The sequence below is a fragment of the Oncorhynchus clarkii genome, chromosome 22 (assembly GCF_045791955.1).
Source record: "Oncorhynchus clarkii lewisi isolate Uvic-CL-2024 chromosome 22, UVic_Ocla_1.0, whole genome shotgun sequence".
In the NCBI taxonomy this organism is placed as follows: Eukaryota; Metazoa; Chordata; class Actinopteri; order Salmoniformes; family Salmonidae; genus Oncorhynchus; species Oncorhynchus clarkii.
Genome location: NC_092168.1, coordinates 30,496,967 through 30,557,914, shown reverse-complemented (window position 1 = coordinate 30,557,914; position 60,948 = coordinate 30,496,967). Strand labels below are relative to the sequence as shown.

The 60,948-nt window shown below is 44.3% G+C and overlaps 1 protein-coding gene and 1 pseudogene across 1 annotated transcript; both read right to left on the bottom strand.

Annotated features, from left to right (window-relative positions):
- Positions 1-734: 734 nt before the first annotated feature.
- On the bottom strand, positions 735-27,666 carry LOC139380117 (acetylserotonin O-methyltransferase-like; annotated as a pseudogene).
- Positions 27,667-30,500: 2,834 nt separating this feature from the next.
- Positions 30,501-43,324, bottom strand: LOC139380754 (A kinase (PRKA) anchor protein 17A). The gene is made up of 9 exons (XM_071123752.1): positions 43,184-43,324; positions 42,574-42,670; positions 41,881-41,990; positions 41,512-41,641; positions 41,101-41,304; positions 37,564-37,788; positions 33,341-33,489; positions 32,806-33,046; positions 30,501-32,656 (listed from the first exon to the last, which is right to left on the bottom strand). Exons 2-9 carry the CDS (start codon positions 42,661-42,663, stop codon positions 31,709-31,711), a joined length of 2,097 nt encoding a protein of 698 aa, XP_070979853.1. The 5' UTR covers positions 42,664-42,670; positions 43,184-43,324; the 3' UTR covers positions 30,501-31,708.
- Between the last annotated feature and the right edge of the window lie 17,624 nt (positions 43,325-60,948).

Sequence of the window (60,948 nt, the reverse complement as noted above, 5' to 3'; positions counted from 1 at the left end):
TGTGTGTGTGTGTGTGTAGGGATGATATGGCTATTCCTTGTTATTTGAAGACAGATCATTTGTCTTATTTATAAGGATCACACACACACACACGTACAGACAACAGCTCCCACGGCATATGGCTTCCTTCTGCCCACTCATTCCTGCTGTGTCATACCTACATCCTCTCCTCCACCTTCTCCTCCCTAAATTCCTTCAATACTATCTTTCAAGTATTCATCCCGACATTCTCTCTATCCTGTGCGTGTACTCATGTGTGCCAGGTGTCAACTGGGCTTTAGCACGTCTTTAAAATCTGCTGAAATGACTCCTTCTGATCTGAGCTTTTAATAATCTCTATCAATGATGAGAGTACACACACACACAAACACACACACCTGTATAAGAGTGCTACCATGAGAAAAGCACAAGAGAAATGGCTGAGGAGGAGCTGACATGACAGATAAGGCTAAGAATCTCCATCTCTGTGAGATCACAGTTAAGACCAGAAGAATGTCTGACTTGATCCCTCCCCACCACTTCACGTCTACAGAGTTAAGACTTATACATCTAGCAATCTATATTCAGACTGCTGGCAGAGGGAAATACCTGCACAGCCTCTAAAGCACATCAGTGAGCAAAATCATCCTCCCTACACAGGCACAAATACACACACCAATACCAACACACACCTCCACGTTGATATTGCCTCCTTTGTTTCATCCACAACAATGTCAAGACTCTCCATTTCAGATCTAATGGAGAGGCACTCCTCCTGAGAGGGGGGAAGAAAGACAGAGGTGTGGAGTCAGAGATATGTAATAGGTCTGTAGAGGAGTGGGGGGGATGAGGGTCATATATGAGAGTCCTCCATTAACACACATGCACGTGTGCACACACTGACACTGACACGCACACTGGCACACACACATTCATGCAGCATGTTCCACTGCTAACGCCAACATACACACTCACACCAGATTCATCAAATGTTTCTATCTCGGAAATGGTTTGTTTGTGAACAGTCTATGCAAACAGAGTTTGTGGGGAGTCTTGCCCTTCAGGTTCCTAGCTGCTTACTAGGTTTTCCTGTAGCCTATATCAGGGATTCAGGGATGACTGCACCTGATGGTCGCTGGCCTGTGGTTCTGAAAGGTCAGATCACAGGATTCTGATTACCGTTGTGCATGGAGCTGAATCTCTGATTGCCGCTGTCCATGGATCCGAATCTCTGATTGCCGCTGTCCGTGGTGCTGAATCTCTGATAGCCGTTGTCCGTGGTGCTGAATCTCTGATTGCCGTTGATATTAGCTAGTTTCTTTACTTTAGCGCCTTTCCAAGATGGCTGCCAGTCCAATATGGCTGCCAATGAACAGATTGGGTTACAGATTGCTACTGTTATTTCCCACTTTCAAGTGTTGTAAGTCTACAGTTAAAAGAAACAGAAGCCTCCATTACTCCGTGCTCTTCCTGGCAAGTCACTATACACGTCTGCTATATGTGCTGTAATACTGAGTGAATCATCTCTTTCTCATCCAACAGGCGTATTTCTCTCTAGACTGCATCCTGTCACTAAAGACAGATACATGTATCAAACACAGGCATCCATGCAGATGAGTGTCATTCTATAAAGCTATAGATGGTTTAAACAGACAGAATCTGTGTCATAATGACAGTCCTGCGTTATATCTGGCTCTACTGTCCCTCTGCTGTCACTATGGATCAGTGTTTCTGCTGCTGTCTGACACAGATACACACACACACACTCATACACACGTACGCAGGCACATACAAAAAACACACAAATAGGAGTCCAGATTAAAAACAGGCTGTTTATGCCACGGGCCTCAGCTCTTTCCAGCCTGCTGGTAACAGGCTGCCACCTTGATGGATGTGAGAGCAGTGTGTGTCCAGCCCCCTGTAGTGCCATAATGAGTCAGATCCAGCAGACAGACAGACAAACTGACCCTGGGGAAGGAACGGTTGAACAGAGGCTTGACAGAAGGAAAGGTGGGTAGGACTGTGTGTGTGTGTGTGTGTGTGTGTGTGTGTGTGTGTGTATCAGGCTGGAAATAAGTGGGTTTACTATGACTCTGGCTGGACTAGAGGCTGGAATGACTAATCTGTTAGCATGAGTGACTAAACAAGCTGTATGTTTTAACAAGGGCAAGATGAGAGGACAGTAGGGAAGCCTTTTTCCTGCCTCATTGCCAACCAGACTGAGTACTCATAGATTGTTATTTACCTCATACATACATAATACACAGTCACTCAGTCACCCACAATTATGTCTGTCATAGGAACCTTGCCTGAGACCTGAAGACTTGCCTTTTCTCCCCCTTAACTCAGTAATACAGTCTCCAGAAAGTCCTGGTTAGTATTCTGTGTGTTCCAGCAGGTGTTTCCTGTGTGTAGCAGAGAGAGAACCAATCATTATGGTAATGCCTCAGACACCTATCAGATGGGCTTTCCTGCTGCTTCATGGGAATAAGCTACTAATATCTTATTCTGACATTGGAGGTGTGTATAAGGCCTGTGTGTGTGTAGTGTGTGTTTGTGTGTGCGTGCGTCCGTCCATGCATGCTTGTGTGTGTGTGTGTGTGTGTGTGTGTGTGTGTGTGTTGTATGAATCATAAGGATAACATTTTTGAACATGCTGATTTGCCGCAAATTATATAGACAGAAAAGCATCGTTGTGTGTGTGTGATTACAGAGAGAAAAGCAGCATTGTGTGTGTGTGTGTGTGATTACAGAGAGAAAGCAGCATTGTGTGTGTGTGTGTGTGTGTGTGTGTGTGTGTGTGTGTGTGTGTGTGATTACAGAGAGAAAAGCAGTGTGTGGAGACCGCTGCAGTCTTCAGTGGCTGTACAGCTCAGAGCTGATGGTGACAGGAGAGACGAAAACTGAATCGATTAGACATTTATATTATCAAAACACAAACTTTACACATATAAATAATAAAAACTTTGAAACTTGAGATTTTTTCACCATTTCAGCGACAGCTTGCAGCCATTTGAACTTTCTCTTTCTCCCTCTCTGCACCTCTCATTTTGAAGCCAATACTGCAGCTCTGGGGACTCATTTCTGAGTGCTTATACAACATTTAATGTAGTCTACAGTCAGTTCCTAAAATGTGAAATGGCTGGCTAGTTAGCGCGCGCTAATAGCGTTTCCAACTTCACTCGCTCTGAGCCTTGGGGTGGTTGTTTCCCTTGCTCTGCATGGGTAACTCTGCTTCGATGTGGTGGCTGTTGTCGTTGTGTTGCTGGTTCGAGCCCAGGGTGGAGCGAGGAGAGGGACGGAAGCTATACTGTTACACTGGCAATACTAAAGTGCCTATAAGAACATCCAATAGTCAAAGGTTAATTAAATACAAATGGTATAGAGGGAAATAGTCCTATAATTCCTATAATAACTACAACCTAAAACTTCATACCTGGGAATATTGAAGACTCATGTTAAAAGGAACCACCAGCTTTCATATGTTCTCATGTTCTGAGCAAGGAACTGAAACGTTAGCTTTCTTACATGGCACATGTTGCACTTTTACTTTCTTCTCCAACACTTTGTTTTTGTATTATTTAAACCAAATTGAACATGTTTCATTATTTACTTGAGGCTAAATTGATTTTATTGATGTATTATATTAAGTTAAAATAAGTGTTCATTCAGTATTGTTGTAATTGTCATTATTACAAATACATAAAAAAAACAAAAATGTAAAATGTAAAAAACGTCCGATTAATCGGTATCGGCTTTTTTGGTCCTCCAATAATCAGTATCGGCGTTGAAAAATCATAATCGGTCGACCTCTAATTGAGACATGGATTGTGTGAGTGTCATTCAGAAGGTGAATGGGCAAGACAAAATACTTAAGTGACTTTGAACTGGGTTGCCAGGCGCACCAGTTTGTGTCAAGAGCTGCAAAGCTAGGGCTGTATAAAAACCGTACGTGATCGGGAGTCCCATAAGGCGGCACACAATTGGCCCAGCGTCATCCGGGTTAGAGGAGGGATTGGCCGAGGGGGCTTTACTTTATTCATTGCGCTCTAGCGACTCCTTGTAGCAGGCCGAGGCGCCTGCAGGCTGACCTCGATTTTCACTTGAATGGCGTTTCCTCCGACACATTGGAGAGGCTGGCTCCCGGGTTAACCGGGCGAGTGTTGAGAAGCGTGGTTTGGTGGGTCATGTTTCGGAGGACACATGACTCGACCTTCGCCTCCCAAGCCCGTTGGGGAGTTGCAGCGATGAGACAAGATCGAAATTGGGAGGGAAAAATATATAGAAAAAATAATAATAAGAAGAACTGCAACACTGCTGGGTTTTTCACGCTCAGCAGTTTCCTGTGTGTATCAATAATGGTCCACCACCCAAAAGACATCCAGCCAACTTGACACAACTGTGGGAAGCATTGGAGTCAACATGGGCCGGCATCCCTGTGGAACGCTTTCGACAGATTGTAGAGTCCATACCCCGATGAATTGAGGCAGTCTGACGGTAAAAGGGGGTGCAACTCAATATTAGAAAGGTGATCTTGATGTTTTGTTCACTCGGTGTATAATAACAGTATGTAGAGTAACCATACAGTACAGCTGTCCATTAACACCTTCAATGTGTGTGTGCATGCGTCAAATGCACAGCATCACGTGAGTCCAATGATCGCTGATGCGCGTGACAGGGAAAGGCAGGTGTGCGTACTGATGTTGCAAAAACCATCAAGCGTAGTGATGAAACTGGCTCTAATGAGGACTGCCACAGGAATGGAAGACCCAGAGTTACCTCTGCTGCAGAGGATAAGTTCATTAGTTACCAGCCTCAGAAATTACAGCCCAAATAAATGCTTCACAGAGTTCAAGTAACAGACACACCTCAACATCAACTGTTCAGAAGAGACTGCATAAATCAGGCCTTCATGGGTGAATTGCTGAAAAGAAACTACTACTAAAGGACACTAATAAGAAGAAAATACTTGCTTGGGCCAAGAAATACAAGCAATAGACATTAGACCGGTGGAAATCTGTCCTTTGAGTCCAAATTTGAGATTTTGGTTCCAGCCGCCATGTCTTTGTGAGATGCAGAGTAGCTGAACGGATGATCTCCAAATGTGTGGTTCCCACCATAAAGCATGGGGGTGTGATGGTGTGGGGGTGCTTTGCTGGTGACACTGTCTGTGATTTATTTAGAATTCAAGGCACACTTGACAAGCATGGCTACCACAGAATTCTGCAGCATTACGCCATCTCATCTGGTTTGCGCTTAGTGGGACTATCATTTGTTTTTCAACAGGACAATGACCCAACACACCTACAGGCTGTTTAAGGGCTATTTGACCAAGGAGAGTGATGGAGTGCTGCATCAGATACCTGGCCCCGACAATCACCCAATCTCAACCCAACTGAGATGATATGGAATGAGTTGGACCACAGAGTGAAGGAAAAGCAACCAACAAGTGCTCAGCAAATGTGGGAACTCCTTCAAGACTGTTGGAAAAGCATTCCAGGTGAAGCTGGTTGAGAGAATGCCAATGTCATCAAGGCAAAGGGTGGCTATTTGAAGAATCTCAAATATAAAGCATATTTAGATTTGTTTAATACTTTTTAGGTTACTGCATGAATTCATGTGTTATTTCATAGTTTTGATGTCTTCACTATTATTCTACAATGTAGAAAATAGTAAAACATAAAGAAAGACCCTTGAATGAGTAGGTCTGTCCAAACTTGACTGGTACTGTACATAATACACCGTCACCCACAATTATTTCTGTAAACTTCAAATATAAACTCAGCAAAAAAATAAACATCCCTTTTTCAGGACCCTGTCTTTCAAAGATAATTTGTAAAATTCCAAATATCTTCACAGATCTTCATTGCGAAGGGTTTAAACACTGTTTCCCATGCTTGTTCAATTAACCACAAACAATTCATGAACATGCAGCTCCTGTGGAACGGTCGTTAAGACACTAACAGCTTACAGACGGTAGGCAATTAAGGCCACAGTTCTGAAAACTTAGAACACTAAAGAAGCCTTTCTACTGACTGGTATAGAGGTCCTGGATGGTAGCTGGCTCAGCCCCAGTGATTTACTGTGTAATGTGATTATGTGACTGATGTAATGTGTGCGTGTGTGAACATGCATGTCTAATGCCGCGTTCACGTGCTAGTTGGAACTAGGAAACTCTGACATTTCCGACTAGCTAACAGTTTGTAGTTATACACGTGCCGCATTTCACAAATCAGCAAGTCAGAAATGTTTTAGTTTCCTAGTTCTGACTAGCATATGAAAGAGGCATGAGCGCCTGTGCATGTGCCTGTCGCTTAAAACAAGTCATAGTTGTATGAGTCATAAGGATAGTCTTTTTTTTATGCTAATTTGATGCAGATTATAGAGTCAGTGTTTGAAGATAGCTGCTGTCTTCAGAGGCTGTATAGGTCAGAGCTGATGGTGACAGGAGAGACGAATACTGAATCTATTAGACATTTATATTATCGAAACACAAGCTTTATATACACTGCTCAAAAAAATAAAGGGAACACTTAAACAACACAATGTAACTCCAAGTCAATCACACTTCTGTGAAATCAAACTGCCCACTTAGGAAGCAACAATGATTGACAATACATTTCACATGCTGTTGTGCAAATGGAATAGACAACAGGTGGAAATTATAGGCAATTAGCAAGACACCCCCAATAAAGGAGTGGTTCTGCAGGTAGTGACCAAAGACCACTTCTCAGTTCCTATGCTTCCTGGCTGATGTTTTGGTCACTTTTGAATGCTGGCGGTGCTATCACTCTAGTGGTAGCATGAGACGGAGTCTACAACCCACACAAGTGGCTCAGGTAGTGTAGCTCATCCACGATGGCACATCAATGCGAGCTGTGGAAAGAAGGTTTGCTGTGTCTGTCAGCATAGTGTCCAGAGCATGGAGGCGCTACCGGCATTTCTTTGGGGAGCCGCACAGCCCTCCATGTGCTCGCCAGAGGTAGCCTGACTGCCATTAGGTACCGAGATGAGATCCTCAGACCCCTTGTGAGACCATATGCTGGTGCGGTTGGGCCCTGGGTTCCTCCTAATGCAAGACAATGCTAGACCTCATGTGGCTAGAGTGTGTCAGCAGTTCCTGCAAGAGGAAGGCATTGATGCTATGGACTGGCCCGCCCGTTCCCCAGACCTGAATCCAATTGAGCACATCTGGGACATCATGTCTCGCTCCATCCACCAACGCCACGTTGCACCACAGACTGTCCAGGAGTTGGCAGATGCTTTAGTCCAGGTCTGGGAGGAGATCCCTCAGGAGACCATCCGCCACCTCATCAGGAGCATGCCCAGGTGTTGTAGGGAGGTCATACAGGCACGTGGAGGCCACACACACTACTGAGCCTCATTTTGACTTGTTTTAAGGACATTACATCAAAGTTGGATCAGCCTGTAGTGTGGTTTTCCACTTTAATTTTGAGTGTGACTCCAAATCCAGACCTCCATGAGTTGATAAATTTGATTTCCATTGATAATTTGTGTGATTTTGTTGTCAGCACATTCAACTATGTAAAGAAAAAAGTATTTAATAAGAATATTTCATTCATTCAGATCTAGGATGTGTTATTTTAGTGTTCCCTTTATTTTTTTGAGCAGTGTATTTAAATAACCTGAACTTTGAAACTTGTTAGGATGAGTCAGTGACAGCTTGGAGGGAGAGAATCTAGCAGGCGTTTGAACTCTGTCTGTCTCTCTGCTCCTCTCATTTGCAGTCGCTCCTGCAGCTCTGGGGACTTATTTCTGAGTATTTATACTACGTTTAATATACTACATTTAACAGTCGGTTCCAAAAATGTGAGGAAGATCTATTTAAAATGTATCTATGCATTTATAATGACAGTTATCATATGTGGAGTACAGAAATTCTGAGATATTCCGAGGTTTGCAGTAATGCCACACACAGAGATAGCCAGACAGAGAGACAATAGCAATGCCACACACAGAGACAGACAGACAATAGCAATGTCACACACAGAGACAGACAGATAATAGCAATGTCACACACAGAGACAGACAGACAATAGCAATGTCACACACAGAGACAGACAGACAATAGCAATGCCACACACAGAGATAGCCAGACAATAGCAATGTCACACACAGAGACAGCCAGACAATAGCAATGTCACACACAGAGACAGCCACACAATAGCAATGTCACACACAGAGACAGCCAGACAATAGCAATGTCACACACAGAGACAGCCAGACAATAGCAATGTCACACACAGAGACAGCCAGACAATAGCAATGTCACACACAGAGACAGCCAGACAATAGCAATGTCACACACAGAGATAGCCAGACAATAGCAATGTTTGCCAACCTCACTGCAGCTCATTATGTGTCCGTGTACAGTTAATGAGAGAGGAGCTGGCTAATTATCCAAATATAATGAGTACCAAGCATTCTCCCCTGACAGACATGACTGCAAATAGCTGACTTTAGCCAGACTTGATCTTAATCAACAGTGGCAGAACTGATCAATGTTATGTGTCTGTGTGTGCGTGCATGCATGCATCTTGTCTGATGCTGTGAGAGAGAAACCTAGGACCGTGGCATTTCCACTGTAACAAAAACAATCATGGGAAATATGCTAATGAGTTGAACTGTGGTTGGCTGTTAAAGGCCAGCTTCCCCTGGCAGCAGTCACCCACGGCAACCGCATCCGTTTAACCTTAAACATTAGAAACATCACTGGCTCACTGTCTTACCACTCAGTACGCGTCTCACTGACTCGTTACATTATAAACATCACTGTCTCACTGCCTCAACGCTCAGTACCTGTCTCTGTCTAGGTTTACAATAATTATTATGAACTTCACTGCTCATGAAGGTTACGGCTCGGTGAGAGAGGGAGGTGGAGAGAGAAAGTTAGGGATAAGTGATTATCAGGGTTGAGATGGTCCTCAGAGACAAACCACTACATACAAATGGACAGACACACAACATGCTTAGACCCAGATAAGCCCTTAGAAACACATACCGTAAAACATCAGAGATTCACTGTAGCATTATTACACTGCTTGACACTTCCAACCACACAGCACTAACCCTATCCACACCAGTCTGCTGCAGGCACCCCAGCTCCACCTCACTACCTAACCAGCTACTCAAAGAAGTAAGTGTGTGTGTGTGTATACACTGCTCAAAAAAATAAAGGGAACACTTAAACAACACAATGTAACTCCAAGTCAATCACACTTCTGTGAAATCAAACTGTCCACTTAGGAAGCAACACTGATTGACAATACATTTCACATGCTGTTGTGCAAATGGAATAGACAACAGGTGGAAATTATAGGCAATTAGCAAGACACCCCCAATAAAGGAGTGGTTCTCCAGGTGGTGACCACAGACCACTTCTCAGTTTCTATGCTTCCTGGCTGATGTTTTGGTCACTTTTGAATGCTGGCAGTGCTTTCACTCTAGTGGTAGCATGAGAGTCTACAACCCACACAAGTGGCTCAGGTAGTGTAGCTCATCCACGATGGCACATCAATGCGAGCTGTGGAAAGAAGGTTTGCTGTGTCTGTCAGCATAGTGTCCAGAGCATGGAGGCGCTACCAGGAGATAGGCCAGTACATCAGGAGACGTGGAGGAGGCCGTAGGAGGGCAACAACCCAGCAGCAGGACCGCTACCTACACCTTTGTGCAAGGAGGAGCACTGCCAGAGCCCTGCAAAATAACCTCCAGCAGGCCACAAATGTGCATGTGTCTGCTCAAACGGTCAGAAACAGACTCCATGAGGGTGGTATGAAGGCCCGACGTCCACAGGTGGGGGTTGTGCTTACAGCCCAACACCGTGCAGGACGTTCTGCATTTGCCAGAGAACACCAAGATTGGCAAATTCGCCACTGGCGCCCTGTGCTCTTCACAGATGAAAGCAGGTTCACACTGAGCACGTGACAGAGTCTGGAGACGCCGTGGAGAACATTCTGCTGCCTGCAACATCCAGCATGACCGGTTTGGCGGTGGGTCAGTCATGGTGTGGGGTGGGGTGGCATTTCTTTGGGGAGCCGCACAGCCCTCCATGTGCTCGCCAGAGGTAGCCTGACTGCCATTAGGTACCGAGATGAGATCCTCAGACCCCTTGTGAGACCATATGCTGGTGCGGTTGGCCCTGGGTTACTCCTAATGCAAGACAATGCTAGACCTCATGTGGCTGGAGTGTGTCAGCAGTTCCTGCAAGAGGAAGGCATTGATGCTATGGACTGGCCCGCCCGTTCCCCTGACCTGAATCCAATTGAGCACATCTGGGACATCATGTCTCGCTCCATCCGCCACGTTGCACCACAGACTGTCCAGGAGTTGGCGGATGCTTTAGTCCAGGTCTGGGAGGAGATCCTTCAGGAGACCATCCGCCACCTCATCAGGAGCATGCCCAGGCGTTGTAGGGAGGTCATACAGGCACGTGGAGGCCACACACACTACTGAGCCTCATTTTGACTTGTTTTAAGGACATTACATCAAAGATGGATCAGCCTGTAGTGTGGTTTTCCACTTTAATTTTGAGTGTGACTCCAAATCCAGACATCCATGGGTTGATAAATTTGATTTCCATTTATAATTTTTGTGTGATTTTGTTGTCAGCACATTCAACTATGTAAAGAAAAAAGTACTTAATAAAAATGTAATTCATTCAGATCTAGGATGTGTTATTTTAGTGTTCCCTTTATTTTTTTGAGCAGTGTGTGTATATATATATATATATATATATATATATATATATATATATATCCTATTGGGCAGACAGGCTTTGTCCTCAGCTCAATACTGCTGTCACTGAGACTTCAGCATTAATTATGGAATGTTTATAGGGAACAAAAGCAGGCTTAGAGCTGAGAATAGGTTTTCTTCAATTGTGAGAAGTGTGTGTCTGTGCAAGACAGATACAATGAAAAGAACTCTGAGCTGTGAGTCTCATCTGCTCTCTTGTCTCCTCCTTTGCTCCTCTCTCATCCTTTCATCTCCTCTCTTTTCTCCCCCTTTCCTCCTCTCTCCTCTTATCTCCTACTTTCCTTCTCTTTCCTCCTTTCATCTCCTCTTTTCCCCCCTTTCCTCCTTTCCTTCTCTCTCCTCTTTTCATCTCCTCTCTTTTCCCCCCCTTTCCTCCTCTCTCCTCCTTTCATCTCCTCTCATATCTTCCCCTTTTCTCTTCTCTCCTCCTTTATCTCCTCTGTCCTCTGCTGAAATCAAATCTCAGCTATCTTTGCTCTCACCTGCAAGGAAGAGTATGTCATACTATCACCTAAATACTTTTAATCTAACAAGGCCTTGTTTGACCAGGGCCGACCATGCAGAGCTATGAGAGACTTGTTTCAGCTTTAATGAATACGCCTCCAGCAAAATGTGTTTTCCATGCTAAAATATACAGGAGTAAAACCTTGCAATAACCTCTAGAAAAAGTAAACTTTTGCCAAGAATAACCAAGACATACAGACGATTTAGTGGGTGTATGCCCAAAATCCCTTGGGGCTGTTGTCTTACAGCAGCGTCCTGCAAAGGCCCCTAGTAAAGAACAGGGACATCATCACTCTGTGTTAGTGTGGTGTGACCCAGCCTGAGGCCAGATTAGTTTGGTGAAGAGGAGGGAAAGACAAGAGGATGAACGTCCTTGAATGTCTGACCCTCCCTCTACTTTATTTACTCCCTCCCTTTACCTCTCCAGAGAACCAATAAGAAACAGAGAAGCTGTAGCACATTCCATTACAGTTCTAATGGGTAAATACTCTATAATACAAACATCAGAAGAACAAAGGTTTACAAAGATGACAGGTTTACTACACAGACTACAGAGATGGGACAAGTCTACATCAACAGTAGATAGACTACTCTACTTGCAACCCAGGGCAGCATCAACACATCTGGTCTGTTCTCTACACATGTACATTGTTATACCCTGCGGCTGTCAGCAGGGCAGTGTCACAATGAGACAGATATTTCGCAGGATGTATAAATGTGAAGCATCCGCTTGGCGTTTCCACTCACTACCAAATATGGTAGTTAGAGGAAGCCCAGTGGCCGGCAGTGGGAGAAGATTGATTTTGGCCAGGATTCTACAAATGTTCTCATTGCTGAAACATTTTATCTCAATACAGTTTTCTGTTCCCAAAAATAGAATCTGTTACGAACAGAGTGGAATATGTTTTGTAGACTTTACACTTGGCCAAAGTAAAAAAATAAATACGTTGTTTAGAAGGAGTGCAAAGGCAAATTGAGTTATTGCACACGCACACTTCACAGAGTAGGCGTTCCCGAATTGAAATATGCACATGTATGCTAGAATGCGCCAATAGGATCTCACTAGCTTGTGTTTGGTTCTGCCCACCTCCTTGCTTGTTCTGCCCACTATAACTGACTTGTTCCACTTTCAAACGAAAGGCTGTGGTCTATCTTGGTTAAGTTGTAAATACCTTTGGCAGTGTACATTAGCTCTTTCCCGTCACTGGGCTGTCAGAGGCCCTGACCCGTCTTCACACAGCAATGCCTCGACAACCAACACACCCCCTCCTACACACACTCACACAGGCATGCACACATACGCATACAAACACAGGCACTCACACAGAGTGAATTAATAATGAGTGAGTGATTGTGTTTTTTGGCTCTGGGCTAGGATGGACTAGACGGGATATGATGTCCGTGAATGTGTTTCTTCCTTAGTTGTGTTGTGACTTGACTTTAACATTAATCTGAAGACTGATTTTTGTATAATTAACTATGTTTCATTGTTACCCGATTTAAGACAAGGGGCGGCGGTCTATGTACTTTTGTAAACAACAGCTGGTGCACGATATCTAAGGAATTCTCAAGTTATTGCTCGCCTGAGGTAGAGTATCTCATGATAAGCTGTAGACTACACTACCTACCTAGAGAGATTTCATCTATATTCTTGTCACGAACCTCGCCGAGGATGGTGCCTCTTCCTGTTCGGGCGGTGCTCGGCGGTCGTCGTCGCCGGCCTATTAGCTGCCATCGATTCCCTTTCCGTTTGTTTTGGGTTATTGGTTAATTGGGTACACCTGTTTTGTATTAGGATTTGTTTGTAGGGTATTTAGGGGCACTAGGCCCGCTGGGTATTTGTGCGGGCTTGTTGTTGTTACTCTGTGTTTTGTTGGTGTGATTTATTATTGTATTTATTCTCCGGACTGTTTAGTCCTGTTGTTGTTTTGGACTAGCAACGTATTTACGCCCTGTGTGTTGGCGTGACTGTTTTTGTTGCGCTGGGGAATAAATCTGAGGAAAACGACTGAACCCTGCTCTCTGCGCCTGATTCCACCCACCACACCTAGTAGATCGTAACAGAAGCCCGCACCATTGAAATGGAGTCAGCAGGAGCAGCGACCACTCCTCTCCCCACTATGGAGGAGCGCGTTCATCACCATACAGCTGTCCTCCATCGGATTGGTACCGCGATGGACCAGATGATGGAGAGGATGGAACGATGGGAGAGGAGTGGTCTCCCGACATCTACCCCAGCTCCCCCACTCCCGACACCACCTACTCCACCTACATCGTCCTCTGGGTCCGGCGCACTACGTCTCTCCCCCCCGAGGGAGTACGATGGAGCGGCTGCTGGGTGCCAGGGATTTTTGCTCCAGCTGGAGCTCTACCTGGCTACCGTGCGTCCGGCTCCCTCGGGTGAGGAGAGTGTGAGCCTCCTCGTCTCCTGTTTAACTGGCAGGGCCCTGGACTGGGCTAACGCAGTCTGGAACAGTCCAGACTCAGCTCGGGACAACTACCTGGAGTTCACCCGCCGTTTCCGAGCAGTGTTCGATCATCCACCAGAGGGTAAAGCGGCGGGTGAGCGACTGTTCCACCTCAGACAGGAGACGAGGAACGCGCAGGACTTCGCGTTGGAGTTTAGGACCCTAGCTGCTGGTGCTGGGTGGAATGACAGGGCCCTGATGGACCATTACCGGTGTAGTCTCCGGGAGGACGTCCGCCGGGAGCTGGCTTGCAGGGACACAACTCTCTCCCTGGATGAACTAATAGACATGTCTATTCGATTGGACAACCTGCTAGCTGCCCGCGGGCGTTCAGAAGGGGTCCTGTTAATTCCACCGTCCAGCTCTCCCACTCCCACTCCGATGGAGTTGGGAGGAGCTGCATCTAGGGGGATCAGAGGGGGCTCCTCCTGCTCCTATTGTGGACGGAGAGGACACACTTCGGACCGGTGTTGGAGGAGTCCCTCTGGGAGTCGAGATGGTCGGCAGAGCGCTCCTCGGCCACCCCAGGTGAGTAAGCACCAAACTCACCCAGAGCTCCCTGTTGGTCACATGTTTTTGTTAATTTTTTTCCCTGCATTTTTCCCCTCTCTTCAGCATAAGGCGCTAGTCGATTCAGGCGCAGCTGTGAGTTTTATGGATCGTGGACTCGCCCGTAAATTGGGTATTCCGTTAGTGCAGATAGACCCACCTGTCCCCGTGCACTCCTTAGATAGCCGACCGCTAGGGTCAGGGCTGGTCAGGGAGGCCACGATTCCGCTGGACATGGTAACGCAGGGGAATCATAGGGAGAGGATCAGTTTCTACCTTATTGATTCACCTGGGTTTCCGGTGGTGTTGGGGGTTCCCTGGCTGGCTATTCACAATCCCCTTATTTCCTGGAAACAGGGGGCTCTTAAGGGGTGGTCAGACGAGTGTTCAGAGAGGTGTTTAGGAGTTTCCATCGGTGCCACGACGGTGGAGAGTCCAGACCAGGTTTCCACCGTGCGCATTCCCCCCGAATATGCCGATTTGGCTATCGCTTTTAGTAAGAGGAAAGCGACCAAATTACCACCCCATCGACGGTGGGATTGCGTGATAAACCTCCTGGAGAACGCTGCACTTCCCCGGAGTCATGTGTACCCACTGTCACAGGAGGAGACGCTGGCTATGGAAACATATGTCACGGAAGCTCTGAGACAGGGGTACATTCGGCCCTCCATGTCACCCGTCTCCTCGAGTTTCTTTTTTGTGAGGAAAAAGGAGGGAGGTCTGCGTCCGTGCATTGATTATCGAGGTCTCAATTCGATCACAGTGGGTTTTAGTTATCCGCTACCTCTCATCGCTACGGCGGTGGAATCATTCCACGGAGCGCGTTTCTTCACAAAACTGGACCTCAGGAGCGCGTATAATCTGGTGCGTATTCGGGGAGGAGACGAGTGGAAAACAGCGTTTAGTACCACATCAGGCCACTATGAGTACCTCGTCATGCCGTATGGGTTGAAAAATGCTCCAGCCGTCTTTCAATCCTTTGTAGATGAGATTCTCAGGGACTTGCATGGGCAGGGTGTGGTAGTCTATATTGATGACATCTTGATTTATTCTGCCACACGCGCCGCGCATGTTTCCCTGGTGCGCAAGGTTCTTGGGCGACTGCTGGAGCATGACCTATACATCAAGGCTGAGAAATGTGTGTTTTCCAAACCAGCCGTTTCCTTCTTGGGTTATCGCATTTCCAGCTCGGGGATGATGATGGAGTGTGACCGCGTTAACGCCGTGCGTAATTGGCCGACTCCGACCACGGTAAAGGAGGTGCAGCGGTTTTTAGGGTTTGCCAATTACTACCGGAGGTTTATCCGGGGTTTTGGCCAAGTAGCGGCGCCCATTACCTCACTGCTGAAGGGAGGGCCGGTGCGTTTGCGGTGGTCAGCAGAGGCTGATGGAGCCTTCAACCAGTTGAAGGCACTGTTCACTGGGGCTCCCGTGTTGGCGCATCCGGACCCTTCGTTAGCATTCATAGTGGAGGTGGATGCGTCCGAGGCTGGGGTTGGAGCCGTGCTGTCTCAGCGCTCGGGTACGCCACCGAAGCTCCGTCCCTGCGCTTTCTTTTCTAAGAAGCTGGGTCCGGCAGAGCGGAACTATGATGTGGGGGACCGGGAGTTACTAGCTATGGTAAAGGCCCTGAAGGTGTGGAGACACTGGCTAGAGGGGGCTAAACACCCTTTTCTCATCTGGACTGATCACCGTAATCTGGAGTATATTCGTGCAGCGAGGAGACTGAATCCGCGCCAGGCTAGGTGGGCCATGTTCTTTACACGTTTTAGATTTACGATCTCTTACAGACCAGGTTCCCTCAACACTAAGGCCGACGCGCTGTCCCGTCTCTATGACACCGAGGACCGGTCTATCGAACCCACTCCCATCCTTCCTGCTTCTCGGCTGGTGGCCCCAGTGGTATGGGAGGTGGACGCGGACATCGAGCGGGCGTTGAGGGTTGAACCTGCGCCTGCACAGTGTCCGACTGGCAGAAGTTACGTACCGCTTGGTGTCCGTGATAAGTTGATTCGGTGGGCTCACACACTACCGTCTGCGGGTCATCCGGGGATCGATAGGACAGTGCGGGGTCTTAGAGGGAAATACTGGTGGCCCACCTTAGCTAGGGATGTGAGGCTCTATGTCTCTTCCTGTTCGGTATGCGCCCAGAGTAAGGCTCCTAGGCACCTTCCTAGAGGGAAGTTACAGCCCCTCCCGATTCCACAACGGCCATGGTCCCATCTCTCGGTAGATTTCCTTACTGATCTTCCCCCTTCTCAGGGGAACACTACCGTTCTGGTCGTTGTGGATCGGTTCTCTAAGTCCTGCCGTCTCCTTCCATTGCCTGGTCTCCCTACGGCCCTACAGACTGCAGAGGCTCTTTTTACCCACGTCTTCCGGCACTATGGGGTCCCAGAGGATATCGTCTCCGATCGGGGTCCCCAGTTCACATCTCGGGTTTGGAAGGCGTTTATGGAACGTCTGGGGATCTCGGTCAGCCTTACCTCTGGTTATCACCCCGAAAGTAATGGGCAGGTGGAGAGAGTAAACCAGGAAGTGGGCAGGTTTCTGAGGTCGTATTGCCAGGACCGGCCAGGAGAATGGGCAAGGTACATCCCATGGGCAGAGTTAGCCCAGAATTCTCTTCGGCATTCGTCCACGAATATGTCGCCATTCGAATGTGTACTGGGTTACCAGCCGGTCCTGGCTCCGTGGCATCAGAGTCAGACCGAGGCTCCTGCGGTGGAGGAGTGGGTACAGCGCTCTAGAGAGACCTGGCGGGCAGTCCAGGATTCTCTCAGGCAGGCCAGTGAACGGCAGAAGAGAGACGCTGACCGCCACCGCAGTGAGGCCCCGGTGTTCGCACCAGGGGACAGGGTCTGGCTCTCGACCCGAAACCTGTCCCTCCGCCTGCCCTGCCGGAAGCTGGGGCCGCAGTGTGTGGGGCCATTTAAAGTCCTGAGGAGGATAAACGAGGTGTGTTATAGATTGCAACTTCCCTCTTATTATCGTATTAACCCCTCGTTTCATGTGTCTCTCCTCAGGCCGGTGGTAGCTGGTCCCCTACAAGACGGTGAGGTACCGGAGGTCCCTCCACCCCCTCTGGACATCGAGGGGTCCCCGGCGTACACAGTACGAGCTATTCTGGACTCGAGACGCCGGGTGAGGGGCCTGCAGTACCTCGTGGACTGGGAGGGGTACGGTCCGGAGGAGAGGTGCTGGGTACCGGGGAGGGACATTTTAGATCCTTCCCTCTTGAGGGATTTCCATCGCCTCCACCCGGATCGCCCTGCGCCTCGTCCTCCGGGTCGTCCTCGAGGCCGGGGTCGGCGCGCTGCGGGAGCCGCGCGTCAGGGGGGGGGTACTGTCACGAACCTCGCCGAGGATGGTGCCTCTTCCTGTTCGGGCGGTGCTCGGCGGTCGTCGTCGCCGGCCTATTAGCTGCCATCAATTCCCTTTCCGTTTGTTTTGGGTTATTGGTTAATTGGGTACACCTGTTTTGTATTAGGATTTGTTTGTAGGGTATTTAGGGGCACTAGGCCCGCTGGGTATTTGTGCGGGCTTGTTGTTGTTACTCTGTGTTTTGTTGGTGTGATTTATTATTGTATTTATTCTCCGGACTGTTTAGTCCTGTTGTTGTTTTGGACTAGCAACGTATTTACGCCCTGTGTGTTGGCGTGACTGTTTTTGTTGCGCTGGGGAATAAATCTGAGGAAAACGACTGAACCCTGCTCTCTGCGCCTGATTCCACCCACCACACCTAGTAGATCGTAACAATTCTTTGTAAATGTTTTACATACCACCACAGTCGTAGGCTGGCACTAAGACAGCATTGAATGAGCTGTATTCCGCCATAAGCGAACAAGAAAACACTCACCCAGAGGCGGTGCTCCTAGTAGCCGTGGACTTTAATGCAGGGAAACTTAAATCAGTTTTACCAAATTGCTATCAACATGTTAAATGTGCAACCAGAGGGAACAAAAACTCTAGACCACCTTTACTCCACACAGAGAGACGCCTACAAAGCTTTCCCTCACCCTCCATTTGGCAAATCTGACCATAATTCTATACTCCCGATTCCTGCTTACAAGAAAAAATGTAAGCAGGAAGCACCAGGAACTAGATAGATTTGAAAAAGTGGTCAGATGAAGCAGAAGCTAAGCTACAGGACTGTTTTGCTAGCAAAGATTGGAATATGCTCCAGGATTCCTCCAATGACATTGAGGAGTTCACCACATCTGTCATCTGTTAAATTTGCCGATGACCCAACAGTGGTAGGCCTGATCACCGACAACAACGAGACAGCCTATAGGGAGGAGGTCAGAGGCCTGGCCGTGTTGTGCCAGGACAACAACCTCTCCCTCAACATGATCAAGACAAAAGAGATGACTGTGGACAACAGGAAAAAGAGGACCGAGCATGCCCCCTTTCTCATCATAAAATGGTACAAGCACACCATGAGTCGTGAAGCGGGCACAACAAAACCTATTCCCCCTCAGGAGACTGAAAAGATTTGGCATGGGTCCCCAGATCCTCAAAAGGTTCTACAGCCTCACCATCGAGAGCATCCTGACTGGTTGCATCACTGCCTGGTATGGCAACTGCGTGGACTCAGACCGCAAGGCACTACAGTCTAGGTAGAGATAATGATTTATTTCAGCTTTTATTTCTTTCATCACATTGCCAGTGGGTCAGAAGTTTAATTACCTCAATTACCTTTAAATTGTTTAACATGGGTCAAATGTTTCGGGTAGCATTCCACAAGCTTCCCACAATATGTTGGGTGAATTTTGGCCCATTCCTCCTGACAGAGCTGGTGTAACTGAGTCAGGTTTGTAGGCCTCCTTGCTCACACACGCTTTTTCAGTTCCGCCCACCAATTTTCTATGGGATTGAGGTCAGGGCTTTGTGATGGCCACTCCAATACCTTGACTTTGTTGTCCTTAAGCCATTTTGCCATAACTTTGGAAGTATGCTTAGGGTCATTGTCCACTTGGAAAACCCATTTGCGACCAAGCTTTAACTTCCTGACAGATGTCTTGAGATGTTGCTTCAATATATCCACATAATTTTCGTACCTCATGATGCCATCTATTTTGTGAGGTGCACCAGTCCCTCACGCAGGAAAGCACCCCCACAACATGATGCTGCCATCGCCGTACTTCACAGTTGGGATGGTGTTCTTCGACTTGCAAGCCTCCCCCTTTTCATCCAAACATAACGATGGTCATTATAGCCAAATAGTTCTATATTTGTTTCATCAGACCAGAGAACATTTCTCCAAACAGTGCGATCTTTGTCCCCATGTGCAGTTGCAAACTGTAGTCAGGCTTTTTTATTGATGGTTTTGGAGCAGTGACTTCTTGCTGAGCGGCCTTTCAAGTTGTGTCGATATAGGACTCGTTTTACTGTGGATATAGATACTTTTATACCTGTTTCCTCCAGCATCTTCACAAGGTCCTTTGCTGTTGTTCTGGGATTGATTTGCACTTTTCGCACCAAAGTACGTTCATCTCTAGGAGACTCTCTCCTTCCTGAGCGGTACAACGGCTGCGTGGTCCCATAGTGTTTATACTTGTGTACTATTGTTTGTACAGATGAACGTGGTACCTTCAGGCATTTGTAAATTGCTCCCAAGGATGAACCAGACTTGTGGAGGTCTACCATTTTTTTTCTGAGGTCTTGGCTGATTCCTTTTTCCCCATGAATTCAAGCAAAGAGACACTGAGTTTGAAGGTAGGTAGGTCTGTAAACAATTGTTGGAAAAATGACTTGTGTCATGCACAAAGTAGATGTCCTAACCGACTTGCCAAAACTATTGTTTGTTAACAGGAAATTTGTGGAGTGGTTAAAAAATGAGTTTTAATGACTCTAACCTAAGTGTATGTAAACTTCTGACTTCAACTGTATATACTACCTCAACTAACCGCACATTGACTCTGTACCGGCACCCCCTGTATATATTGTTATTTTTTGCTGCTGCTCTTGAATTACTTGTTACTTTTATTCCGTATTTTTTTAAACTGCACTGTTGGTTCGGGGCTCGTAAGTAAGCATTTCACTGTAAGGTGAATACACCTGTTGTATTCGGCGCATGTGACTAATAAAATTTGATTTGATTAGTGGAATGACAACAACATGGATACTTGTTGGAGATGGACAGAGACATAATATTGTCACATTCAGAAACTATTCGCACCTACAATAACCATATACTTGCACACGAACCGCCGCCCGCTTTGAGCAGCTGTATCGATGGTTCCCCAGTGGGGTGATGAGTGTAGCGTAATACGATGGTTTGAGCAGGATGGTCCTACTTAAATTAGCTTTCGAAGATACTTTACTTAGGACTGCTGATCATGCGTACCAGTGATTGTCCGGGATGTGAGTTTATTGTCTCCACCTCGTGTTGAGGTTCAAAGTTCAAACCATTTTAAATGCGCAGCTGCAGCAACGCCCTTTTCTGGTCTAATGTGTTCACTTCTTAACCCATCCTTTATACCATTTGCTCGAAAGGGGCGGTTCCGGCTCCTTGACCCCACTCCAGGGCGGTGATTACTCACTGCGCAAAGTTATGGAAAACAATTATCTCATATAACTTCTCAAATCATATCCCTCTCTTAAGAAAAATACTTTCATCATTTTTCATATTACATGTACAGCACATAGTATGGAAACTTCATATATGTAGTGGGTATACTTTCCAAGTTACAGTATTTCCTTTGTAACATTTTTAATGACATCACAAAATAACAAACAAAATTACATTAGTGTTCTATAGATCGCCTCTGACAATTCCCCACGTTCTACTTGAAAAATGTTGTTCCAGTATTTGCTTTTGAATGTGTTAGTTTCAGCAGAAAAAGGTCTGAGACAAAGAACATTCCTTTGGTGAATTTGGAGAGGGAAAGCCTGGATCTCCCCCCTCACCTCTCTGCGCACGGAGCCCGCTAGCCGGCTGAAATTCCACAACATACGGTGATCGCTACATAAATAGTCATATTAAACATTCATGAAAATACAAGAGTCTCACATGTATTGAAAGCCTAGAATCTTGCTAATCCAACTGCGTTGTCAGATTTAAAAAAGGATTTACTGCGAAAGAATACGATGCGATTATCTGAGCATAGAACACCATAAAAATTTTTTTTTTTACCACCACAGGTGTAACATATTTACAAACTGCATTAAAATAAATTGTTTACCTTTGACAATCTTTGTCTGTTTGCAATTCCAATGCTCATTGTTACACAATGAATGATCTTTTGTTTGATAAGATCCGTTTTTATAGCCTAACACGAAACATTTTGTGAACTACTTGTGTTGTGAATTCCATCTCATTCCATTTTCGACGACACATTCCAGGTAAATAACCCACACAGAACGTGACTTTTCCAGTCATGTTTGGTTTCACTGCAATCAACTGGTTTGTTTGTAACACAATCATACCTGATGGGCCATTTCGCAGGACGTATTGACTGAAAGAAACCGATTTGAAGACAACAAGTCATGACAGCATTGCGCACCAATGATTTGCTCACTGTTTCATTTTTGCTTGACTGTCTTTTAACCCAATGACCACTGATCGTCTTGAAATCTAGCTGGGTAGATAGCCAATGAGCTGAGCTAAACGGCAATACGCCATGTTTATGTGTTGCAAGACCAACCCATGTAGTAAGCTCCAGCGTAAAGTGAGTCATTCGCTATTGAAGTTTCATACCGGAAGGAGAAGCACATATTACGCACTGCATTGTTTGGTGAACGCGCAGATTCAGCTGTTTATATATCAATCATTATGGCGACTAAGTCAGGGAAAGCTAAATCTAAGTCTAGATATACAGATGTTCACACAATTTTAGAATAAATTGATTGGGAAGGTGAGACAGAGATTGTTGTAGGACGATTCATTTAGCGATTGTGGAGGAATATTTTTTGAACGAGAGAGGACATCGTTTTGGACTGGTTCTTATCATGCTAATGCCCTTGTTTGAAATTAATAATATAAAATATTATTTGTGATTTTTTTTTTACATTTTAGAAGCAATATATAAACATGTAATGTCATGAAATGTGAGATGCGTTTCTGCCGCCCCACCCCAACCCACATGAAATAGCCTATTTGAGGCTGTTGAGGAGAGGGCAGGACAACATCAATGGCCAAAGTGAAATGGAGACAGTAGATACAGCTGGTCTGTTGTAATATAATAAAGACAGTAGATCTAGCTGGTCTGTCATAATATAAGAGACAGTGGATCTAGCTGAAATGTCATAATATGAAAGAGACAGTAGATCTAGCAAGTAATAATAATATAATAATATATTCAACCTAATATATTCAACCTTCAACCTTCAACTCTCTATATATATCTGTTTATTATACCTGTTGATACAGGGCTCATATGTGAAACTATTCTAACTGAACATTTTCTTTCACAGTGACACTGACTCTGAATGGGAGTCTTATCCGGTGTCCTGTGTGAATTTAAGTATGCTCTCTCTAATTCTCTCTTTCTCTCTCTCGGAGGACCTGAGCCCTAGGACCATGCGTCAGGACTACCTGGCATGATGACTCCTTGCTGTCCCTAGTCCACCTGGCCTTGCCGCTGTTCCAGTTTCAACTGTTCTACCTGCGGCTATGGAACCCTAAACTGTTCATTTTTACTCTTGAGGTGCTGTCCTGTTGCACCCTCTACAACCACTGTGATCTCCACCCGGCACAGCCAGAAGAGGACTGGCCACCCCTCATAACCTGGTTCCTCTCTTCCTAGGTTTTTGCCTTTCATGGGAGTTTTTCCTAGCCACCGTGCTTCTACACCTGCATTGCTTGCTGTTTGGGGTTTTAGGCTGGGGCTATATAAATAGATTTGATTTGATAGAGGACTGAGGGTCTTCCAAATATTGAAAGTGTGTAAATAGTTACCCATGTTATTTTGTAAATGTATATATATATTTTTTTTTATCCATTTTTTTTTCTTTTTATTTCTCAATTCTTTGGGGGGTGTTAGAATACCATTTTGGCATTTTGTATATAGTTATTTGTTTCAAAATGTATACCTTCACCAATTTGGCCACTTGGGTACATTTGGGCTACTTGTGTGGGACACCTGGGTGACTTCATGATAAATGTCACGTAGCACACTCATTTTGGAAGTGAAACTTTACACAAGTACTGTTGCCCAATTATATTTTTCACTGAAATTGTCCCCATCATCCTATCTGAATGTTTGTTATATCTTGTTCATTTTAAAGATGATGATACAAAAATAAAATAAAAAATGTATGGTTTTCTTCATTGTTTTATCTAAACCAGATCTATTGTGTTATATTCTCCTACATTCAATTCACATGTACACAAACGTCAGAGTGTTTCCTTTCAAATGGTATCAAGAATATGCATATCCTTGGTTCTGTTCCTGAGCTACAGGCTGTTAGATTTGGGTATGTCTTCAGGCAGAAATTGCACAAAGTAGGGGGGGAGCTGTAAGAGGTTTTAATTTACAACAGGACGTGAGTTGTTAATCCCCACTAGTTCTTTCCTTCCCCCTCTACAGTTAAGAGGGGGTCTGATTGAAATGATTAATTGCAAACCTGATCTGACCTTTTTGGATTCTCATGGTCAGTCATGACAGTTGTCATACTGCTGCTTGCTGTTTGTTTCTAGCAGAAGGTTGAGCTGAAGGTTAAACAATATCTTCATTGTTATGCAGAATGTGTGTGTGTGTGTTATGTACTTGCAAGTGTGTGAGTGTGTTTGTGTTATGTAGCAAGCTTATGGCTACAGCAGAGCTCTCAAAGGCCAGAGATTGTGTGCGTGTGTGCGTGCGTGCGTGTGTGTGTGTGTGTGTGTATGTATGTATTTGTGGGCTTGTCTGACAGGATGCTTTTGTTGACACAGTCACCCAAGGCGAAGAAGGGGGGTGCGGAAGAGTAAGGAGAGTCAAATCGCATCTGATCTTTCTCATCAGAGAGAATGACTGAAGGAGAGAGAGGGGGATGGAGGAGGGTGTGTATAGTTGGTTTGCAGGCCCTGTAGACTTCTCAGTAGTTCTATGCTGTGTGTCCGTCCAGTCATGAAGGATTCTCGCCAGAATGTAGAGGTCAGCTTCTAGCAACTCGTCTTTGAAAAAGTCCACTATACATACAATGCTGTCAGTCAATGGCAAAGATAACTTAGGATAGAACTTGTTACGGGCTCCTCCCATCGCTTTGTCTGAGGTCATTGATTGGCTTTCTCTCTTTGTGGAACTTATTGGAAGCTGATCGTCTGGTTGTCGCCGGTAACAAAGTGTTCTCTGGATTTCAAAGATCGTCAACTGCATTCTGGGTACGTCAACACATTTCTTGGCTAGGGCTCCACTACAACCTAAAGAGAGAGATAGATGCAGTGATGGGTAATATAGGATCAAAGTATTATAATCACATGAATAAACAGCCTGGGCACCGGAGAGGGTAAACCAGGTGATCGTGTTGTCACGGTAACCTATACACTGTTACTGACTAATGGACATTACGTTAGACCTGGGGGCAGGACTAATTGGTGGATCAATAATCCACAAATGACCAATGAGGTGCTGAGTCCCAGGAGAGCCCGCCCAGCCCTGGTGTGTGTTTGTGATGTGTGATCTCTATGTGGGGTTTACACCCAAACAGTGTCTACAGAGACACATAGAGATCAGTAAGCAGCAGAAACCTGGCCTGTCTGGGAGACTGTTTAGCCCTGAGGTTGGGTGAGGTTTAGAAGAACATTGTTTAGTGGAATCTGTATTGTGAACACACCCACTCTCACATCACACACACACACACACACCCACTCTCACACACACACACACACACACACACACACACACACACACACACACACACACACACACACACACACACACACACACACACACACACACACACACACAAATAGTCCAATACAGCAGGACAGGGGAGAAAAGGAATCAAAGAAGCGAAAATAACAACACAGAATGAAAGGGAAACACAACACACATAACTTTTTTATCTCCCTAGACTCTTCCTCTCTTTCCACAATGTGTGTGTGTGTGTGTGTGTCAGATCCCAACTCCTCTCAGCCTCAGCTTGTACAGCTGCACAGCTACCCCCTGTGGTCTTTGGAGTTATTTTCCTACAATATCATGTTAAGATTGTCCCCTTTACATACACACAAACACACACAGGGGCGTCATGCACTCCAAAAATCAGAGGGGGTACAATGTACGTGAGGATGGCTGGGGGTTGGTCCGGAGAGGGGCTAGGTCCCTTGTTGGGAAGTTGGATAATTCTGCATTTCTCAAACAAAAGCATCCCCAAAGAATGATGTTTCTACCTGCAAGTTTCACAGTTAGGATGGTGTTCTTAGGGTTGTACTCATCTATCTTCTTCCTCCAAACACGGCGAGTGGAGTTTAGACCAAAAGGCTCTATTTTTGTCTCATCAGACCACATGACCTTCTCCCATTCCTCCTCTGGATCATCCAGATGGTCATTGGCAAACTTCAGATGGGCCTGGACATGGGCTGGCTTGAGCAGGGGACCTTGCGTGCGCTGCAGGATTTTAATCCATGACGGCCTAGTGTGTTACTAATGGTTTTCTTTGAGACTGTGGTCCCAGCTCTCTTCAGCTCATTGACCAGGTCCTGCCGTGTAGTTCTGGGCTGATCCCTCACCTTCCTCGTGATCATTGATGCCCCACGAGGTGAGATCTTGCATGGAGCCCCAGACCGAGGGTGATTGACCGTCATCTTGAACTTCTTCCATTTTCTATATAATTGCACCAACAGTTGTGGCCTTCTGACCAAGCTGCTTGCCTATTGTCCTGTAACCCATCCCAGCCTTGTGCAGGTCTACAATTTTATCCCTGATGTCCTTACACAGCTCCCTGGTCTTGGCCATTGTGGAGAGGTTGGAGTCTGTTTGATTTAGTGTGTGGACAGGTGTCTTTTATACAGGTAACGAGTTCAAACAGGTGCAGTTAATACAGGTAATGAGTGGAGAACAGGAGGGATTCTTAAATAAAAACTAACAGGTCTGTCACAGCCGGAATTCTTACTGGTTGGTAGGTGATCAAATACTTATGTCATGCAATAAAATGCAAATGAATTACTTAAAAATCATACAATGTGATTTTCTGGATTTTTGTTTTAGATTCCGTCTCTCACAGTTGATGTGTACCTATGATAAAAATGACAGACCTCTACATGCTTTGTAAGTAGGAAAACCTGCAAAATCAGCAGTGTATCAAATACTTGTTCTCCCCACTGTATGTGCATGCAGACACATTTTTAAAACATGCTGAAGGCAGAGCTTCAATCAGCTGTCTCCCCCTATTTCCAGAGTCAATCATACCCCCGAAACAAACAAACAAACACACACACACAGGCATGCTTACACACACACAAACCTCTCCACACATACAGTACCAGATAGCTGTGAATGATTTCACAACTCTGATTCCTCCACATTCCTCCTTTATGTCCTCCTTCCCCGCCTATCACACAGCCAATGACGACTGACAGACACCAGGCAGAGAGAGAGCGGGTAAGGAAGACAAAGTGCTTGGTTCTGAAATAAATCCTTTAACTTGTAATCCTAGACTAGAAAATCACTGAACCATAACAAGTTAATTATTATCATTAGATTGACTGTGAAGCTCAAGGCCATTCTACAACTTCTCACTTTCCTAATATTTTCTCACTTCACTGATACTTTTTCACCAGGCAGGAAAGCAGAGGGGGAGAGAGAGAGAGAGAGAGTGGAGGAGAAGGAGAAGATGGAGAGAGAGGGAAGGGGTAGAGGTGAAGAGCTGTATCTGTGTGTGTGTGCGTCTCACCTGTACATGGCTTCAAACAAATCATCAACTTTGACACCAAATGCCTTCTCATACTGGTTACTGCCTTCCCTGGGGAGAAACAATCACACATACTGAGTTAGAATCTGAATAAACAATCACATCTCTTTTTTTAATAATACAGGACATGTCCAAACATGTTCTCCTTGGTGAACACAACTCGGGTGAGAGGACTCACCTCACAGCATCAATCAGGTAGTGCCAGCAGAGGTAGATAGTCTTGGAGCTGTAGTGGATGGACCGGGTCAGATACAGCTTCTCAGTACCGCTCAGGCTGGCCCTGATTACCTGCACTACCTCCTCTAGAGACAGGGGGCGCCATGACGAGGCCAGCAGATCAAATAAACCCATCTCACACACTGTAAACAGGGTCTGGGGGAGAGGACAGGGTAAAACACACAACCATCAAACAGTGCCCGAGAATGGGACTTGAATCCTATGTGGGTGTATCTATGTGTGTTACCTTGGAGACCAGGAAGCCTTCCATATAGTCCAGAATCTTCTATGTGTAGGCAGCAGCTGTAGCAGCATTAGTAGTACCAGCCGCCAGCTCCATTGAAAAACTCTTCCCCGGTCCCTCAGCCGTAGCCTCACTAGACACCACTGGTTGACTAACATACGTTTGTGCCTGTCGCTGTATGAGACTGTCAGTGTTAATGCGTGGCCTCCTGTTGTCAAGAGATCCTGTATGAGTCCTTTAGGAGTGTGTCCTGTATGAGTTGATCCCAAGTCAATCCTGGTACTGCTACTACTGCTAGTGGAACAGCCGAGAGCTCTCGTGAGTGTGTGGTAGTACAGCCGACTGAGGGAGTAATGTTAACGACCACTGCTGTCTCAGTCTCAGTGAGAGCAGCAGGGTTTAATCAGACAGCCCATAGGTCTTGTGCTTGTGTGTGTTAGATTGCAGACCTAGTCAAAGCAGAATGGTATAATCAGATTACAGTTTATAGCCGGGGGCTCATACCTCAATTACACACACTCTAATAACTACACACACACACATACTCACCTCATACTGTTTCAGAATAGCAATATACTGGGGCCTACTTGAACACTAACAATACACTTACCACCTTACTATAATTACACACAAAACCTCATCTCAGTCTGTAATGAAACACCAAATGAGTTAGAATAATTAAATGTATATTTAGAAGGAATGATGTAGTAGGCTACTAGGTACTAGGGATGGGCATTTTTTTTTTACTGTTCAGAGTTCTCCCATTGTTCTTTTCAGAGTACTCAAGTAGGCCTGCACTGGATTAAAACAAAATATTCACATTTATCTATAGGCCTATGCCAACAGTGTTCAACAATGCCTAATTAATCATAACCATTACAGATAACTCTTAATTCTTAAAATTGCCCCATATACACTGTGTACAAAACATTAGGAACACCTTCCTAATATTGCGTTCCACCCTCTTTTGCCCTCAGAACAGGCTCAATTCATCGGGGTATGGACTCTACAAGGTATCGAAAGCATTCCACAAGGATGCTGGCCCATGCTGACTCTAATGATTCCCACAGTTGTGCCAATTTGTCTGGATGTCTTTAGGGTGGTGGACCATTCTTGATACATATGGAAAACTGCAGTGTGAAAAACCCAGCAGAGTTGCAGTTCTTGACACACTCAAAACAGTGCACCTGGCACCAACTACTATACCCCATTCAAAGGCACTTAAATATTTTGTCTTGCCCATTCTCTCTCTGAATTGCACACATACACAATCCATGTCTCAAGGCTTAAAGAGCAGGATTTAAACCTCCTCCCCTTCATCTACACTGATTGAAGGTGACATCAGTAAGGGATCATAGCTTTCACCTGGTCAGTCTGTCGTGGAAAGAGCAGGTGTTCCTAATGTTTTGTCGAGTCAGTCAATAAAAAGCAAGCACCATTTCAGATGAATTGATCTAACCCGTAATATCAACTGGTTATATTATATCATGGAACACAATCTTCAGAAAGGCAGTAACCTCAGCAGTGGCGCTTGCTTGAAGAAGCCTATAGCTGTGCAATGGCATAGCCTTGTTTTGTTAATTAACAGACAAGACGCTGTTATTTCCCAAACCATTAGTCCAGACACCTATTTATAATAAAAGATGTAATATAAAAGAATAAAATAAAACAGAATAGTTATTTTCAAAGTATAATCATTTGAAAACGGGGCTCAATTTTGCAAGTTAAAACTTTTTTCTGGGTTACAAATCAAAATCTGTCTTTTCGCTATACAGAGGTTTGATCTAGATTATTCTGGCATCTTATTTTTTTATGTTCTGAGTGGATGAACAACTCCACATTGAACAGTGTATGGTGATGAATCACAGCCAGGACATGTTTGGTGAGAAGGCCTATGCTTAATAATTCTGATGAAAATACACTCTTTGTCTTTATCAACCTAATGTTTTTGCGTATTTTCAGTGTGGAACCTGTCTATGTTTAGGGGGGTGTTATAGCTTAGGTATTCAACTCTTAGCCTACGAGATCCGGAGCTTTCTGGTTCTGTTCTACCTGATAATTAATTACTCTCACCTGATGTCCCAGATCTAAATCAGTGCCTGATTAGAGGGGAACAATTAAAAAAACACAGTGGCACTGGTTTGGAGGTCCCGAGTTGAATTTGAGGAGCCTAGGCCAGGGATGGGCAACTCCAGTCCTCAGGGGCCTGATTGGTATCACACTTTTGCCCCAGCTAACACACCTGACTCCAATTATCAGCTAATATGGACAATGTTTTGTCATTTGATCAGACACGTCCTACATTGTTACACGCATGATCTTCAGTTTAGAATGCAATTACTTTCATCAGCTGTGTTTGCTAGGGATGGGGAAAAAGTGACACCATCCCTGGCAAACCAATTCTAAATGGCACTAGCAGTTTACAAAGTAGCCTAAACGGAAAATAGACAGGATGCCATTATTCCAAAACTGCAGCTTGTTATTGGAACACATTTTCCTACTTCAATCACCCAGTCCATTTAGAATGTGATAAAGCTCTCATCATTTGGCAAGGAATGTACTTTTTATAGGCATTTATTTCTGTAGGCCTAACAGGGAGCTTGTGTGTAGGGAGCTGACGGAATACAACTGAGTGAATGAGAGGAAAGGGAATTTAGAGAGAACTGTGTGATGCTTGGCTTTGTTTATTTTTGGTTTTGCCCTGCAAATGCACAAATACAACACTAGAGTCAAAGCAAATTAACATATTGTCTCCAAGACAATATTTAACTTGCCCGTTCGGGCAGCCACAAAGCACATTCCACCAAATAGTTTAAACAATGTAGAATGTATCTATTTTTTCATCTCTGGTTAAAGATCGAGCTTTGATGTCCATCCCTAGTAGGTATTAGGTTAGTAGGCTACCCACGCATTCAGACAGAATATACATCTGAAATAAATCACTACTTTTTTGTAGTTTCTTTATTACAACAAATAAAATGACAAGTGTGTTGGAGACATGCTGCCGCCCATCAGAGCAGAGAAACATGAGAATATACAGTACAGACTGATGAGCCTCCTGACACCCTGACCTTTATACAACCTATATACAACATTACCCACTGACACCACTCTGCTCTGTTTTACATACTTTCATCAATAAGGCAACTTAAAATGTTCTTATCCACAGAACTTTAGCAGGGACACCAATAAAATAATGAACATGGTGAAACTAGGCTTCCGTCTGGGGTGGGTGCTGTTAAACACCGAGTCACCAGAACAGGGCTGACACTGAACTTTAAATCACACACTTTATATTTATGAACCACTTTATGTTATTATCATTATCAAATCAAATTCTATTGGTCACATACACATGGTTAGCAGATGTTATTGCGAGTGTAGCGAAATGCTTGTGCTTCTAGTTCCGAGGGAGGAGAAGCCATAGTAACATTATCATTTAACCAGGTTAGAACTAAAACTAGTCTCGTCTGGTGGTCAAACGTGGAACTCAGAAACATGACATCTGGTCATCTTTAGCCTGTAAGTCTTTGGATTCGATTTCTCTCTAGAAAAACGGCAGAAACTAAATAGAATTCAAGTAATTGAACCAACGTCGGTCAGTTGTTTAACATCCCCCTACTTTATCCTAGGGTAAAAAGCTTGACTTAAACTACAGCTGTCTATTTACTGTACTAGACTGACATTTTCCCATAGAACTACAGATCCCTGCATCCTGCTGAAGCATTAATACTTTACTACAATTCCCAGAATCCAATTAAAGCTGTTCTTCTGAAACACAAACCAGGCCATTCGCTGTGACCCGAAAAAGATCAAGTATTTTTTCTGTATCCCTCTTCTATGTCTTTCTACACAGGAGACACACTCACCACGTGATCAATCTACAGTACATGTGTCAAACAGAACATAATAGCAGTATAGCATTTTTTTAAATTCTGTAAATAAACCAACTAGAGATGAACAAAGAGCATTGGGGGGGAAGAGAGAGAGCGCGAGAGAGCGAGAGAGAAAGAGGTGTGTGTGTGTGTGTGTAAGAAGCTGATATGGCCCAGAGACAGTAGCATACTAGAACGCCTGACCATGCATCACTTAAACTAGACACAGGCAAAGGGTCCTCTTCTGTCTCCTCTGGCTGCGTTTAGTGGCGTCTAAAACGAGAATGACTCCTACTACGCTTCCTGGAGTCTCTACTCCTCTCTGTACTCCTGTCCTTCTCCCTGCTCCTCTCTCTACTCCTAGAGCTGCTGCTACTAGATCTGCTTCTGCTGTCTTTATGTCTACTATGTCTATGGCCCCTCCTGCCTCTGCTGTGGCTCCTCTCACTAGAGCTTCTGCTCCAATCATGGCTGGTGCTCCTGCTGCTGCAGCCCCGTCCATGGTGACTGTCTCTCCTGTGGCTACGACTACCACTCCTCCGTCTGCTATCGCTTCTCCTCTTAGAAATGCGACTTCTCCTCCGTCTGCTATCACTTCTCCTCTTAGAACTATGACTTCTCCTCCTCCTCTGACTATCACTCCTCTTTCTGCTAGAGCTTCTTCGTCTCCGGCTGTACCTCCTCCTACACTGGCTATGGGACCGACTCCTCTCCCTTTCTCTAGGTTTCTCCCTCGCCTCTCTGCTTCTCCATTCATTACCTCTCCTCTCCTCTATGCCTCCTCGCCTCTCCTCCCTCTCTCCTATCTGTTTCTCAGTGACGTGTGATCGTACCATAGCTCTGGGTCTCTCCTCTCCCCTCGGTCTCACCCCGTTCACCCCCAGGGCCCTTCCTGTCTTACTCAGGTCGGAGCTGTCTCCCTTGTGCATGGTCAGGGCTGAGGGTTGGGTGGAGGTCTGGTTTTCTCCCTCTCCTCCAGCCTTCTTCAGCAGGTTACCAACCAGTCTCTCCCTCAGCTCCCTCTCTCTGCGCTGCAGATCCAAGGCACGGCCTTTCTCTAACTCCACACGTCTCAACTCCGCCTCCTGCTCTCGCCTGCAGGCCTCAAGCTGCTCCAGCCGGGCTAACTCCTCCTTCTGCCTGGCTAACTCCTCTTTCTCTCGCTCCTCTCTCTCCACTCTCTCCTTCTCCTGCTGTTGCTGTTTCAGAGCCTAGGGAAGGGAGAGAAGGAGAAAGACACCGATTGTAATGTAGGTCCTATCAGCATGTGTCTGTATTAAATGTGCATTGGTATAGGTGTAAGTACTGGTGCATTAAATGACACCATGCAAAAAGTGAGTGTGTGTGTGTCTGTGTGTACCTTGGTCCTGCCCAGTAGTTCAGCGATAAGGCGTATAGACTCCAGGTTCCTCTGAGCCAACAACAGCCTTCTCTCCTCTGTCGCAATCTTCATCTGCAACTTCTTCTGCTCTTCCTCCTGTCTCCTCTTCACCTTCTTTAGGTTCCTCCTCTCCTCCCGGTCCCTCAGCTTCTGCTCTCGTTTCCGTATCCTCTCCTCCCTCCTCCGTTCCTTTTCCTCCTCCTCCGCCTCCTTCTGTTTCCTACAACCACAGCAGAAGCATGGTTCATTCACTAGTCTAACACATAGCTCTGCTACTGTCTACCAATACAGGCCCTAGTAGCTTAGTTCCTACCACCTTTGGTTTGCAGATCTGAAGGACTGGATGGGTGACAGCAATATAGTGGACGCTTACACTCATTGGAAGACGAGGTGGAGCAATCACCATGTTCCTTACACCTATCCAGTCCCTTCAGAACTACAGACCACTAAAGGCAAAGACAGGGGACAATGTTTTCAGGCCAGGCATATGACCTCATCTCTTTTCTCTGCACACCTCTCCTCCTCCTTGTGTCTCTCCTCTTCCTCCTTCTCCTTGCGTTTCAGCTCCTCCCTCTGTCTCTCCAACTCCAGTATTCTCAGGCGTTCCTGCTGCCGTCTCTTCAGAGCCACGTCACTCAGGTGTTTACTGGTGTCAAAGGTCACCTGACAGACAGGCAGGCAGACAGTTAGCTGAGTGAGTTGGAGTAGGACTGCAGGGTCCACTAGTGACACTTGGGTGTTTATTCGTGTCAAAGGTCACCTGACAGACAGGACGTGCTGCCCCCCTGCCACTCTCCTCCTTCCACCCTCTCTCCTCATCCCCTCCTGCTCTTATTTTAGGCTGAGAAGCTGTGACCCACGTGGTTTAGACAGCTCTCTCTCCCAATTTCTCCCTCTGCCCCTCCATCTCTCTCTTCATTAAGGAAGAACAGTTTAGTTCTGGATTAGGGACCAGGCCTCCCGGTTTGGTCCAGTGATCCTTGGAATTATAATGGACCTGACTTTCACGTCACCAAAAGACCTTAAACCTGCTGTCCTACACAAGCCCTTCTCTACCGACTAACCTCCATTAGCATACACTTGGCCTCGATGGATCCCCCCTTCCAGCCAATGGTGCATCAACATTTTAACAGTCTAATAAATCCATTTCATATATGCTATCAGAAGAAGAAGAATTTGGTTGTGTTTATGGAGGTCTTAGTATAGTATACTAAAAAACTATTCCTTCAAAAGAACCTAATAGCATTTTAATTAGTTTGTTACTCTAGGCTAAAAGTTAAAACTAAAAACCACAAGTTCAAGAGTTAAATCCATCACAAAGAAATCCACTATAATTTCATTTTGGCAGGTCTAAAGAAACAATGCCTGAACAATGCTGCTATGTGAGTGGTCATGTGCTGAACGCATGGACAGCGTGCGAGTAGTCATGTGCTGAATGCATGGGAAGAGTGGATATTCTTGGAAAAAGTGATATTTGGAAATAGAGCTGCACCACTTGAATTTTGAGTTATTTGACAAAGGTACATTACCGGTCAAAAGTTTGAGAACACCTACTCATTCAAGGGTGTTTATTTTTACTATTTTCTACATTGTAGAATAATAGTGAAGACATCAAAACTATGAAATAACACATGTGGAATCATGTAGTAAAAAAAGTATTAAACAAATCTAAATATATTTTATATTTAAGATTCTTCAAATAGCCACTCTTTGCCTTGGCATTCTCTCAACCAGCTTCACCTGGAATGCTTTTCCAAGTCTTGGAGTTCCCACATGTGCTGAGCATTTGTTGGCTGCTTTTCCTTCACTCTACTTTCCAACTCATCCCAAACCATCTCAATTTGGTTGAAGTCGGGGGATTGTGGAGGCCAGATCATCTGATACAGCACTCCATCACTCTCCTTGGTCAAATAGCCCTTAAACAGCCTGGAGGTGTGTTGGGTCATTGTCGTGTTGAAAAACAAATGATAGTCTCACTAAGCGCAAACCAGATGGGATGGTGTGTCGCAGCTGAATACTGTGTAAGCCGTGCTGGTTAAGTGTGCCTTGAATTCTAAATAAATCACAGACAGTGTCACCAGCAAAGCAACCCCACACCATAACATCTCCTCCTCCAAGCTTTACGGTGGGAAATTCACATGCGGAGATCATCCGTTCACCAACACCGTGTCTTACAAAGCCACAGCAGTTGGAACCAAAAACCTCCAATTTGGACTCCAGACCAAAGGACACTTTTCCACTGGTCTAATGTCCATTGCTTGTGTTTCTTGGCCCAAGTACGTATCTTCTTATTAGTGGTGTCCTTGGTGTTTCTTTGCAGCAATTCGACAATGAAGGCCAGATTCACGCAGTCTGCGCTGAACAGTTGATGTTGAGATGTGTTACTTGAACTCTGTAATGAACTTATCCTCTAGAGCAGGGGTAACTCTGGGTCTTCCTTTCCTGTGGCGGTCCTCATGAGAGCCAGTTTCATCGTAGCGCTTGAAGAAACTTTCAGTTCTTGAAATGTTCCATATTGACTGACCTTCATGTCTTAAAGTAATGATGGACTGTCATTTCTCTTTGCTTATTTGAGCTGTTCTTGCCATAATATGGACTTGGTCTTTAAGTTTTTTTTATTTATTTCACCTTTATTTAACCAGGTAGGCTAGTTAAGAATAAGTTCTCATTTACAACTGCAACCTGGCCAAGATAAAGCAAAGCAGTGCGACACAAACAACACAGAGTTACACATGGAGTAAACAATCAGTCAATAACACAATAGGAGAAAAAGTGTATTTTACCAAATACGGCCATCTTCTGTATACCACCCCTACCTTGTCACAACAACTGACTGGCTCAAAAGCATCAAGGAAATAAATTCCACAAATTAACAAGGCACACCTGTTAAATGAAATACATTCCAGGTGACTACCTCATGAAGCTGGTTGAATGAATGCCAAGAGTGTGCAAAACTGTCATCAAGGCAAATGGTGGCAAGTTGAAGAATCTCAAATATAAAATATTTTGATTTGTTTAACACATTTTTGGCCAATACCGATATCCAATATTTTCCTTGCTGAAAAAAACGATACCGATAACCAATATTCAAAATGTTTAGAGGCCTTTTAAGCATTCTAGTACAGTTAAATAGTTAACACACACACACACGGACGCAGCGGTCTAAGGCACTGCATCTCAGTGCAAGAGACGTCACTATAGTCCCTGGTTCGAATCCAGGCTGTATCACATCTGGCCGTGATTGGGAGTCCCATAGGGCGGTGCACAACTGGCCCAGCGTCATCCGGGTTTGGCTGGGGTAGGCCGTCATTGCAAATAAGAATGTTCTTAACTGACTTGCCTAGTTAAATAAAAGGTTACACACACACCAAAAAGTTATTTGTTGGCATTTACGTATGTCCCCATTACCAGTAAAACAATCAAAACCTATTTCTTTCACTTACTTGCTGTGCTGTTTCGTTGTTCAGTCGTTTCATTCTCAACCAGGATTTCTATGGAATGCTGTTTGGGTCTTTGCATGTCAAAAAAGATACACGTCAAATATTGACGTGTCAAATAAGCTAGCTTGTTGACCAATCAGGACCGGAATATGGCTGCACGTCACATTATAATTTAACGCATTCATAAATTTTTTCCATAGTTATTACACATTGATTACACTCACTTGTATTTTATGTCACAACGATTCATTGATATGTATGCTATGATGCAGGTAAAGTTGTCTCGTGCACCTACAGTACTGGTCATAAAAAAAATGGATGCAAACAAATGTTCTTCCCCAAAAATGTCAATTTAATCTTGTCTTTAGGCTAACTCTTATTATGTGTAAAATTAGTTTGGGTATAGTTTAGGTGTAGTTTGGGTATAATTTAGGTGTAGTTTGGGTATAGTTTCAAATGGGCCGGCTGCTGCGACTGACATCGTTTGTTTCCCCTCGCTCATTAACTCGGATTGAGACAAGGATATGTTTAGCATTATTCTAAAGGCATACTGCAACACATAGCATGGTTTCACTTCCCTTACAATACATTTTATTAGTAATAGTTATTGTAAATAAAAGAGTCCTGTAACAGATTATTATTTCAAAGTAAAAAGTAAAAGACAATGATATCAACCTGCAAGGCGTGCGGTCCAATGATTAGCTATAAAAATGAGCACCGACGTTGGTAAATAGGCTCATAAACAATAATCCTTACACTATTATATTTTTTAATTGAATCAACCTCTTCACCCTCCTTAATTCAGTTAGGCCTAATTAAATTGGGAAATAATGTGCACAATTATCGGCCATTCATTCATTTGTCATTCAGTGAGGAGCGAGAGACACATTAGCCCCTGGCTGGGTACCAACATCCTACAGCGCATTGTCTTAGCTGGTTAAAAAGGGAATAGGTGTGAAGAAAACAGAGAAAAAAGGCTTAAAACACTGTTTGTGATTTCAAAATTCTGACCAATGAGCAATGTAAAATACAAACTTTAAGGAAAAGTCAGGGAGGGTCGTTGCATTCTTTGGGGGGAGGAGGGGGTTATTTTACAAAATCAAACGTCAGTGGTCGTTGGCCTATGGCGGTTCTAGTGCTAACACAGCAGGACAATTCCCTCAACCCTCACCCAAATCTAACAGTGTGAATACCCTCCTCTCCCTTCTATATGTGGTTCATCCCTCTTAGTGTGTGTGTATATATATATATATATATTTGTGTGTCTGTAGTGTGGATAGTGTGTGTAGTTCAGTACCTTGATGTTGCAGGCCACAGCCTTGCCATCCTCTCCTTTGTACATGAGCTTCATGCCTCTCAGTGTGTCCATGGCCTTGGCGAAGCCATCGTACTCCTGGTACTGGACGTACGCCTCAAAGTTAAGATGGCCGCCAAAGGTGAAGGTGTTGAAGTTCTTATCAAGAGTCTCCTCTCTGTACGGGTCCAACATGGGGATGTCTACATGACGCACCTGACCAAAGCCCTGGGAGGAGTGATAAGGTTAGGTGTAGGGCTGGGACAATACAAGTATTGTGATACTCATTAGTATCGTGGCAAGGAAACAAAACACAAAGTGGATTTCACTTCTTATGTTGGAAACAAACATCATGTTGTCATCCAGAGTCACATGTATTTATATACCAAGCTATAGAACACAATATTTTACATACAGCAGGTTTTTAAAGGACCACAAGTTAAGTCTGCTTGTGTTTTCATTTTAGCCATGAAAATAATATTGCGATACTGGTATCGTCCCGGCCCGAATTAGGATGTGTGTATTTGGGTAATTGATTGATCAATGACGGATTGAGTGATTGATTGTTAGGTACAGTACCGGTCAAAAGTTTGGACACAACTACTCATTCAAGGATTTTTCTTTATTTTGCTATTTTCTACATTGTAGAATAATAGTGAAGACATCAAAACTATGAAATAACACATATGGAATCATGTAATAAGCTAAAAAGTGTTAAACAAACATTTAAAATTCTTCAAAGTAGCCACCTGTTGCCTTGACTACGGATTTGCACACTCTTGGCATTCTCTCAACCAGCTCTCTCAATGCTTTTCAAGTCTTGAAGGAGTTCCCACATATGCTGAGCACTTCTTGGCCGCTTTTCCCTCACTCTGCAGTCCAACTCATCCCAAACCATCTCAATTGAGTTGAGGTCATGTGATTGTGGAGACCAGGTCATCTGATGCAGCACTCCATCACTCTCCTTCTTGGTCAAATAGCCCTTACACAGCCTGGGGGTGTGTTGGGTAATTGTCCTGTTGAAAAACAAATGATAGTCCCACTAAGCGCAAACCAGATGAGATGGCATATCACTGCAGAATGCTGTGGTAGCCATGCTGGTTAAGTGTGCCTTGAATTCAAAATAAAAATCCGTGTCAACAGCAAAGCACCACCACACAATCACACCTCCTCCTCCATGCTTCACGTGGGAACCACACATGCGGAGATCACCCATTCACCTACTCTGCGTCTCACAAAAGACCAGGGATGCAAACTGGTGAGGGCATAAAAAGGTGACAGGTTTTTTGTTGCACTGAAACATGCATAAAACATTTTTTTTTTTTTTTAAATCGCTGCTAGGGGGAAATACAGGTTAACAAATTAAACAACAAAGAATATGATCTACATTATCAGTCTGTTTAAAAAAAAAAATTTAAGTGGTTAATGTGAACATAACTCACAGCTAAAAAATTTAAAGAAAGCAATCCAATGTTAACTGTTGCCTAGACTTTACTGCAAATGAAACAATACACTAATATTGCAATTAGCCATGGCAGCCTTTATAATAGAATGCTTGTGACCACACATAAATACTGCACTTGGGAAAAAGACATCTTAAAGTAGAAATAGAATGAAACACAGGCATTCTATTTTTGCTCTATTATAGTGGCCACTATAGATAGATCAAGTGCACAAGGCTACATGTGTGCAAAAATACACACTTGTTACTGTCAAATTCAACACAACAAAAACAATATATTTGGGCTACACTAAACATTATTACATGGTACACTTTCTGCCTGTGGACATCTGTTCTACAATGTGCCAGCGAAAGTGAGAAAGCAGGAGTGTGTGGTGTTCCTTTCACCTCTATAGTGGCATCCAGCTTAAACCAGGCCCAGCTCCAGCTAGACTTGATCCCGGAATCCACTTGTTTAACAAGCAACGCCTCATTTACACCCAATTCTCTCATGCTAAAAATTAACCACATACTGTAGATGGAAAACATTAGTTAACAGATAGTTGTTAGTTCGTTAGCTAGTGAACATTTCACACAGATTGCCAGGGTCCAGTAAGCAACTAATGCGTTATAACTTGAGGAACGGCAAGGAGTCATATACCAGTTAATACTACAGCGAATTAGTTAGGTTACTAATGTTAGCTCATCTGATGGTGTTATGTTAGCTAGCTAACATTAGCTGTCTGCCTTTATTAGCAAGCTAATTTTAACACCATAAACTCAATAATTTGATCAGATAAGTTGGCTAATGTTGCTCAAAATTTCTCTGGCTAGCTAACGAAGAATTCGATCCAGCTAAAAAGATACTTAACAACGCTAATACTTGTTCCACCACACTTTCTCCCTCAACTCAAACTTTCCAAATTCCAGTAGTTTTTCAGTTACAGCTCATGAAGTACGCTTCGTCACCTTCTCACCCCCGTCTCCGTGGTCAGGCTTCTCGCCTAACATCACCTCTTCGTTATCGTTCAGGGGACGCGCTGCTGTAACTGCCAAGCTGTCTTTCCAGAGCACTGATGCTGTAACTAGTAAATTGGTTGTCTCTTCTTTCTTCAGTCACGTGCTGTATTCTAGTAGGTAAACAATTGGATGAGCCTTGGATACACCCAGTATTGCTCCCCTCCCCCAAAAAACTTTTCTCATCGGATCTACACGAATCACGTAGAGCCACCTATTTTGAAAGGCCGAATTTCACCGAAAGGTGACTAGTTTGTATCCCTGAAAGACACGGCGTTTGGAACCAAAAATCTCAAATTTAGACTCAGAGTAAAGTACAGATTTCCACCGGTCTAATGTCCATTGCTGTTGTTTTTTGCCATAAGCAAGTCTCTTCTTATTGGTGTCCTTCAGTAGTGTGTTCTTTGCAGCAATTCGACCATGAAGGCCTGATTCACGCAGTCTCCTCTGAACAGTTGATGTTGAGATGTGTCTGTTACTTGAACACAATTTATTTAGGCTGCAATTTCTGAGCTGCAGTTAACTCTAATGAACTTATCCTCTGCAGCAGAGGTAACTCCGGGTCTTCCTTTCCTGTGGCGGTCCTCATGACAGCCAGTTTCATCATAGGGCTTTCAAAGTTCTTGAAATTTTCCAGATTGACTGACCTTCATGTCTTACAGTAATGGACTTATTTGATCTGTTCTTGCAATAAAATGGGCTTGGTCTTTTACTAAATAGGGCTATTTTCTGTATACCACCACTACCTCGTCACAACACAACTGATTGGCTCAAACGCATTAAGGAAATAAATTCCACCAATTAACTTTTAACAAGGCACACCTGTTAATTGAAATGCATTCCAAGTGACTACCTCATGAAGCTGGGTGAGAGAATGGAAAGAGTGTGCAAATCTGTCATCAAGGCAAATGGTGGCTACTTTGAAGAATCTCAAATATAAAATATGATGATGTGTTATTTCATAGTTGTGATGTCTTCACTATTATTCTAAAGAAAATAGTAAAAAAAATAAAGAAAACCCCTTAAATGAGTAGGTGTGTCAAACTTTTGGCTGGTAGTGTATATAATGAGTTCTTTCCTACCTGGAAGATGGTCTGCAGGGCCATCTCGGAGGGCCGATCAGGGGGACCGTCAGGCAGGGTAAACCAGCGGCAGGGCAGGCCCTCCAGGCGGATGGTGTCTGGCCTCTCCCCTGGAACCGTATCGTTCATGTCCTTGGCGTCACGGAAGAACGAGTCCCAGTCATAACGTGTCGGGAAGTCCATCTTATTCTCCACTGCACGCACCTGGACACCCCACAGACCAGGGAAAAAATATAATTAGTTATAGCTACATGATGTATTATTCCCCGTTAATTTATCAGTCCGGTTGATTAGGAGATTTTTTTTAATGTGTTACAAGAACTTGGGGAAGGTACTCTATCACCAAAAATACAGATTTTTTGTTAACACTTTACTTGACACATTTTGACCCCTACATAACAGTTCCGTTACCTTGAGTATGTCAGTGAAGCCGCTGAGTTTGATGCTCTTGCCATCCAGTTTGGCCAGTAGGATCTTCACCACCCCTCTGTTCTCCACCTCGCCCTCGAAGCGGATAAAGTCCATGGTGCTCTTAGAGATCCTGGGGAGAGACAGCGGTGAGACATATTGCTTGATGATTACAGCTTCATTCAATACATCTATCCATACCAGAAAATACTGATACCAGGCAATCCATTGGCCATATTATCAGTATTGTCATGGTTTTACTGTTATTGTAGAGTTATTAGCTTGCTTGTAGCTCAGCTATAAAAAAAAAACACACATGACCTATGGCTATAATAGTATGAATATGTTCCTATGGACAGTGCACATGACAACCTGAGGGCAGAGAACTGTTCAGGAGCCACCATGGCCTTCACCCTCTCCATCACCTCCCAGTTAGAGATGCTCTTCCCAGGCAACTTCAGCTGGGGCAGTGCCACACTCAACTGGAAGAGAAATCATAGAATACATTTTACTGTAATACATGCTCATCTGGATGTCAAATGCATTGTGTTGGAGATGCTCATTACTTCAGGTACAGGTGTATTTGCCTGGAAACACTATGTTGAACTAAATTGAATTGTACGTCAGGTCAGAAATGAGCATCTGAATCAGGAATGTTTCTTTACAACCTCTACAAGCCAGAATGTTGAATTAAATTATATTTTTGTGTACGTTACTGGTTGTCTGTGTGGTTGTTCCTTTTGGCGGTAGGAATGTGAGACAATATATCCACAGGAAAGTATAATTACATAAACTTTTCAAAGCGCTGGTAGTGCATTCTGATTCCTATCACCTGAAGCATGCACAGAACCATGTAATCACGTGCATGAGCTCGGCAAGTGTGCATGCATTTTATATTTTATCCTCAGCTTTAGATGATATGAATCTACTACATTTTATTCAACATCCTGGCTTGTAGAGGTTGTGAGAGTCGAGTCTGAGTCAAACGCTCATTCCTACCCAATGTAGAATTCAATGTCGTGTTTCCAGCCATATGGTGTATGTGACACTGTATATGTCACTCACCGTCATCTTGGCGATGGGTTTCAGGAACAGGTTGTACTCCTGACACAGACACACCGCCTCAGTGGTGTCATGGACGAGGGTGGTCATCATGACCTGACTACAGAGGGGGGAGCGTAAGAGGGGGGCGGGCGAGTCAATGGGATCAGTGTCGAAAAATGTGTAGATGTACTGTCTTTCATACAGTACTATTGCTGTAAATCTGGTTGGACGGCCGGCCAGCTAGCTATAATTCATGTAGCATAAATTGCCAATGAATGGATGTCTTGTTATCTACTATATTTTTTCTAATGAATCAGTAACGTTAACTTAGCCATCTTGCTTCTTGACATCTTTTATCGAGTCACTATAAAGGACATCACTGTGAATGTTTACTAGCAAACTAACATCTAAATATTCGATATGTACCTAAGCAATACAATTAAAAACAGAATATATCTAGCTAGCCGACTAGCTGCTACGACCGAATGGTTTCACATAGGTAACGACGTTAGCTGGCTAACATAGCAGCTAACTGTTAGCCGGCTAATGGTAACCAATGCGGCCGCAGCACTTTTATACTGAAAAAACCCCCACTGAAATCATTGACAATTAATGATGTAAATACACCAACCTGCTTCACCAGTTGCTAAATATATGTATTTTTTGTTGTTTGTATGTGTTAAAATTAGAATATGTCCACAAAGCGTCAATTAACTGTAGTTTTCTGCACAACAAATGTAGCTACTCGAAGAAACTTCCGAGTTGAGAGAACTTTGAACTTACCGGAGACATCCAAATGTCCTTTTACTGTAGAAAAAAAACTTTACCGCCACCTCGCGACGATTCCCGAAGCGCATTTACTAACAAAATAATTACATATTTGCAAATCATCTCAATTGTCTTGTATCAGAGAGCATCAACATTTCCCACCATCATCACATTTAGAAAATTATAAAATTAGCAAATACTCTTTTCCTGTTGCCTTTCTAAGATTTCTGCGAATGGATACCTACAACTGGTATAGGGATGTGAGGTGCGTGTGGGCAGCCCATGGGAAAAGTGTATTTTCCAATATTATATAGTTTACTAGCTGCTTATCCATGGTAGATCACTGGTTAATTTCACAAAACAATCTACTAAACTATTTCTCAATGTTTCTCAAAATTAGAGTAGCTTTGATCATGCTTTGTGATACACACGGTTTTATGTCGTTAGTCCACACAACATGTCACCCTGTCAGCTACAGTAGAACCTGATGAACAACATGGGGGAAAACGATACAATTGGACATGCTTTTTTGTCCTACCAGATTCACGTTGAGAAGGTTCTAGCTAGTGTATACCTATGTCCTCCGACTCTTGTTGGATGTACGTAGGTGTCCGGTTTGTCAGGTCCCAGGTTCCCATTACTGTTATGATATTTTATTTACGTTAATTACAATTAGCGTTTTACTTTAGCGCAATCTGTACCTCATAGAGCAGATAAAATGCTGACCAAATCGGCTACATTGCGTGCGCGAGAGCATTGCAAAATAAATGTACACAGATGTTATTCAATCGTTTCATCCAAACTGCTCGCGTGTCAACAGCTGCCTGTGTAACCAGGCACTCTTGACATGCTGGTCCCATCTATTCATTGTTTTTTATGAGTATATACCCAAGTGGGTAATTGAAAGTTGAGGTCCACACTCCAATCCAGTAGGGATGGGAAGATCCACTCTTTTTAAAGGTGCTGAATGGTCAATCCAACATCTGCATTGGCATGCTGCATTTATGGTGATATGGCCTCTGCAGAAGTCAGGACATTCATACATCTTGTGCTTTGCCAAACAGAACAGTTGTAAAAGAAGTTGTCAAAGAAGTGAGTCTGTTTATACAGGACCTCCCTTCCTCAACTAACGTCAACCAATCATGTAAATTTGGAGCTATACAGAGCCCTCCACATTGTTTAACATTTTGAGAGGTACACACACTGCACAATGATGCGGTATGGAGCACAATATGGCCTCTGCATGCCTCTGGAGGCTCCACACGTGCATCACACCATCAGTATGGCGCCTCTGACCACATATTCGGATCATGCATGAATTGGCTCTTACTGAAGCTGATCTTTTCAAGTCTTTCAGTCAAAATTAACAAGTTAACAAACAGATCACTGACCATTTCGAATCCCACGATACCTTCTTCGCTATGCAATCTGGTTTCCGTGCTGGTCATGGGTGCAGATCAGCCACGCTCAAGGTCCTGAACGATATCATAACCGCCATCAATAAAAGACTATACTGTGCAGCCGTATTCATCGACCTGGCCCAGGCTTACGACTCTGTCAATCACCACATTCTTATCGGCAGACTCAACAGCCTTGGTTTCTCAAATGACTGCCTCGCCTAGTTCACCAACTACTTCTCATACAGAGTTCAGTGTGTCAAATCGGAGGGCCTGTTGTCCGGGCCTCTGACAGTCTCTATGGGGGTGCCACAGGGTTCAATTCTCGGGCCGACTCTTTTCTCTGTATACATCAATGATGTCGCTTTGCTGCTGGTGATTCTCTGATCCACCTCTATGCAGACGACACCATTCTGTATACTTCTGGCCCTTCTTTGGGCACTGTGTTAACTAACCTCCAGATGTACCTCAATGCCATACAACTCTACTTCCGTGGCCTCCAACTGCTCTTAAAATGCAAGTAAAACTAAATGCATGCTCTTCAACCAATCGCTGCTCGCACCTGTCCGCCCGTCCAGCATCACTACTCTGGACTGTTCTGACTTAGAATATATGGACAATTACAAATACCTAGGTGTCTGGTTAGACTGTAAACTCTCCTTCCAGACTCACATTAAGCATCTCCCATTCAAAATTAAATCTAGAATCGGCTTCCTATTTCGCAACAAAGCATCCTTCACTCATGCCGCCAAACATACCCTCGTAAAACGGACTATCCTACCGATCCTTGACTTCGGCAATGTCATTTACAAAATAGCCTCCAACACTCTACTCAACAAATTGGATGCAGTCTATCACAGTGCCATCCGTTTTGTCACCAAAGCCCCATATACTACCCACCACTGCGACCTGTATGCTCTCGTTGGCTGGCCCTCGCTTCATATTCGTCGCCAAACCCACTGGTTCCAGGTCATCTATAAGTCTTTGCTAGGTAAAGCCCTGCCTTATCTCAGGTCACTGGTCACCCTAGCAGCACCCACCCATAGCACGAGCTCCAGCAGGTATATTTCACTGGTCACCCCCAAAGCCTATTCCTCTTTGGCCGCCTTTCCTTCCAGTTCTCTGCTGCCAATGACTGGAACGAATTTCAAAAATCACTGAAGCTGGAGCCTCATATCTCCCTCACTAAATTGAAACATCAGCTGTCAGAGCAGCTCACAGACCACTGCACCTGTACATAGCCCATCTGTAAATTGCCCATCCAACTACCTCATCCCCATATTTTTTTCCTTTTTTTTCCCCTTTGCACCCCAGTATCTCTACTTGCACATTCATCCACTGTACATCCATCAGTCCAGTGTTTAATTGCTAAATTGTATATTTTTTTTCGCCACTAGGGCCTATTTATTGCCTTACCTCCTTAATCTTACCTCATTTGCACACACTATATATACATTTTTTTCTATTGTGTTATTGACTGTATGTTTGTTTATTCCATGTGTAACTCTTTGTTGTTGTTTGGTATCGCACTGCTTTGCTTTATCTTGGCCAGGTCGCAGTTGTAAATGAGAACAAGTTCTCAACTGGCCTACCTGGTTAAATAAAGGTTAAAAAGGTAAAAATTAACTAATCAATTTGTTAATTTGAGTCAGTAGGCCTAAAAGCCAACTTGATCCGAAATGTGGTCGGAGAGTCATAATTCTACAAGCTTCTCATTTACATGTCATTCACAATAAGGGGCTTATTGGAGCTGTCATCAGTGACAGACTTGTAAAAATGTGCTTTAAACATTGTACATTTGTTGATTGATAGGCATACAAATAAGATTATTTCTTGATACAGATTAATTAAGCAAGGTCTATTTTTTATTTTTAGTTAACCTTTATTTAAACTAGGCAAGTCAGTTAAGAACAAACTCTTATTCACAATTACGGCCTACACCGGCCAAACCCGGACAACGCTGGGCCAATTTGTGCGCTGCCCTATGGGACTCCCAATCACGGCCAGTTGTGATACAGCCTGGATGCCAACCAAGGTGTCTGTAGTGATGACTCTAGCACTGAGATGCAGTGCCTTAGACCACTGCGCCTTAGACCGCCCCCAAATGATAGACATTACCAGTCAAAAGTTTAGACACATCTACTCATTCAAGGGTTTTTCTTTATTTGTACTATTTTCTACATTGTATAATAATAGTGAAGATATCAAAACTAGGAAATAACACACATGGAATCATGTAGTAACCAAAAAAAGTGTTACACAAATTAAAATATTGTTATATTTGAGATTCTTCAAAGTAGCCACCCTTTGCCTTGATGACAGCTCTTGGCATTCTCTCAACCAGCTTCATGAGGTAGTCATCTAGATAGCATTTTAATTAATAGGTGTGCCTTGTCAAAAGTTCCTTTGTGGAATATCATTCCTTCTTAATGCATTTGAGCCAATCAGAAGTGTTGTGACAAGGTAGGGGTGGTATATAGAAGATAGCCCTATTTGGTAAAAGACCAAGTCCATATTATGGCAAGAACAGCTCAAATAAGCAAAGAGAACCGACAGTCCATAATTACTTTAGGACATGACTGCCAGTCAATCTGGAAGATTTCAAGAACTTTGACAGTTTCTTCAAGTGCAGTCACAAAAACCATCAAGAGCTATAATGAAACTGGCTCTCATGAGGACCGCCACTTTTTCAGCTGAGAGTTACCTCTGCTACAGAGGATAAGTTCATTAGACTTAACTGCACCTAAGAAATTCCAGCCCAAATAAATGCTTCAGAGACTTCAAGTGACAGAAACATCTCAACATCAACTGTTTAGGGGAGACTGCGTGAATCAGGCCTTCATGGTCAAATTGTTGCAAAGAAACCACTATAAAAAGGACACCAATTAAAAGAAGAGACTTGCTTGGGCCAATAAACACGAGCAATAGACATTAGACCGGTGGAAATCTGTAATTCGGTCTGATGAGTCCAAATTTTAGAATTTTGGTTCCAACCGCTGTGTCTTTGTAAGACGCAGAGTAGGTGAACGAATTATCTCCGCATGTGTGGTTCCCACCATGAAGCATGGAGGAGGAGGTGATGGCGTGGGGGTGCTTTGCTGGTGACACTGTCAGTGATTTATTTAGAATTCAAGGCACACTTAACCAGCATGGCTTCCACACCATTCTGCAGCGACACACCATCCATCTGGTTTGAGCTTAGTGGGACTATCATTTGTTTTTCAACAGGACAATGACCCAACACACTTCCGGGCTCTGTAAGGCCGATTTGACACAGAAGGAGAGTGATGGGGTGCTGCATCAGATGACCTGGCCTGTACAATCACCCAACCTTAACCCATTTGAGATGGTTTGGGATGAGTTGGACCGCAGAGTGAAGGAAAAGCAGCCAACAAGTGCTCAGCATATGTGGGAACTCTTTCAAGACTGTTGGAAAAGCATTCCAGGTGAAGCTGGTTGAGAGAATGCCAAGAGTGTGCAAAGCTGTCATCAAGGCAAAGGGTGGCTCCTTCGAAGAATCTCAAATCTCAAATATAATATCAAATATATGGAATGGCATCAAACTATGTGTTTGATGTATTTGATACCATTCCACCTCAGCCATTAACACGAGCCCGTCCTCCCCAGTTACTGCATTGTCGGAACTAGAAGCACAAGCATTTCGCTACACTCGCATTAACATCTGCTAACCATGTGTATGTGACAAATAAAAATTTGATTTGATTTGATTTGGTTAAGGTGCAACCAACTTCTTGTGGTGACATCGCAGGGTCAGAGGTGATGAAATGGTTTGGAATGCTGCTACAGACTCTGACCGACAGATTAACGATCTCATCTCCTATTGTGCGTTTAGAGAACTAATGAGAGAAGGGAATGAGAAGGAAAAGAAGAGGAGAGGAAGAGTAGACTGTCACCCAGGGTTCGGAGGGGCTGTGTACCTTATGGACTGTAGTTTGGTCCAGGTGTGTGTGTGTGTCTAGCTGACAGACCTTAATTTGACCCAAAGGTTGTCTGTCAGATCTCCATGGGCGGTTTGATGGCGAAAATGTGGTTGCAGTTCGTCAAATGGTGGCTCAAGGTCAGAGATCGCAAACTAGGCCACATCTTCGATCACCTTCCTGATCTCTAAATCTATCTCCTGTAGGGAGGAAGGGAGGAAGGATGGAAAGAAAACATTTACAGTGCCTTGCAAAAGTATTCATCCACCTTGGTGTTTTTCCTATTTTGTTGCATTACAACCTGTAAATTAAATAGATTTTTATTTGGATTTCATGTAATGGACATTCACAAAATATTCAAAATTTGTGAAGTGAAATTAAAAATATAACTTGTTTCAAAAAACGATTAAAAAAAAACAACTGAAAAGTGGTGCGTGCATATGAATTCACCCCCTTTGCTATGAATCCCCTAAATAAGATCTGGTGCAACCAATTACCTGCAGAAGTCACATAATTGGTTAAATAAAGTCCATCTGGGTGTAATCTAAGTGTCACATGATCTCAGTATAAAAACACCTGTTCTAAAAGGCCCCAGAGTCTGCAACACCACTAAGCAAGGGGCACCACCAAGCAACCGGCACCATGAAGACCAAGAAGCTATCCAAACAGGTCAGGGACAAAGTTGTGGAGAAGTACAGATCAGGGTTGGGTTGTAAAAAATATATCAGAAACCTTGAACATCTCACAGAGCACCATTAAATCCATTATTTATGGCACAACAAACCTGCCAAGAGGGGTCCGCTCACCAAAACTCACGGACCATGCAAGGAGGGCATTAATCAGAGAGGCAACAAAGAGACCAAAGATAACCCTGAAGGAGCTGCAAAGCTCCACAGCGAAGATTGGAGTATCTGTCCATAGGACAACTTTATGCCGTACATTCCACAGAGCTGGGCTTTACGGAAGAGTGGCCAGAAAAAAAGCCATTGCTTAAAGAAAAAAATAAGCAAACACGTTTGGTGTTCGCCAAGAGGTATGTGGGAGACTCCCCAAACATATGGAAGAAGGTACTCTGGTCAGATGAGACTAAAATGTTGCTTTTTGGCCATCAAGGAAAACACTATGTCTGGCACAAACCCAACACCTCTCATCACCCCGAGAACACCATCACCACAGTGAAGCGTGGTGGCAGCATCATGCTGTGGGGATGTTTTTCATTGGCAGGAACTGGGAAACTGGTCAGAATTGAAGGAATGTTGGATGGTGCTAAATACAGGGAAATTCTTGAGGGAAAGCTGTTTCAGTCTTCCAGAGATTTGAGACAGGGATGGAGGTTCATCTTCCAGCAGGACAATGACCCTAAGCATACTGCTAAAGCAACACTCGAGTGGTTTAAGGGGAAACATTGAAATGTCTTGGAATGGCCTAGCCAAAGCCCAGACCTCAATCCAATTGAGAATCTGTGGAATGACTTAAATATTGCTGTACACCAGTGGAACCCATCCAACTTGAAGGAGCTGGAGCAATTTTGCCTTGAAAAATGGGCAAAAATCCCAGTGACTAGATGTGCCAAGCTTATAGAGACATACCCCAAGAGACTTGCAGCTGTAATTTCTGTAAAAGGTGGCTCTACAAAGTATTGACTTTGGGGGGGGGTGAATAGTTATGCACGCTCAAGTTCTGTTTTTCTTGTCTTATTTCTTGTTTGTTTCACAATTGTTTTTATTTTGCATCTTCAAAGTGGTAGGCATGTTATGTAAATCAAATGATACAAACACCCCAAAAATCAATTTTAATTCTAGATTGTAAGGCAACAAAATAGGAAAAATGCCAAGAGGGGTGAATACTTTCGCAAGCCACTGTATATGTCACTCCCTTTGGTTTATTCCCCAGTCGTCACCGTTCTTGTTCTATGTCGGTGCGCTGTTTGTGTTTCTTGTTTTGTTCATTTATTAATTAAATGTATTCACTCCCTGAACCTGCTTCCCGACTCTCAGCGTACATCGTTACATGCAGAAATTTGCAGAAAGTAGTTTTGAATGCATTTTTTTGAAGGGAAACAATAACAGTCTTGAACTTTTTTGGCAACATAGTGATATGTTCTTATATACTGTACAATGAGGAACTCAAATACAAAATACTAGTCTTCTCCCATGTTTTTAACCATTGCCCCCACCCACAAGGTGTATAAACAACAACAATAAATAAGAATAAAATAAGATAATAGATACAAAACAAAAACGTGAAGAGTATAAATCAATCAACTCTAATTAGCACATGTAGGACAGTATGCAGGTTTGTGTGCATGGACTTTGCAGATGTATTTCTTACATGTGCAGCACCTAATATTTGTTTTACAGTCCTTCTTTGGGGGCAGAATTGGCATCTCCTCCTCTTGCCTGCCCCAGCTGCAGCCTCAGGTGGGTCAGGGCAAGATTTAGCCCCATTAACAGTCTTCACAAGCGCTGCAGAGGCTGCTGTGCGGTGGAGGTGCTCCCTTCTTTGAATGTATGGGGTTACAAGTGCCTTTCACAGCTGCTCCAGGAACACCCTCCTCTTGTTCTCGCTTATCAGGCATCCAGATAGGGTTGATCTTGTTCCATATTACGAAGGCTTTGTATGAGCACACATCAATGATGTTATGGAAGATGACCAGGGGCCAGCGGGCAGTCATCCTCCTGCAGCTGTAAGTGCCAATCACCTTATCCAGGTTGTTCACGCCTCCTTTATTGTGGTTGTAGTCCAGGATGATGGCTGGCTTCCTGATCTCACGATCATTGATCTCAGCCGTTTTGCGTAGGGTGCTCAGGAGGACCACATTCTTGTTCCTCTTTGGGAGGTAAGAAACTCGAGTGGTGGTGGGGGTGAAGGCAAACTTTGATGAGAAGGCCTCTCTCCCCCTTGTTGCGAGGAGTGCAGGGGGGAGCTCAGGCTTGTTCTTTCTAACTGTGCCAACCATGGTGATCTTCCTCTTCAGGAGTTGCTGGCTGAGTTCAATCAGTAGCAAACAATCTCAATTTCTCATCGTGTGTGTGTGTCTTTGTAGTTATTGTGGTGTGTAAATTATTTTATAACTGCCAGCTCAAAGATGACCCTTAGACAATCTTTGTACCCTGGTGGTGTACAGCTTTCATGGAAATATGAACAAAGGCGATGTTTTGCTTTTTAGAATGTTGGGGTCACTCTAGGAAAAGTCATTACATTTCAAGTTGGAAAAATATAATTTAGGGGATTTTCTCTGCTGTTGAACATAGTGGCGGGTCATTTTTTACCCATAAGACAACACAAGGGTTAAGACAGTTGATGAGGTAATAAAACATTTATACGTTAGTCTTCAAGAATCAATGTCTATATATCAATAATTGTTAGTACCAATCCAATATTGTCCCTTTAAATAAATGCAGTAAAATAGTTTCAGTCCTACACATCATCATCATATTATGTAAAGTACTTCCATATCTCACCACTGTTGTATTGTGAATCTGTAAATGAGTCACAATAGTTGCATTGTCTGCTGAAGATTTCTTCACACAAAAGTTGCAGCTGTACAGTCCTGTGTTTCGGAATTGTGCACAGGTTCAGGATCTGTGCCCGACTTTAGTACCATAACATACTTCCTGAGTGAGGGTTATAAACAGTATCACTATACGCACATATCAAAGCACTGTCAGAATTATGCATGCAACAAATTCCTTAGTATTCCATAAGTTTAACTTGTAGTGAATACAAAATACAGTCGGCACACAACGCCGATACCAGTGTACAACTTCATCTAATTAACTAAAGTTGAAACTGGTTAAAAAGTTTGAGCGTACTGACGAGCAGGCAACTACTACAGCCTTGTGTGGTATTTGTTATGTTAGCTTGAATGCTTGTGACTCTTTGGAAACGTTAATGTCAATATCAATTAACATTAGCTAGCTAGCTATATTCTAACATAACAGCTTTCCACTTATCTGTAGCTATCCGATTATGTTGCCTTCAAAAAAAAATAACAAATTGGTTAGGTAACGTCTCTAATTGAACCGGTTGAGAAGTAACAAAGATATAGATGTTGCTTATATGGAAGAACTTACCGACATTGTCGAAGTCTGACTGCAGCTTTCTTCATCAATAAAAATATGCATTTAAAAGAAATGGTATCAAGAAACTTGATATCAACAAACGCCCATACCAACAAAAAAAAAACGAATTGCAGTCGCTGATTACATCCTTCTCGACTCATTGGGAGTTAGACAAGAGCAAACCCAAAAGTTTCAAGTTTTATTAGTCATAATTGTCGTCCAACGACATGCTTACTGGCAGGTTCCTTCTTGACAATGCAACAACAATAAGAAATAATACAAGATAAGAATACGAACATAAAGTAAATGGCTCAATAGAATATAATAAACATTTTAGCAAAAGTATAATATAGTCCGATATTTACACGTGTATGGGGGCAGTGTATAAACTGAGCAGTATAATACGTTGTGTGTGTGTGCTAAGGTGCGGAGAATCAGAGCAGGTGGTCAGTCCTGTTCAAGTGGTCAGCAGTCTGATGGCTTGTACACTATATTACCAAAAGTATGTGGACACCTGCTCATCGAACATGTAATTCCAAAATCATGGCCATTAATATGGAGTTGGTCCACCATTTGCTGCTATAACAGCCTCCACTCTTCTGGGAAGGCTTTCCACTAGATGTTGGAACATTGCTGCGGGGACTTGCTTCCATTCAGCCACAAAAACATTAGAGAGGTCGGGCACTGATGTTGAATGATTAGGCCTGGCTCGCAGTTGGCGATTCATCCCAAAGGTGTTCGATGGGTTTGAAATCAGGGCTCTGTGCAGGTCAGTCAAGTTTTTCCACACCGATCTCAACAAAACATTTCTGTATTATGGACCTAGCTTTGTGCACGGTGGCATTGTCATGCTGAAACAGGAAATGGCCTTCCCCAAACTGTTGCAACAAAGTTGGAAGCACAGAATCGTCTAGAAGGTCATTGTATGCTGTAGCGTTAAGATTTCCCTTCACTGGAACTAAGGGGCTTAGCCCAAACCATGACAAACAGCCCCAGACCATTATTCCTCCTCCAACAAACCTGGTGAAGCGTGATTCATCATGCCAGAGAATGCGTAACCACTGCTCAAGAGTCCAATGGCTGCAAGCTTTACACCACTCCAGCCGACACTTGGCATTGAGCATGGTGATCTTAAGCTTGTGTGCGGCTGCTCGGCCATGGAAACCCATCTCATGATGCTCCAGACATACAGTTCATGTGCTGATATTGCTTCCAGAGGCAGTGAGTGTTGCAACCGAGGACCTACAATTTTTACATGCAACGCACTTCAGCACTCTGCAGCCCCATTCTGTGAGCTTGTGCAGCCTACCACTTCGCGGCTGAGCCGTTGTTTCTCCTAGATGTTTCCACTCCACAACAACAGCACTTACAGTTGACCGGGACAGCTCTAGCAGGGCAAACATTTTACGAACAAACTTGTTGGAAAGGTGGCATCCTGTGACGGTGCCACGTTGAAAGTCACTGAGCTCTTCAGTAAGGCCATACTACTGCCAATGTTTGTCTATTGAGATTGCATGGCTGCGTGCTCGATTTTATACACCTGTCAGCAATGTGTGTGGATGAAATAGCCAAATCCACTAATATGTCCACATACTTTTGTATATATAGGGTAGATAGAAACAGTCTCTGAGCCTGTTGGTATCAGACCTCATTCTCCGATACCATCTGCCCGATGGTAAGGGGGAGAACAGCTCGTGGCTGGGGTGTGTAGGGTCATTGATGATGCTACGTGCCTTCCTCAGGCACCGTTTCATGTAGATGTCCTGGATGGGTGGGAACAAGGTCCCAGTGATGTACGTCTTCCACCCACCCGAGGGCCTAGCAGTCTTGGGCGGAGCAATTCCCTTACATGGCCGTGATGCAACTGGTCAGGATGGTCTTGATGCTGCAACACTAGAAGGCCCGGGGCGACATGCCGATTTCCTTCAGCCAGCTTAGGAAGTGGAGACGCTGTTGCACCCTCTTGACAAGAGTGTTGGTCCATGAAAAGAACTCGGTGATGTGGACGCCGAGGAACTTAAAATTCATGACTCTCTATTGCAGTCCCGATGATGTGGATTGGGGCATGTTCCCTTCTCTGCTTCCTGAAGTCAACAATTAACTCCTTTGTTTTGCTGACATTGAGGGAGAGGTTGCTGTCATGACACCACAATACCTCCTCCTTATAGGCTGTCTCGTCATTGTTAATCAGGCCTACAGCTGTGCCATCAGAAAACTTGATGATGGAGTTGGTGTTGTGCACAGCCACGCAGTCATGGGTGAACAGTGAGTACAGCAGAGGACTGAGGACACACCCCTAGGGGCCTCAGTGTTACAAGTCAGTGTGGAGGAGCTGTTGTTGCCAATCCTCACAACCTGTGGTCTGCCCGTCAGGAAGTCCAAGATCCAGTTGCAGAGGGTAGTGTCCAGACCCAGGGCTCTGAGTTTGGTGTCAAGCTTGGAAGGAACAACTGCATTCTTACATAGATGTTCCTCTTGTCCAGATGTGTTACGCCCCTGTGAATAGCGATGGAAATGACATCTTCCGTTGATCTGTTAGAGCGGTAGGCTAACTGGAGTGGGTCCAGTGTGCCTTGCATGCTGGCCTTGATGTGGGCCATGACCAGCCTCTCTAAGTATTTCATGATGGGGCAATAGTCATTTGGGCATGTCACCTTGTTGGACGATGGTGGTCTCCTTAAAGCAGGTGGGGACTAGAGGCAGGGACAGGTTGAAGATGTCAGAGAAGACACCCGCCAGCTGGTCAGCACATACTCTGAGGACGCGGCCAGGGATGCTGTCTAGGAAACACAGAGTTTTCCTCACGTCAGCCTCGGAGAGCGAAAGCATTTGGCTGCCGGAGCAGCGAGGTGTGAGGACAACACATTTCCTACCTGTGTGTGTCCATGCATAGCGGCCAGGTGAAGGGGAGTGTACAAAGCACTAGAGCGTACATTTTAACATCCACAGGAACATTGTTCTGCTTGGCTTGCTCCAGTAGCTGTATCAACAGTTCCTTGTTGCCCTACTTGGTAGCCCAGTGGAGGCAGAAGAAGCCAGTCACAAAGTCCCTCTTGGTCTGCAGGCTAGGGTCCAGGATTAGCAGTGGAAACGAACGTCCCACTTGCAGTCCGAAGCACACAGTATCCACTCATGCTCCCGGGGTTCCAGGGCCACTGAGACACAGTCCCTGTTTGCAGATGACAGAAGGGAGGCAGAGTCACCTTCGCTCCTGACAGTCTCTGAGACGAGAGCCGCGGTTGAACAAAGACTGACGTACCTGGAGACAGACAAAGACGGAAAGGAACAATTAGTAGGCTACATCTCGGAAATGGCAGCCTAAACAACTTGAGACCAGAGCCAGTGTGGAAAATCTGTTCAAAAAACTAAAACACAAAAGAACGGTGTGTGATTTAACATGTGTGTGTGTGTGTGTGTATGTTTGTGTGTGTAGCCTACCTGTGGGGAGCTGCTCATCATCAGCTCTATGAAGTTCCTTCAGCTGCTCTTGGGGGTGTTCCCGTCTCTGTCTAGCCCCTCCCACCTGGCATCCTCTGTCAGAGAGCTGGACAGAAGAGCCCTCTGGGAGCCCCGGGAGGTCCTCCTACTTCCCTTCATCTGCACCTGGCCAGCTAACACACCAGAGTCTGTCTCTATTGCTGGAGCTGACTATATCCTCCTCCTGCACTGTTCCCACCACACCCCCCGTTGCCTTTACACTCTCCATCATATGCAGGGTCTGCGCGCATCACTGAGATTGTGCTGCTCTTCTTCAAACACAAATTTCACTCCATCCTCCAGCTTCACAAAAGCAGTTTAACCTTTCATTGTACAGTGTTTTCTTTGACGGAACAATTTTTCACATTGATTCAAAATGATCAATCAGGTCTATGTTTGACCACACCTCCTCTCTGTTAGGAACTGCAGCACGGCTTGTTCTGTGGACTCAGTCGCCATTTAGAATAGTGGAAATTACTAACACGATAATAACTATTTAAAAACCAATGACATCATCCTCATTCCTGCTCTCCGATTCTCTCCTTTAAAGAGTCACTTCTGGTCAGTAAGAAAATTAAAACATTCAAAGAAATGTTTATTTCTATACTTTTTCTAAATATATATATTAATTTATGGGCCATGGAAAAGGGAATATTCTACAAACAGAAAATAAGGGACTTCTCTGACATTTACTTGGGTCTGAAATTGATCACAGTAGCCATTTTGGATCCAAAGTTCCATTTGAAATGAAGGTTCAGAACCCTGACAGAACCATAATGGTAGAAGTGGCAGGTTTTGATTTGGATAATACCAATTGTTGTGTTGGAAGAGTGATACTTTAAAAAAAATCAGCAACAAAGTTTATTCACTATCACTTAAGTATGGTGGCCCTTAAGGATAACAATACAGTGAGTCAAAAGACCCAAACAATAAACTCACAGGAGCTAAATAATGAACATAACACCCCCCCCCCCCAACCCCCGCCCCGCCCCGCCCAAAAGTCTATTTATGAAAGGTAGTATCAAAGTCCTGAAATCGCCCAGGACGTGCACAAGCCCTGACAGGTCTGGGAGCAGTGGCCACGTACGGTGTGTTCACGGAAACACGAACACTGCTTAGACAGCTGGTGTGCCAACGAGGTCCATCTGGCAGTTGAAATATCACTGAGCCCAGTTGACAACTGACCTGACTTGGAGAGCACCAGAACGTGCTCAGTTTCTTGGCCCGGTGAGGACAACGTGCTCTGACCCAGTCAGACATTTCAGTGATTGGTGGCTGAGCTTTATGCTTCTTGTCGAACCTCTGCTTCATGTCGTGCTGAGGCTTCCGCATTGAAGACCCAACTGCTGAGCGAGGTAGCAGTGCCCTTGGTGGGCGAAGTCTGGTGAGGGGCAGCACAAGCTCACACCCTAACATCAGTGAGGTGGGGGAGACTCCCATAGTGGAATGACAAGCTGCACACTAGTGAAAAGGGATCTGGGAGACTGCAGTACCCAGAGAGCACCCTTTGGCTGTGCGTGCACAGTCCATTTTTTAGGGATTGATTAAATCTTTCCACCCCCCATTCACCTGCGGGTGACAGAAAGCAATATGGCTGTGGGTGACACTTTTGGCTGCGAGATGAGGTGAAGTGTTTCGACAGAATCTGGGGTCATTGTCTCTGGTAATGGCATTGTCTCTGGCAGGTCCCAGGGAGCAAAGAGCTGATCAAGAAAGTTGACGATGGTCTCCGCTGTGACTTCGGGCCATTTCGAGTGAGGATCATACAGCACCACGAGGAACCTATCAGACATCAACCTTTAGGTGCACACAAGGCCTAGTTGGCCAGTCCAGAGGTTGTAGAGGGGGAGTGGTAGGGGTGCCAGTGTTCCCACTAATGTGGGACGTGCAGGACCTGGCAAGCTCTTCAAGGCCACAATCTATGTCAGGCCACCCCACCATGTCACGACACCTCTGTTACAGTTTGACGATGCAGAGATGACCTTCGTGCAACACAACCCCTGAGGGCCGAAGGGATCACTGCACAGTGTCCGTGTGCGATGCAGGCATCACCCCAGCATGATAGTTTGTTTTTCTTTTTTGTTTTTGTTTTAGTTTTTTTAAAAATTTTACCCCTTTTTCTCCCCAATTTCGTGGTATCCAATTGTTGTAGTAGCTACTATCTCGTCTCAGCGCTACAACTCCCGTACGGGCTCGGGAGAGACGAAGGTTGAAAGTGCGTCCTCCGATACACAACCAACCAAGCCGCTGCTTCTTTAACACAGCGCACATCCAACCCGGAAGCCAGCCGCACCAATGCGCCGGAGGAAACACCGTGCACCTGGCCACCTTGGTTAGTCAATGAGTGTGTTAAATGATGGTTCTGCAGTCGACGTGTCCTCCAGTTCCTGCAGGGACACCGTGTTCTATAGAGGAGAGTAGATGAGATGCACAAACTCCTCTTCACCATCTGTCACCATCTGAGTAGATGGGGCGAGACAGGAACTCTACTACAACATTGTATTTTCCTGGAGTGAACTGTATTTGGAAATTGTTGTTGGCAATCTGACCGCCTAGGGGAGACAGAGGGGCCTCTGTCTTTCTTGTACCTGGGTGTTGGACGTTTTTTTCAATCCGCTGATCTCTTATCAGTTGACATATCTTTCAAATCAGAAATAAACTGTCTATCTGACTCACTAATTTGCTGATGTCTTTGTTTGAACAGAAGCCATCTCAGTAGAACATTTAGAGATTTCAAAAATGTTTAGCTGCTATTGTTTCTTTGTATGAGACCGTAGGATCCAAAGTGCTGAAATTGCAGCGCCCTTCCTCTCTGAGGCAGTGTAGGAGGATAGCACGTTTCCTGGTGCCGGCAACGGTATCCAGTCCTATGGCTAGAAGGTACGTTTCAAATAGCCTTTCCATTGCTCACAGGGAATGACAGGATTGCCTGGGTGAGGTAGAAATGGGTCTAGAGCAGGCAGAAAGAGGGTGGGGATGATAGGTGTGGGATCAGCCATCCTGGTCGCCAATAATTTTTGTAAGCACAATGTTATCGATGTGCAAAAGAAAACGCTGCAGTTCACAATGCATACATGTCTAGTCTACATGGCAAAAATCCAAAATGTTCCATAAAATTACATTTTATTTGTGTGAATATCAGAGTCAAATGTATAAGTCAACTAATTATTGACCAGTAGGCCTAGTTTATTTGATCGTGGCTGACTGTTGACATAGTTGAAAGGTTGATCAGAAAATCTATCAGGAATCTGAATAAACTCAGTTCCTCTCTGTTAGAACTTATACAGAGAGGAAATTAGAACTTTGTTAGATATTTTTTTATTGATCACTGAAACTATGGACTAAAAGTGTTATTGGATAATGATTTTAATATCTAAACAAAAGTTGTATTTTTCATGATTAGATCTGCCTCCATCTCTTTGTTTTCTCTGCTGTGTCTTGGGCATTGTTGATATCTGTGGCTGCAGTGTGGTACTGAGACACTAGAGGGCTCTAAGTAACTGCCAAGAGAAACTGACCTGCACTATAATACAGTATATTTCTTCCTCAAAAATGATTTCTTATCGTCATTGGTGATTTAGTTCTTCCCAGTTCTGGAAGAGATGTAAACATGACATTGTGCACTTGTGTTAGACTACAGGACGTTCCATGACTAAATGAGGTGTAACAGTGGCTCTTTGTGAAACTCCTCTCAATGGAACACTCAGAATAAAAAAATAAAACAAGTTATTTTCATCAACTTCTCATCATCTTATCAAGATTGTTTTTCTTTACAACTATTTTTCAGGTGATGTGTCCGTAGACTATAAAAGGTGTTTTCTGCCATACTGAGATGATCTATTATCTGCAGTGTTCCCTTCATGAAGCTATATGCACTTCACCTTCTCCTGGCAGCCAGCTGTGCTGCCTGTAGCGATGTGCAGTTGCAAAGTAATCATTCTTTGTGAACGACTCTTTTTACTGACTCGAGTCATAATTAATTTTTCTGAGGGACTTGTTCATTTTAGTTTTAGTCGAGCTCGAGAACGAATCGTTTGAAGTGGGGGCTGCAGTTCGCAAGCATGTTGGCGGCAGCATCATGCTGTGGGGATGTTTTTCAGTGACAGGGACTGGGAGACTAGTCAGGATCGAGGGAAAGATGAATGGAGCGAAGTACAGAGATCCTTGACGAAAACCTGCCCCACAGTGCTCAGCACCTCAGACAGGGATGAAGGTTCACCTTCCAACAGGACAACGACCCTAAGCACACAACCAAGACAACACAGGAGTGGCTTTGGGACAAGTCTCTAAATGCCAAGGGGTCTGAATACATTCCGAATGCACTGTATATTTACACTACGAGTCAAAGTTTTGGACATACATATTTAATTTTTTACTATTTTTTGACATTGTAGAATAATAGTGAAAACATCAAAACTATGAAATAACACATGGAACCATATTTTATACTTGAGATTCTTCAAAGTAGCCACCCTTTGCCTTGAAGACAGCTTTGCACACTCTTGGCATTCTCTCAACCAGCTTCACCTGGAATTCTTTTCCAACAGTCTTGAAGGAGTTCCCACATATGCTGAGCACTTCTTGGCTGCTTTTCCTTCACTCTACTTTCCAACTCATCCAGAACCATCTCAATTGGGTTGATGTCGGGTGATTGTGGAGGTCAGGTCATCTGATTAAAGCACCATCACTCTCCTTCTTGGTCAAATAGCCCTTACATAGCCTGGAGGTGTGTTGGGTCATTGTCCTGTCGAA

Coding starts and splice junctions, on each gene's coding strand:
- LOC139380754 (XM_071123752.1), bottom strand. CDS start 42,663: ATGATGACCACCCTCGTCCATGACACCACTGAGGCGGTGTGTCTGTGT. Junction 37,789..41,100: donor CCCTGCAGACCATCTTCCAG/GTAGGAAAGAAC, acceptor CACTCCTCCCAG/GGCTTTGGTCAGGTGCGTCA. Junction 32,657..32,805: donor AACTACTGGGCAGGACCAAG/GTACACACAGAC, acceptor TCCCTTCCCTAG/GCTCTGAAACAGCAACAGCA.